This window comes from Magallana gigas, chromosome 10 (assembly GCF_963853765.1).
Source record: "Magallana gigas chromosome 10, xbMagGiga1.1, whole genome shotgun sequence".
Taxonomy (NCBI): domain Eukaryota; kingdom Metazoa; phylum Mollusca; class Bivalvia; order Ostreida; family Ostreidae; genus Magallana; species Magallana gigas.
The window spans coordinates 17,089,218-17,161,306 of record NC_088862.1 but is presented as its reverse complement, the minus strand read 5'-3'; the positions used below and the strand labels follow the sequence as shown (position 1 = coordinate 17,161,306).

The 72,089-nt window shown below is 32.7% G+C and overlaps 4 protein-coding genes and 1 long non-coding RNA gene across 7 annotated transcripts; 2 read left to right on the top strand and 3 right to left on the bottom strand.

Annotated features, from left to right (window-relative positions):
• Positions 1 to 15,884: 15,884 nt before the first annotated feature.
• Positions 15,885 to 23,438, bottom strand: LOC117683574 (uncharacterized). The gene is made up of 3 exons (XR_010710239.1): positions 23,414 to 23,438; positions 22,994 to 23,187; positions 15,885 to 16,275 (listed from the first exon to the last, which is right to left on the bottom strand). It is a non-coding gene; the product is annotated as an uncharacterized lncRNA (long non-coding RNA).
• LOC117683573 (E3 ubiquitin-protein ligase TRIM56-like) lies at positions 18,729 to 20,785 on the bottom strand. The gene has a single exon (XM_034453084.2). The coding sequence runs from the start codon at positions 20,488 to 20,490 to the stop codon at positions 19,273 to 19,275; it is 1,218 nt and encodes a 405-aa protein (XP_034308975.2). The 5' UTR covers positions 20,491 to 20,785; the 3' UTR covers positions 18,729 to 19,272.
• A 1,845-nt stretch (positions 23,439 to 25,283) lies between the features above and the next one.
• On the bottom strand, positions 25,284 to 36,044 carry LOC105336936 (uncharacterized transporter HI_0519). 2 transcript variants are annotated; one of them, XM_011441436.4, is made up of 13 exons: positions 35,904 to 36,044; positions 34,095 to 34,280; positions 33,721 to 33,860; positions 33,227 to 33,465; positions 32,825 to 32,966; positions 32,327 to 32,518; positions 31,923 to 32,084; positions 30,934 to 31,059; positions 30,358 to 30,488; positions 29,832 to 30,000; positions 29,272 to 29,448; positions 28,205 to 28,385; positions 25,284 to 27,878 (listed from the first exon to the last, which is right to left on the bottom strand). In XM_011441436.4, the coding sequence occupies exons 2-13, from the start codon at positions 34,237 to 34,239 to the stop codon at positions 27,733 to 27,735; spliced, it is 1,950 nt and encodes a 649-aa protein (XP_011439738.3). In that variant the 5' UTR covers positions 34,240 to 34,280; positions 35,904 to 36,044; the 3' UTR covers positions 25,284 to 27,732. The 2 variants fall into 2 exon arrangements, with proteins under 2 accessions (XP_011439738.3, XP_034308981.2); XM_034453090.2 differs by lacking the exon at positions 35,904 to 36,044 and adding an exon at positions 35,478 to 35,624.
• Positions 36,045 to 48,212: 12,168 nt separating this feature from the next.
• LOC105336934 (E3 ubiquitin-protein ligase TRIM45) lies at positions 48,213 to 55,852 on the top strand. Of its 2 annotated transcripts, none has more exons than XM_034454034.2 (6): positions 48,213 to 48,351; positions 52,642 to 53,626; positions 53,932 to 54,247; positions 54,500 to 54,649; positions 54,904 to 55,008; positions 55,112 to 55,852. In XM_034454034.2, coding segments are annotated over exons 1-6 (2,163 nt in total). In that variant the 5' UTR covers positions 48,213 to 48,349; the 3' UTR covers positions 55,717 to 55,852. The 2 variants fall into 2 exon arrangements, with proteins under 2 accessions (XP_034309925.2, XP_034309924.2); XM_034454033.2 differs by having other exon boundaries at positions 54,889 to 55,008.
• Positions 55,853 to 60,724: 4,872 nt separating this feature from the next.
• On the top strand, positions 60,725 to 67,980 carry LOC136272447 (uncharacterized). Its single transcript, XM_066074022.1, has 6 exons — positions 60,725 to 60,822; positions 63,964 to 64,913; positions 65,272 to 65,587; positions 66,825 to 66,974; positions 67,117 to 67,218; positions 67,373 to 67,980. Exons 1-6 carry the CDS (start codon positions 60,801 to 60,803, stop codon positions 67,975 to 67,977), a joined length of 2,145 nt encoding a protein of 714 aa, XP_065930094.1. The 5' UTR covers positions 60,725 to 60,800; the 3' UTR covers positions 67,978 to 67,980.
• Positions 67,981 to 72,089: the final 4,109 nt, after the last annotated feature.

Genomic DNA, 72,089 nt, shown 5'->3' with positions numbered 1-72,089 from the left:
TAAATCACATAAATATATCTAAATCAACCGTATAACAAAGATAAGAGAATTAAAAAATATATATATTTTATTTTTTAAGTGCTGTGAAAAATACAAACGATTTGAATAACCGCGCTTTAAAAATTGGTCAGGTGACATCCATCTCGGTCCATCAACAACGATGGCGACAAGAATAGAGGGGTAAACCGTTAATAGGGCGTTGATTTTGAGATTTGGCAAGAAAATAAAAAAGAGGCACGCTGACGAGGATAGGAACAAAAGGAAGATTATCATAATAGGATCATCATAGATAGAATTTAGGAACTAAAGCCCATGAAGCCGAAATAAACTTAATTAAATCACGAATTTTTCATTAGCTCTTTCGGTAAATGGTACAGTTTCTTTTTTAAAATAGATGCAAAATTCTGCTTTTTTGGAGAGAAAATTCCACGATCGAACAGAGAATATTAAACAATTAGATTTGTTTGTAACCGGTACATATTTATAACTACACCATAATTTCCTCAGAAAGAGAAACTGAAGTTGCTCTGTCTCCTGAGTACACGAACTTGTAAATTATAAATGTCAATGATAAAAGTATGATAGTAATTTAATCTAAATATATTTTCACTGCATGAACTAACCCTGTAGTGAGTAATTCTATAGTATCGTCTTGGGTTTTACAAATGGGTAATGCAACAACATACCTTACATTTACGTTATTTGGTCATGCATCGAAAATAACAAAAAAAAAAGGATGTTTAATACTTTTAATCCTGATATCACTGCAGTTAGCTGACAACATGTTATTAGTCAATGACTCAGCAAAAAATGTAATTAAAATATTAATATATTATTAATAAAAGCGTTTGTAATGAATTTACTTAAAAATCAACAGAGCCTCTGCATATTAATGGAGTATTTGTAAGTGGGTCAACGGGTAGGACTAATACCCCACATACACGGGAGTTCAGAGACCGATTATTATATACATGTAAATATGGTCATTTAAATGTCAATCAAGAAATTTTATAAACTTTATAAGAGGTATAAATACATTGAAATATCAAATTTAACACACACACACACACACACACACACACACACACACACACACACACATATATATATATATATATATATATATATATATATATATATATATATATATATATATATATATATATATATATATATATATATATATATATATATATATTAATGAACAATAAATGGTTTTTTTTTCTCAATGCTTGTTGTTGACTATACATAGCATGTATCAATAACACAAAGATCTTTAAGATTTATTTAATCTGTGTCAATGAAATTGTAACATGTACTAAGAATTAATATATACTTTTTCCTCTTTCCGAATGTTAAAACAAATTCCTACATATCCTATTTTTTCGTGAGAGGACAGGAAACTGATATAATACAGTAGATGAGTTTTGTATTTTTTTCAAAAATCAATTTTTGTTTTTACTTAAAAAGTGTATAGTAACTAGTAAACTGTTTTTTATCCTTCATAAACGTATAGAAATGAACTTTAGAAGCTCCCATAATGCAGGGTTTTTCTCCATTCATTAAGGTCTTCCGTTTCCAACGGAAGACCTTTCTATTATTGTGCGGGAAAAAAATTAAGATTATTCTTATTTTTCTTTTTTTTTTTTTGTTTCCTAGACGCGAACTTTGAGGCTTCATATCTTGCTCATTTCTGAACGGTTTTTGCTCAAATTTTCAGGGCTAATGTACTTTACAAAACACTAGCTTAAGCAATTCATAAAATGTAGAATTCCCTTTCCGTTAAAGAGTTATTCCCCTTTTAAATTTTTTTAGGGCCTTTTGTTTCCAGACAAAGGCTCCGAGACTATGATAGCAGGGAATGGGAATCCAACGAATTTGAATAAAAGAGACATTGTAGTTGTGCACATCTGTTTTTGTTTTTAGATTACGTTTTTTATTTAGGAAAAGGTAGGGGGTCAAAAAACAGGATTCAAAAAAGTGCAAAAATTTAGACATGTTTTCCTTTATATCTTTTAAATGAAAAACATTTTGTTAAGACATGTAGAATAAAAGTTGTGCAAAATATCAAGGGCTTTCATTTGACATCAATAAAAAGGGGCTGGCCCCTTAAATTAAGGGCCAATGAACCCTAAAAAATTTTGCTTAATAACTCAAAAACGGTTAGGATTTTGACATGGCTGTCGCAGGAAAAGTTGTTTGTTGGGATCTCATAAAGGTCGTTACAATGTTATTTTGTATGAGATTTGTGTAGTATGAGTGTAAAATGATTTACATGTTAACATGTACCTGTTTTCATTTTTTGACAAGTTAACAAAAGTCTTTGCGCGTACAACTGGCATAAAGTTACCGCAGAAAGTATGCTGGTTTATACAAACGGCATTAATTCATAAGAATTTTTTTTTTTAGAATACGTGCTTTATTTTAGGAGTTTAAGTCATTGTTGTTAAGTTCCTATAATGCACAATCCTTAAAAACTGGATTTGGGAAACAAATCATTGTTTTTCTTTTCTAGTAAACCACAAAATATGGAATGAAAAAAAAATCTATGCATTACATTTAAGTTATTAACTCTATGCATTTAAAATCTACCTTGAATCAGAGCTGTGTGTGTGTACCATTACGTAAGCTCTCCCTCGCCCGCGGCCGAGAAAATCGGTCACTATGGTCGCGGCTGGACTACCTAGCGGTCAGCGGTTATCTAATACACGAGAGTTGCGTCTCTCATATATGAGTTTATTTATCCGCAACCTCAAGAATTGTTTTCGTTTTGATTACACATATTTTTTTATGGATTAAACGATTGGGTGTCAATTAAGAAATCGTTCAGTTAATTAATAAAGGAATGTCATTTTCAATCTAAAGCAATAATAGACATAGATCAATTGTGGGTTTATAAGTTTAAAATAAATAACTTCTATTTGATAGAGTAAGGTCATTATACTGCAATCTTTTCAAAGCTTCCTGGGTTCTGAGCTGTGCGGGTTTGTGCGTTGTACCTTTACGTAATCTATCGTTCGCCCACGGCCGAGGATCTCAGCCACGGCTGCACTACATAGCGGTTATTTAATACACAAGATTCGCACACCGAGACGCACACTTACATGCATATGAACGTGTTTGAGTTAATATAGCCGTAAATACAAGAACTGTTTTAATTTTATGTTATCAAAGTTTGTCCATTTTGTATTTATTTCATTAAATTTGAGTGTAAATGAATATTAATGAACGATGTTACTCCAAATCGGAAACACCGTCAGACATAAATTAATGATTGGTTTGTTTATGTAAAATATTTTATAAACTGTACAAATAATGCTTTAAATCAACAACAACAACCCCTAAATATTAAACATTTAAATGATGATCATCCATCGCACATGGCTGAGGAGATCCGGCGCGAGTAGACAAGTGATCCGCGGTCGGTTCGTGATCTTCTACATGTACCTTATCACGCGTTCATGTTTCATATTTTGCACGGACACAACTATATTTTATTATGTTTTCAACTATTATATTGGTTTAAGGTGAAAAGATAAATTTATTTTACTTGTACAGCTGATTAAGCATTGATGTATACGAGAGCGTACAAGGTAGTTTAAAAATCAAATCAAATTATAATCTAAGTTCCATGTTACATGTTTGCGGTAGGTGCTAGCACGATAAAAGAATGTCCTGAGTTGAGGCATCCGATGATTATTTAAAAGAATATTCACATGAGTTTTAAACACTTTAGATTAGATTCTATCGGTCACATATTAATCACTTCTGTAGTTTTTCTACATGTTCGTTTCATTGTGGAAGCGAACTCATTGCTGCCCCCCCCCCCCCCCTCCTACCGCCCCGCTGACAGGAGCTCGCGCTGTATTTTTTTTTTCTTTTGATTGGCGAAACGAAATCAAGATCTGTCGAAAATCATTTTTGGTGGCTTCTTCTTATGTGTTACATTTTGTTTCACTTTCCCACCCGTTTGTTTATTCGGTCAGTCTGTTAATTCAACCGCCACGTGCGACCGAGAATCTTGTGTCGCTTCAGCGCACACAGCTCAGAACATATATAGCCCCGGGTCATCAATTGTTATGTTAATTGAGTAACAATTGGAATGGTGCTTTTAACTTACCAATATTTGTAAACTATTAGATACTATATTTGAGAGAGTTAGCTCTCTTGGTTAAATTATATCTGTTACCCCTTCATCATGCATGTACCATTGATTTTCATTTATTATATATATTGTAGTTTGTACATACTGTACATTTGTTTTTTCTCTTCACTGTAAATTCAGTTATGAGAATAAAGTTCATTGTCATTTACTACATAAAATAATAAATAAAAAAAATCATCCAGAAAAAATGTTACCGTAACTCAATAGTCAATACCAATTTTTCTTGATTTTTCTTCTAACATTAGTATTTTTATTGGTTTCAGAGAATACGATGTAAAAATACAAACAGTAAATAAATCTGATATTATTTACATTGATAATTTTGAAAAATATTTAAAATTAAATTAGTCACATTCGTTAGAAAACAATGTTATACAAACATCCGTTAATTTTTTTCCTATGTCGTATCATTCGCGTAAATAAATATGTTCTGTACATATCCATGCACCTCAGAAAAAATTCAAATGATTAAACAAAAAAGAAAGTTGTAATTACTATTTCGGATTTTTTTTCTCAAAGTAATTTAACATTGTATTGAAAAGAACAAGAAATAAAAATGATTTAATTTTTTGACCCAATCTTCGTATATATTACCGGCGCTCCTTACATGTACATGTATAACGGCGTACAGTGTATAGATTATCATGATCTGTTTGAATTAAGTACCATACGTAAAGATTCCCATAATAATTAATTGCATGACTGTGTACATTGTAGGCAAATCCCTGTGCGTTAATTACTTTTAAGACCTCTTGTTTTCCGTTAACAGTGGTTTAAATAATTAAAATAATTACTTGTAAAAATATCTATAATCGGGATTCCAAAGAACTTACTTCCTGCAATTCATAGAAATGATCAGTATGTTTTCTTTCTACGTTTACATTTAATTTTGTTCAAATAATTAATAAATTTTCTATCATTTAAATTGTGTGCTTCATCAAATACTGATTCCGATTACATTGAAGTCATTAATTTTTCCATTGGCTATTGACAAAAAAAGAGACGCTTGACCATCCAATGAAAACAAATACACATAGTTTGATTGACAGGTTCAGCCAGGTGCAGGTCTCACCCGATGTCCGAGGTTATGTGTGCCGCTTGTACAAAGCCGAATGGTCTTAGTAAGAGTTATCGATGTAAATAAATAATAAAAAAAAAAAATACATGCTTATCAAAACATGCTCGTGTAAGTTAAAGTTGATTAAGGCTTGTTCCAACAGAAATCATGTTTTGCTAATTGTATTTAAATTTTTTTATGTATACCGAATTGTAATATTGCACAGTCATTTTACCGGTAACGAATCAATATGTATGCGGTTTCGTCGTGCATGCAACTATTATTATCGGAATTCCAAATGTTTTTATTTTATGTTTAAATCACGTTTCTTTGTCCTTCTAAATTGTAGAATCAAACTTCCGAAAATATAAAGGAAGTAATTTCAACACCCCCTCCATTTTCCTAGTTTTGAGAATTCGTTTCCCAGTTTCGAATTAAGCGCCCTTTATCACTTCTGACCGAATATAATTTCAAAAATATACTAGAGGTACATGTTAATGGACTTATAAATGAAGAAGGAAAAACAATTGTGGGAATATGTCATTTAAACAAATAATATGATCGTTATTTTTATCATACCGTTTTCCCGTCAAATTAAAACTGGACTTGAACAGTTTTCATTTGCGTTACTTTATAATATTGAATTTTCATTAAAACACTTTATAATAGTAATTGATGATAAGTAGTTGCCATTTTCCTTTGTTTTTCCCGTATATCTATCAATATATGCAGCCAAATAATACTTCTGTCGCAATGAACCGAAACTAGGAAAACTACATGTGGTTCTATTTGAAGTCGTAATTTCATTCAAAGCTCCATTATTATTTGATATGATGCATTATCTTTTAAAATGAATTATATTTACTAATTATCCACTAAATAGGGATCAATAACAAACTTATTTTCATAGTCAGGCTTAATTGTTTTCACACTTTCGTTTTTTCTGCTTTGAACTTCCGGCAGCTCATATCTGGGTCACATTTTTAATTTGTAAACAATTCGGTAAATAATCGTGCAAATGGCAAACAACTTCACGCACTGATAGAATATTTATTTCTGTTTTATAATTACCTAGCTAGGATTTTTTAAAACCTCAACTTCGTCTTCCACTAGTAATTTTTCTAAAAATTATTCGAGACTGGCAAATATTCGTTACCGGTAAAACGACTGGACCAGTACTGAAACTTCGTATAAAAACGTTATACAATTTATGTATATACATGTACTCTGTAACTAGTCGTCTTTTAATACATATACCTTTCTTTTGTTTGTTAAAAATAAATTCAATTTTGTAAAAAAGATAAGTATACCATTTATTCTAGATTTTTTTTCCCATGGAAATACCTACAAAAGAGTTTTGCCAATTACAAACAGTTTAAAGTACATGTAATGTAAAACAAGCTCGCCATTTTGAAACAAATTGTCGGAGAGTTCCGAATGAAATCTGATGAACATTTCACATGGTTCTCGCACGCTTTGCTCGAAACGATTTACACGCTTTGTCCGAAACTCTGCACGCTTTGTCCGAAACGCTAAACGGTTTACACGAAACGCTTCACGATTCACACGAAACGGTTAACACGAAACGTTTCTTGCACGTAAGTCGCACGCTTTTTTTGGTGTAGTAGTACGTTTCAGGGTCTGTAAATTTTGTCAGCACGCAACAATTCTAAATTGTACATTGTTTTCAAAAATTTAGAAATATTTAAATAAAGAAGTTATCTTAGAGAAAAGGTTACGTGTTTTGTAAACGGGTTCGGTTTAAAAAAAAACCAACCACAATTCCTGACATGACCCATGAGTACATACTGTTTACAACAATGCTTGCTACCCTCTGAAAATTTAACTCGCCATTAAATATTTCATTTTTTAAATAATGTTTGTTACGATTACATAAACTAAAACATTTTCTTATTTTCTTTTTCAATACACGTTTTATATGCAGGCTTTCAATCACAACACGTTTTTATAACCAAAACAACACTGAAAGTTTAGTAATTATAATCGTTTAACACCACATCACATATATTTTCAACTCGCAGCAACAACGGAAGACCTACTCGTGGCTTTGCCACGAGCTCTGCTCTAGTTTTAAAATTCTTATTTCAATTTAATGTAACCCCCTTAGAATGTTCGAGCCTCCGGCGCTTGAAACGAACCTAGCTACGACGCTAATTTTCCCCGTTTAAATATAATTTCTTGAAATCTCTTTAAATATAAAACGGGTAGTAACACAAAATAAAATAAAGCTAGGTAAATCCATGTAAGTTTCCATCAAGAAGCTGTAGGGGTTTTATTAGTCAAGTTCGTGTTCCCTGTGTTCCGTATTTTTGATTTATGAGTTATAAACCATATTAAGTGAATTTTCGTTCAGAGGAATTTTTGAATAAAGAACAAATAAACACTCTCAGTACATGCATCATTCATGAAGAATAGTATTTGTTCCGTTCACCGTGTCGATGACGCTATTTTTAAATTGTGTTTCCCCTTTACTTCACATAATTAACAATTTAGGATCGTTTATATCGTTCTACCTTTATGAATATACTAGAAATAGTAATAAGAATTATATAAATTAAGACATAAAAAACCTGCTTCTAAGTTGTAAACATACCTTGTAACCTGGATGTCCAACATCATCATTAATGCCACATAATACTATCTCTCTCAGGGACTTGACAATACTATCTGTTTTATTTGCCGACCATCATGTGAAGAGGTTTAATTTGTACAAGATTCCCTCAATCAGTTCCAACTTCTTGTACACTCTATTGAACTTCTGTACCTGCAAGAGTTCCCTTTTAACACTTTCTCCCTTGGTCTTTAACCGCTTCTCATGATATCTATTACTCGCCCAATAGTCTTTTATTGGGACTGTTCCTGTCTCCAGTCTTTCCTAGTAAATGTATCAGATGAATTCGAGTTATCCTCGGCCGACGATCGAATAATATGCATCCATCCATGGTTTGACTCTGACAAATGGTACAGATGCCATAACTGACTGTCAGATAACCTTCACTGTGTCATTTAAGACTACTGGCTTGCGCGACAATCCGTCGGCATCGCCGTTGAGGTGTCCACTCCTGTAAGAAAGTTTGAAATCATAGGTAGCTACCAATCTTTGGCTTGTAGAATCGTGTTTGGCCTTTGTAAAGATATACGTAAGATTATTATTATTTGTGATGACCTCAAACTGGTTCCTATCTAAATAGTCATGGGGCTTATCACACACAGCCCATGTGCCGGATAATTAGTCTCACTGTGTTTGAGTCTTCTGTTGGCATATGCTATCACTCTCTTTTTTCCTCCCTAGTTTTGAAACAAGACCGCTCCTAATATAGGTAAGGATGTTAACTTCTCTTTTATGATGGTGAAAGCTGTTTCCTCTACATATATCCATCTCCATGGCACTGGTTTATATATATATATATATATATATATATATATATATATATATATATATATATATATATATATATATATATATATATATATATATATATATATATATATATTAGTTGCCTTTACACAGAATGACCTGAATGTTTTTTGATCGATTATCTTATAGGCTGACAAGACAGAAATTCAAGCCTCTAGCAACTAACATGACACATGTGAAAAATAGTCTTTACAGATTCTGAATATTTGTTCCAACAATGACAGGACTGTTCTAAATTTTGTTTCTTGTACTATCACAATTGGAACAAAAAGTTCAAGATCTAGAAGCTTTATGGGATATCTATGGTTAATTTTATCTATAAATCCTTTATTATGCAGAATCGACTCATCTGCTCCTGATATCTGATTTCTGATATCCAAGGGCAGGCAATTCTATTAACTCTGGTTTGTGTAGAAGAGTTTTGTACTTTTTCTCAAACAACGTTGTTATCATAGAACCACTGTCTAATAATGCATCCAGTTTTTCACTATTTCAGATAACTGGAACCTCATTTAACTCACTAATCATGTCACACTTTATATACTGGCCGTTACTTCTAGCTTTACTGGTCACTGCTTGGCCATCAGTATAGACTACGAGAAATTCGCCTTTAGAATTGAATGGTCTTCTGTATTGATTCCCTATATATGAATCGTTATTCTGATACTGTAAACGTATTATATTTAGAGTGTACGATATTTGGCAGAATATGATTTTTGAACAAGTTAGCGTACATTTGATTTTTCGCATTTCTAAATGTAACTATCTATCTACTTACATTTTTTACATTTGGTGATGTACTTCATTTAGCAGACGTCGTTTTCCGCCAAAAACGCTAAATAGAATACACAGCCAAATGTAATACGTTTACAGTAATTTCTCCTAGCATACTCACCTCTCCTTTATTTTTTTTTTGCCTTTTTTGCAGCTTCCTCTCGAATAACTTTGCCTGGTATCAGTTTTTGAAACGTCTAACTTTTGCAAAATCTGATTAAATTTTGATCAATTATACCTTCTAATTCAGTTTGCAAGTTCTGGATTCTTTTGTTGATTCTCTCTTCAACGTCATCATCCACTGCTATACTATGTTGATGGAGTCTGGAATTCTTGAGATTAGTATTGTTACTTTTTTCCACAAGAGTTTTGTTTATGGTAATTTCTTTCTCATCCTTTTTATTTCAAGTAAAAGATGGTCATAGCTCTTAAGCATATCATATTTGTGACATGTTTGTGACTTAAAGCGATCAAAACTCAACGACGTCTAAAATTTATGTCGTAAAAAATCATTTTTTGACGATTTGCTACGGTATTTATCAATAACACAAGTAGTTCTAAACAAACGATGTTATATACATATACACATACTTATTTTGCTATTTTAGGAAACATAATTAATTATCAATAAAACATTTCATCTGTATATTACATTGAAAATGTAAATGTTACCCAAAGTCCTTATGGCTACGTTACATCTTCAAAATTAACTTTTACGTGGTTTTTTTTTTAGATGTTATGCTTAACCCAGTGGGCAAGCAACGTTGTTTCAACGTTGAGGAAATGTTGAAATCAAGTTGCAACGTTGATCAACCAATATTCAACACATTATTTCATTTAACTAGGTCAGTGATAAGGAGATGCGCAGACCCAGCACTACTGCAAGCACTGCTGATCTTAGGAGTTATGCAAATTAACAGGCTGCTCGATGTCAGCTTGACCGCTAAAGACGCTATTGGTGAACAAAGAAATTCAGTTCTTAGGTACACCTCGTGCAGTCATACACGGATTTTATGTATAGTAAAATGCCGGATTTCTTAGCATTTGAACTATTGTGACTATTTTATATTTTAAATTGGAGTATCTTGGGAGTTATTTTTCATAACAGTCTGCTGAATGCAAATGATGAACTGATTATTGTGGATTCTATTTTGTTCCATATCATGGAAAACAAGCATGGCTACCTTTTGGCGGAATGTACGCGTGGTTTCTTAGTGTTCATTTTCCCTCAGCCTCAGCCCTCAGCCATTTTCCCTTTCACATTTGGATCACATCTTCTTTTAATGAAGTATCAAAACACATTAAACAGCACAACATAATTCAAAATATGTTTTTAAGAAAAATTTAACAAAAAAGTCATTTAATTTTAACTTTTTTTCAACGTCATATCTACATATTTTCAACCAAATTTCAACACTTTCTCTACGTTGAATCAACGTTGAATTTTGACGTTGAAACAACATTACATTTTCAACGTTGCCTCAACTTTCATATGCAACCTCTTTTCAACGTTGATTCAACGTTAATGCCTGACGTTGAAACAACGTTGTTTCAACGTTGAAATGTCCGCTTGGTAAATTGTTCTGGTGGGAGTACGCGCATGCATCCTATTGTATGAAATCTTATTACAATTCCAACATTTACATTGCCCAGATAGTCCATGCTTTCAAAGCACTTTGAATCAAAATTAGACGTCACTTTCATCAATCTTAGACAAGCCTTGTTTCTTAAATAAAAAACTTTTAAGGTTGAATATTTTTTGCTGATTTCATAAAATTTGCGAACGTACTGATCGTCATCTCTCTCCTCTTTCATATTGTTGAACGATTTTTTTGACATCGTTTCAGATAAGCAAGTTTGTCAGCAAGGGATTCGGAATTTTCTCGCAATTTTTCTCTGCACTTCTTGCATTTGTCAGAGAGCTTTTTGAGATACTCATTTTTTTATGTTTTCGATATGACTCTAGATTTCTGAATACAACGCTTCGGCACCGTAAGACAAATTGTCTGAGGTCTCTTCAATGTCCGAAATGTTTTTCTCTAATTCATATTTGATGTCTGTAGTTTCTTTTTTCTAGCTCTCCCTTGGCAACAAATAACTTGTCATATTCTTTTGATCATAATCCTTCGGCTGATTCCTCAAAAGTTTCAATGCTGTCACATTTTCTATGTCCGGTGCTGATACAGACTCTGCGACACGGAACGGAGTGGTTTTGGCAGTAATATACAATGATTTCCGCATGTGTAAAACACGATATTTTTCTTTCAATGGCAATAAGATACGTCCTTAAATCGTCCAATGACAAAACTTTATGATATTTTGTGAGGAGGATACGCCTATGATATTTTGCACGCAAATTGCATAATTTATCTTTACGTATCAAACAAAACTGCGTCGCTACTTCTTCTTCTCTATCTCTTTGACAACCATCACAATCGTTTTCATGCAAATTTTGAGATACTTTTCCACGTCTGTCATTAATTTGCCCAGTCCTTTAGCTCTGATGAAATGTTTTCAGCGGGAGTAAAGTCCCGATAAAGTGGACAAAAGAACCCCACAGACGCCTCCTTTGAATGACAACAGACAGGATGTGATTCTTGAAGCACTCCTGACAGAACGAATGGGAACATGGGAGACATTTTGGAGATTTAAAATCTTCAACGCAAATGGGACATTTTGTGAAATCGTTACAGTTAACCCTCTTGTAATTTTCCTCAAAATTTGATGCCATGTACTTGAACCGGGGTTAATTTCCTTAAAAGAATATACAATTCACAGCATAGATAGATAGATAGATAGATAGATAGATAGATAGATAGATAGATAGATAGATAGATAGATAGATAGATAGATAGATAGATAGATAGATAGATAGATAGATAGATAGATAGTGTCGAACTCTCAAGAATAAAAAAAAGTCTTGTTGCCAATATCTCCAAAAACATAATTTATTTATTTTAATAAAGTGCTGTAAATTATCACATGTGGTCATGCTGTTTTGAAAATAAAATACGTAATTAAGCTTTAAAGTTTGAAGTTGGAGAAATCGTATTTATCGGAGGCTGACATGATGTAGAACTCTTTTGTATTAAAAACCAAAAAATTAATTATTTTGACGTCACATCATCTATTCCGGTTTGGTTTACATATACAAATGAATGTACACAGTGCTCTGAATATAATTAACGCTGGTTTATGCCTTTCTGTTACTCAAATAATCGACTAAACAAAATTGATAATGTTTGAGTTCACACGTCAATCTAAAGAATAAATACATGTATCATTGTATGCATAAATATATGCATTTTCATAAGTAAATGACAACTGTCAAAGTTGAAAACGACCTCAATTAAATTTTTTATTCCAAGTCAAGTTCTTCGCTTACTGAATAAATGTTATAATTGTAATCAGGATGTTTAAAATTCATTCTTTAAAGTCGGAATTACCATGTCGAAATAACGACGGCAGACATTTTCTATGATACTTGGCATCTGTTGACAATTTCCACATTTACGCTGAGATTTCTCCGACACTAACCTCCGCTTTTAGATTTTAACGAACATACTCCATTTGACAATAGTTCGCAGTTTGCAAAGGTAAAAGAACGGTCTCAAATCAATATTGTTTCAAATTTTCCTGAACTTGTCATTTAGAGCGAAAATCATGATTTACTAATACTGATGTTGATAAGACAAACCGGAATAGATGGTGTGACGTCATAGATTAAAGTTCAATGGCAGCCCCCATTACGGCGGGAAATTTAAATTAAGCGATCGATTTTCTTGATTTATTCATTGTTTCGGGGTTTTTAATGAAAATAAATACGATTTACAATTAAAGTAGATGATAATTGGTTAAAGGGGAAGGAAACTAAAAATATGTTGTACAATAAATTGATTTATTGTACAACATATTTTTAGTTTCCTTCCCCTTTAACCATTGACTGGTATGGAATTCTTAAAGATATCTATCTATCTATCTATCTATCTATCTATCTATCTATCTATCTATCTATCTATCTATCTATCTATCTATCTATCTATCTATCTATCTATGTTTTAAAACCAAATTGTTTGATAAGACACTGCGTGCAAAAATAAGGACAACAAACAGGCAATGTTGTCAATGATATTCAACAGGATCAGATACTTTGAACCATCTGTTTGTTTTAAAACAGTTTGCTATGATATGTGTTTCTGTGGTATAATAAAAAATTCAAGCTAAGGACCGCCTGGTCATGGGGTAACACAAATTACTATTGTGGTGACTTTGATCCTTTAACTTTATCCCCAATCTAATAAGGAAAAAGTAAGCAGGGTGAAACCTTAATAAACAGCACATGCAATGTCACATGCACCCAGCATAAGCAATGTCACATGCATCCCCATCCACCTTCACGTGTAAATTAATGGATAATGTTTATATTATTGATTTGTTTTACGTTGCTTTCGAATCATATCTATTCACACATTTACTGTAATGTAACATCCAGTTAAACTATAACTATGTACAGTTGATGATCATTGCTTTCATATTTTGATATTGAAGTCAATGAATCGAAATCATTTATTGATTAATTTGATTGCTATATGTTCATAAAATTGGTTTAGTGTAGCATTTTAGGTATCATGTTGATCAAATACATATAGCTAGACCCATTATATAATTTTACATGCTATGTGCAGAAAATGCTCATTATCGTTAACAAATTAAATTTATAAAGTAAATGTCTTTTAGCAGTTGTTTTTGTAAATAAGTAATTCATTTTTAAGGAAGTAGCAAACAGGTTAATTTGATACACCCAGCAAATGTACCTTGCCTTAATCTTCTTGACACAAGATTTAGATTGCCCAACTATACTGAGAAGATTCACATAATCTTTTATCAGTGTGATTTCCCCTTTCCCAACTTGAACACTTAGATTAACTAACTAAAGTCCTTATATGATAAATGCAGAAAGTAATGGGGTGTCAGACCAAAAAAAGTTGTAAAACATGCCAAGATTATCTTTTGGTAAGCACTAATGAAAAAATTGAAATAATCATTTAAGTTCATTATTAAAAAGGTGTTACAATTGATAGTTTATAGACAGTTTTATTTCTAACAGCCATTTATTTTGAATCCAGTAAGGCGTGAATAGTTTTCCTGTGTTATGGTAGCTCTATGGTAGTAAATTTCGACCCTGAATTGATCTCCTTCCCTCAGTCTTGCTAAAAGATGGCGAGGATGTTCCTGTTGTTCCTGAAAAAAAAACTCTTAGCTTCCCATTTACAAAACCACAGAGATACACGCTCCAGAAACCGCTTTGTATGTGGTGGGACCACAACACGTTTCCTTTGAAAGGAATATTAATGATTGGCATGTTGTATCATTTGTCAGCTCAGTATGTTAACGTAATACGAAAGCATTACGATACATGCAATAAACTATATATTAGAATATAGTAAAATATTTACTGTAAACAAAACACATGCAAGGCTCGTGAAGATTCTCCTGTTCATGTTTGTTGATAAAAAATGTCTTTTCTACTTCTCCAAGGTAATAGTTGTTCTCAGTTTTTAAAATAACCACAATTATTATTTTGTAAGCATGTATTTTGCGTGCTTATCATAGGAGTTGACTACAACCTAAATTCATTTTTGTAAGTGAGGCCCTTTGAGGGGTTATTTGACCATTTATGTCTGTTCATTATAAAATGAACAGAAATTGGAAAACCATGAATAGATTATCGAGAAAGTGATCATGTTTTCCGTTTAGAGGGACCCTCATATACCACGATGATCGTAGTCGGGCGAATATCTTGTAGTTTTCAGCACGTGTCAATTACTGTCAATCAAAATCCACGTGATACAAATAAACGATATTATATTATTCCGGTTTGCACGACTCTTAAATTTCTGGAAGCTCATATTTACATTAATTAGGTACGTGAAAGGGATTTGTATATATTTCAACTGTTACAATCAATGTTGTTTCTTATTTTTAACGAAACAATGGGTAAATCTGAAGTTATTCCCACCCGTGTTTTCAGTTGTACTGTCTCTTTAAATTATTGCTCTCCCTATATATATATATATATATATAGAAAATTGTCATCACTCCTAATGAGTGATCGGGTATAAACAATGGGTAATAATTCTTTATGAGTGACTGGGTATAAAAATTTCTAAAAATAGCATAGGTGACTGAAAATAGGAAAATCGATACATAAACTTTTCTAACTAATAATAAATGATTGAGTCTGGAATTTCAAAGCGTTACATCATGGTTACAGGATAATAATCTAATTTTGTTTAGATTAATACAATTTTCTGCAGATTCATTTAATCTAATGACCGCACGTGACGATTAGTTATCCGATGCAAAAGATTGCATAGAGATGATTGAAACTAAAAAGAAGAAAAAGTTATAAAATATGTTTTATTCACAAATATTTGATTCAACATCCACTGATTTTATAACCTGACAAGTATGTATAACCTTCGAATATAATAGTAGCAGTAAAGTGTTCAATTTGGATCCAGAACTTGTCTCCTTTCTTCAGTTTTGCTACAAAATGGCCCGACGTATTCTGCACATTTGTCGCTCGAGTTCCCGAACTCGCTCTTGGCTTTCCATTCACATATCCAAAAAGGTACACTTTGGAGTCTTTGGGTATATGGTAGGTCCATAAAAACGAATAAAGGCCATCCACAGGGGCAGTAAATTTACCGGTGGTCGGGTTAAAACCATTTCCATCGTTGACCTCAACGTTTTCAAACTTGATGATGGTGTGTTTGGGCACGTTGGTAAGTCTTTTAGACAAAATTGCATGAAAGGCGATTGCTTTTCCTTGGCAGTCTTAAAAGAAACAAGTTTCACGTTGTTAGTTATAAGAATTATAAGAAATGCATTTGCCCAATAATGAATAAAGCAACAATTTTAAGAGATTGATATAAAATATAAAAAATAGAGTAAGAAGTTACGATTTTTTACATGTACATTTAAAATTAGTCATTTACAAATATAGATTAAAAAATGGTTAAAAAACACGACAAAATCCACAAAATCAGTCACATAATTTTAACTAGTTTAATGAATTAGTAAATGATGATATTGTGCTTTAATCAATTGAATACGTTAGACTATTTGCGTAAAATAAAAAAAAAGTTATTCAGGTTTATATCAAATAAAAACAATTTTAGGTTTAAAAAGTTTAGTAAAACATTATACCTTCTTTTCTACCTTTTCCACATTTGGGTTCCCACCCTATCTTATCGCAGATGTTTTGGTGTTTGGCATAACTAGTGAGAAAGCTACTGGATTTTGTTGGTTAGCACTCGAGAAAGTGATCACATACATAGCCACGCACAAAACCGTCGCTATAAACTGTATTTTCATGCAATCCATTGGTATAATCAATGAATGAAGGTCTAAAAGCATATCATCAGTTTTTTAATGCAATATAGTAAAAATGAGAGGTTACGTCATATATTCACATTGTATACTGCAAACGATTTCATCATGATATGTGTTGAAGAGCTATTTGCGTAGAATTTTTTGGTGATTCCATCAACGAAATGAAAAATTTTAGTTGGTATATTAAACTTGCCTACTAAATTGATTTTTGGAAAATCGGACTATTATTCGTAAATCTATTTTCGAAACTTTTTTACAATTGATTTGATGCCCATGAATAATGATGGAACAACATTACAATAAAAGAATGTTTATTTGTTGTCTTACCTTTAGGAAGAAACGAAATGCTCTATCTCACTAAATGTCAGTAAATGAATGAATATTTATGTACATGTAAAAATATTTTGAAATTCAGACGCTAATTAAAAGTGACATTAAAATGAAACTTTAGAACCTTGCGTGATATTTGTTTAGTTACATGTACGAACACATGACCCAGAATGTATTTTTAGAATTTTTAGAATATTTTTAGAATAGAACACATTTTAGAATACCCATACTCCTTACGTTATTCAAAATTATATGAATATACAAATATGAACCTGATAACTTGACGTTCTGAATTCAATGTTGCCGATATCGTCTTATAAACTACACAATAAAATAAAATACCGATTAAAATCGAAAAATAGCTAAATGCGGATATAATTAAGTATCTTTTTAATACTGCTTACTTTCCTTCCTTGTTACTTGAATAATAAAATAATTCCCAATCCTTGGAAGATTTAAAATTTAAATACATTCATTTGAGTTATACCGAATCAATTCTCAATCAATTTTTTCTTCTTAAATTTAAAATATGAGAAAAATGAACAAACACCTCTTAAAGCTTATATGAATACACTTGTCGATTGAACAGCATTTATTATACAAGCACATTTCCTCAATAAGTATAAGTAATAGAAAGTTTATTCATTCACCGAAATATACATTTATAAATGTACGTTTTTACATATATTTGCCTAAATTTTGTGTTATGGGTAGTGTCACCTCAAAACACAAACATGGAGAAACACACACACAAAAACACACACCCAAAGTGATTCGGAATATCCCTTCAACTTTCTTTATTGCGTAAGTCTTACATCTTATTGCATATGAAATGTTTTTAACAGAATGTTTGCAGCACATTGCGTGGATTTACTAAGTAAACAAACTGGTAATAGCAACAATGAATATGTAGTACAGTAATAAAAACATTGGATAATGTACAATTCAACACATCGATTTATTTACAACAATTGTTGAATAGTATATCAATCATCGTGTAGTTTGAAGGCATAATGCAAGAACTTCCGTAAGTTATAATGTTCTCTAACATTGTTTACACATCATAGTCATATAATTTTATACATTGATGGTATTTCCAATAGTAGTTTTCGTAATTGCTGGTAGCGTGGACATATTAATAAGACAAAGTGATCCAATCAACTGTAAATAACATTGATTGTTAGACCACGCCTAACCCATACGATAAAAATATTACTTGAGGAAATAATTTTAGAATCCTCATATTGTTTAGAAAAACTTCTTAATCAGATGAAATTAAATAAACGCTGTGAAACAGATGTACACAGATATGTATATAGCTATGAGTTAAAAACGTTTAAGTGCAACTGAGTCATAAAATGCTAGATATTGTTATAATCTACAAGTACATGTCTGTCTATTTTCATTCCCAAAGAATCAGACAACTCTATATAATGGTTTTCTCTACATTTCTTCTGTTAGTTGACACTCTATGAGAAAGTGAAACAAAGTAAACAATGTGGTTTTTTTAGTAGAAAATTTACAATGCAAAAAAGCAAAAAATATTTTTTTTTAAAAATTAAACAAAAAACATGGTATTCACATTCATGACTACTTTTCAAAGTAATACATGTTGATAATTAGAATTATATATTTACATCTACTGAGTATGATTCCCACTATTTCTTACGGAAACGTTTTATATATTATTTAATTCATGGCTCTTAAAAAAAAGCCAGTCTGAAATATATACGGCCCGTTTATCGATTGTTTATGAACAATTAAATGGTTTGTGAGTTTTACTTACTTTTTACAATCGTTGTATAAATTTGTCAAACATAAACAATAAAATGCTTTCATTGATGATACATGCTGTTTATGAAAGTGGCGATCATTGCAGAAAATTTTTACATAACCCAACAGTAATATTGGTAATTTCATTTAAAAACGTTTTATGATTTATCAACAATTCGAGTGGTTCTGAACGACACGATGTCACACATATACATGTATTGCCATATCAGGAGACGTTAATTAATTATAATAAAACAGCGTTTCCTTCGTATATTACATCAAAATTGTCATTGTTACCTAAAAAGTCCCATGTCGCTACATTACATCTTCAGAATTTTAACTTTTGCGTGATCTTTTGATATATGCCTTCACGCTTGGCGGGGGTGGGGGTGGGGGTGGAGGTGGGGGTGGGGGTATGCATCCTTCTGTGTGAAATGTTTTTATAATTCCAACGTTTACATTACCTAGATAGTCCATGCCGTGAAAGCACTTTGAATCAAAATTAGATGTCACTTTCATCAATCTAAAACAAGTCTTATTTCTTAAATACAATTCTTTTAGGGTTGAATATTTTTTGCTGATTTCAAAAAATTCGCGGACGAACTGAGCATCATCTCTCTCCTCTTTCATAGAGTTGAACGATTTTTTACATCGTTTTAGATAAGCAAGTTTTTCACCAAAAGAATCTGAATTTTCTTGCAATTTTCCTCTGCACTCTTTGGATTTTTCGGAGAGCTTTCTGAGATATTCATTTTTTATTTTTTCGATATGCTTTTGTAATTTTGTATACAGCGCTTCGGCTTCCTCAGACAAATTGTGCGACGTCTCTTCAATGTCCGTAATGTTTTTCTCTAGTTCATTTTTTATGTCCGTCATTTCTTTCTCTAGCTTCCCCATGGCAACAAATAACTTGTAATGTTCTTTTGTTCGTAGTCTCTCGGCTGTTTCCGTAACCGTTTCAATGTTGTCACATTTTCTATGTCCGGTGCAAACACACACTGTGCAACACGGAATGGAGTGGTCTTGGCAGTAATATCTAATAATTTCCTCTGCATGTGTATAACATGATTTTCTTGTTTCCATGACCTTGGGAGACTTCTTTAATTCGTCAATTGACAAAACTTCATGATCTTTCGTGACAACTAAACGCCTGTGGTATTTGACGCACACATTGCACAGTTTTTCTTTACACATCAAACAAAACTGCTTTGCTTCTTCTTCTTCACCATCTCTTTGACAACCATCACAAAGGTTTCCCAGCGAAGCTTGAGATATATTTCGAAGTTTGTCATTATTTGGAAAATCGTTCGCCCAATCTTTTAACTCTGCTAAAATGTTTTCAGCCGGAATGAAGTCCCGACAGAGGGGACAAGAGAACCCCACGGGCGACTCTTTTGAAAGACACGAAGACTCTATGTGGTTCTTTAAGCACTCATGACAAAACAAATGGAAACACGGAAGACATTTTGGCGATTTAAAATCTTCAAAGCAAATGGAACATTTTGTGAAATCGTTGCAGATATTAGTCTCGTTGTTTACCTTAGATAATGCCATGCCAGTAACCAAACAGCAACTTATTAAAAGATCATTATAGATGACTTACAGAAATCATACAGATCACAAGTTGTGGCTGTTAAGTTAACAATTTGTATTTTTATATTTATCGACTATATTGTATGAACTCCTCGGGTTCTGGTTCATAATTTGTACATCAATAAATAATGTTAATATGATATTTTGTTCTGAAATCAATTCTCAGGTGACCATGAAAATTCATAGGTCCTTTGATTTGTTTTTAAACATGTTAAGTTCTTTTGGCTCAGAGCCATTTAAATTGTATCGGGTAAGCTTAACATTTAAGCGATAATTTTTTTTTTTTTTTTTACAAAATATAACTTTCGCTTTGCGATATACCAAGAAAGAGAGTTGGACACTCGCAACTTCACGTACCTTTCCGGAGAATTTGAATTATTATCAGATAGCACTTCTCAAACTCAATATTGTGAACAACTTAATAGAAAGCCAACAACTGTTCAGTTAATGGACTAAACTTACTTTTTTCAGCTTTTAAAGTTCAACATAAACTAATAGGAAAGATATTTTGGATTTGTTTAATAAAAAGAGATTTTTAAAAAATGCAATTTTTGTCGTTTTTTATTTTATTGTTTTCTTCCATGCCAATTCTGAAAAACGCTCGAAAAAGCAATTGTACTAAATAAAACAATTTTCAAAAGTGCTTGATACAAAAATAAGAAATGAATTTGAACAAATTGGATTTCAAAGTTTAAGCTCAATTTAACCCTACAATGAGTGTACTAGCTAAATTCTAAGAACCTATCATTAGAAATTGATCTTTGATTTTGTTCACATCACTGCTTCCCTTTTTAATTTTATCAAGGTAAAAAAAAATCAAAAATAGACTACATATCTTAAATCAATTTTTAATAAAAGTGATACAAAATTAAAAATCCATTGTCACCACTGTACAGCATATATATATTTAATTAAGTAAATATATAATAATGTTATTATCCATGCTGCCTATTACACTTATATGTGTTATCAATTAGGATATGATTATATGACTGTAATATATCTTGTATCAACTTCGAATGCAATAGACTGCTTTTGAGATAAATTTGGGTTTTAAAAAATCTGGGGAACAGATACTTTTCATTTGCATCAATAGTTTAACCATCAATACAACAAATTTCTTATAATATAGAAAATAATGGAGTTCTATACAAAGTCCTGCAGATTTTACAAACTGGGTGAATTTGTCACATCGTACACCAGATGGATGTTTATAATGATTTTACTCTCCAAAAACGCCATTAGCGATCCTTCGGTTTATCCAAAGATTTCCTAAGAACGAGGTTTAGCCTGCACCAAATTTCATAAACAGATAGATGGACTGATAGATTTATTTTAAAATTCTCAAGACATTTTTATTTAGAAGTTCAGAACACAGGGTAATGCATACGAGTGTATATCTTTTTTAACCATGTAATAAATCACCTAAATATAGTTCTAAGCATCCATGACATACGTGTTCCATTTTCAGCATTGACTATAAATAATAAAAAATCGGCAAAACGATAGTAAACCTGTAACAAACATTCATTTTAATCCAAACTGGGTGTCTATAATTGGAACTAAAAACGTGAATAAGGAACCATACTCGGGGGGGGGGGGGGGGGGACTACTATATAGTAGCTTTTTCCCAAAGCCTGCTATATAGCTGGTTTTCCCGGAAGGGGGGGGGGGGCTCCTGTGTGGAGAAAGCTGCTACATAACACAAGACATACTAGTATTTATAGTTGTAAAACAATCGTAGATTATCTTTTTATAAAAAAAAATAATGTAATAATTGAAATAACCATTTTATTTCAATAATAAACAAAAGTGTTGCAATTCATACTTTAACATCCATTAATTTTGTATCCAGACAGGTATGTATGATTTTCATGTATAAAGGCAGCACTATAATAGTATGTTTCGACCCAGAACTGATCTCCTCTCTTCAGTTTTGCAGTGAATTTACCGGTGGAAGGGTTATATCCATTTCCATCGTTAAACTCAACCTTTCCAAACTTGATAATGGTGCCCTTTGGTACGTTGTTAAGATTTGTAGACAAATTTGCATGAAAGGCGATGACTTTTCTTCGGCAGTATTAATAATACCAAGTTCCATATTGTTGGTTAAATCGATCATGAGAAATACATTTAAATTTTGACCAAGCAATGAATAAATTAACACTTTCAAAAGACCATTCTTAAAAATATTAAAATAAGAAGTATCGATTTGTTTGATGCACATTTATATTTAGTAAATGTTAATAGCAAATACCGATTTAAGAATTGTAAAAAAAAAAGGAATCGCCCAATGCATTCAAATTATCTTTAGTTAAAGAAGATTTAAGACGCAAGGTAGAATGTTGCACTTCAATTAATGGTAAAAAATACACTCTTGGGGTAAAATTATTTTCTTATGCTCATTTTAATTTCAATGAAAACAATTCTTAGTTTAACAAAATTAAAAACAACATTATTTTACCTGTTTTACATTTTGGTTCATATCCTATCTTATGGCAGATATTTTGGTGTCTGGCATAATTACTAAGGAAGCTACTGGAGTTTTCTTGAACAGCACTGGTGAAAGCAATCACATACATAGCAACGCAAAAAAACGTCGCCAAAAAATGAATTTTCATGCAATCCATTGGCAACTTCAATGAATGGAGGATCAATCTAAAACATAACATCATTTTTGATAATGCAGCAAAGTGAATAATAAAAAGTTATACTTGATATATAAATTGTATACAGTTAAGTCGAAATACGAAAAGAGAAATGTGTTTTGATAGACTGAACTGTTATTAACAAACCTATGTAACTATCTTCTAGAATTTGAATTTCAAAGATTTCTGCGAAATTTAATGTCCACGAATTATGATGAAACACAATGTTGCCTTACCTTTAGGAAGAGTAGAAATGTTCTGTCTAGTAGTAGTAAATGAATCTACGTATCTTTATGTACATACAAAGATTATTTGATACTTGGATGCGAATAAAACTGACATTAAATTGAAACTTTAGACCCTTGCGTGATTTTGAAGTTAAAAACAACTGAACTTAAAGTAGACAACAAAATATAAATATAATATTTTGTAGTTCTGATTGCAATGTTACATTCACATGTGACGAATACATTATCTTACATATTAAACAAAATAAGGATACATGTTAATGAATTGGAGTGCTTCTGCGGTTTCAAATGAGAAAATTAATGTCCATCTATATGTGAAGATTTTCTTTGTTTATTGCAATTTAAGGTTATCTAATTAACTAAACTCTTAAACAAAATAACTGAAAAAAATTAAAAAGCAATGAAGAAGACCCTATATATATGGATAAGGTCGAGGAGAAGAAAACTTCGTTCATCTAAATTCGTAAATAAGTTTCTATTCACACAATAGATGTTAAGTTTTATTTTTAGATTCCAATGCTTGGTGGTTAGAAAAAATATTTCCTAAAAAACCAGTAATAGTTTCCTGATATTTTTTATTGACCGAGCTTATGTATAACCTTTGAATCTTTAGAAGATGTACTAATTAGATAATAAAATTGGCTGCTAGACCATAAAAATATTAACGGAGGAAATAATTTTAAATCGTTCTACTGTTTGAAATAAAAATCATTAAAAGAGGCAATAAATAAAATAATAATAAGTTTAAAATCAGTCAAATCCGTTTGAGTCCAAACTTTCAAATTATATTATCTGACCAAATAGTACACAGTATTACATTCTCATTTCCAAAGAATTTGATGACCCTCTTCAATATTTTTCTCTATTTTTTCTGTTTGTTGATATATATTATATTTGAAAGTGATGCAAAGCAAATATTATGCATTGTTTGGCAAAAAAAAAAAGATTATGCAAATGCAAGGAAGAAACAAGAATGAATTTTAAAAATCTATATATTATTCCATTTAATTTCAATTTCAACAATAACTATCATTCCATGATATTCATACTTGAGCGTTAAACAAGTAGATTATAAATAAGGTCATAGTGAAAGCTTAAGACAAGAGAACCCCATGGGCGCCGTCTTTGAATGACACGAAGACTCTATGTGGTTCTTGAAGCACTCATGACAAAACGAATGGGAACACGGAAGACATCTTGGCATTGAAATCTTCAACGCAAATGGGACATTTTGTGATATCGTTGCATATTTTACCCTCGTAGTTTACCTTAGATAATGCCATGCCAGCAACCAAATGGCAACTTTAGATGACTCACAGAAATCGGGCAGACCACAACTCGTGGCTTGTATTTGTATTTTTAATTATCGTCTATATTGTATAAAGGCCATGAATTCTGGTACAAAAGTTTCGCATCATTAAATATGTTAATATGATATTTTCTTTAATTCATTCACGGGTGACCATTAAGGTCCTTACACATGTCGGTCTTTTGATTTTTTTAAAAGCTGTAAAGTTCCTGTGGCGAAAAACTATTTAAATTTTATCGGGTAAGCTTAGCTAACCATTTAAGCGATAAATCATTATTTTGTTCAAAAATGATCACAAAAAATAACTTTCGTTTTGCGATAAACCAAGAAAGAGGGTGATACACTCGAAACTTCACGTATATTACCGGAGAATTTCGAATTATTACCCGATGGCACTTCCAAAAACTCAATAGCGGGAACAACTTAATTCATAAGCTAACTACTGTGTAATCATTTGATTTAAGCTACTTTGTCAGCTTTAAAAGTTCGACATGAACCAATTGGAATTATACTTTAGATTTGTTTCAAATAAAGAGATTCAAACAGCAATATTATTCATATTATGGAAATTTTATTGCTTTCGTTCATCTCAATTCTACAAAACGCACAAAAAAGCAATTGTACTGAACAAAACATTTGTTTAAGGTGCTTGATACAAAAACAACAAATCAATCTGAACACATTGGATTTCACAACTTTGAGCTTAATTTTTACCCTATAAAGAGTGTACCAACTAAATTCAAAGAACCTATCATTAAAAATTGATCTTTGACTTTGTTCACATCACTACTTCCCGTTTCAATTTGATCAAAATAAAATAAATCAAACTTAGACATGCACATATTTCAAATCAATGTTGAAAAATAGTGATAAATGATTAAAAACCCCACTGCCACCACTGGAGAACATTATATTAAATACATGTATAATAATGTTATTATCCATGCTGCCCGTTACAAGTACATGTGTACTTGTATGTGTTATTAATCAGAATAAAATAATATGCAATATAAATTGCAATAATTTTGAATGCAATAGGCTGAGATAAATTTAGATTTAAAAAAAGGTCTTTGGAGCACATACTCTTCATTTGCATGCATAGTTTAATTATCAATACAGCAAATTTCTATTCATAAAAAAGAATAATGGAGTTTTTACACAAAGTCCTGAATATTTTGAAAATTTGCTTTGCCTCATCATACACCAGGTAGATGTTTTATCATGATTTCACTCTCTGAAAAAAATGTTAAACATTTAATGAGTGCTCTCCCTTCTTCTTACTGATATAAAATTCATAGAAAAAAATCTGCTTAGCATACTAGTATGAAACAGTCACACACTTCAGCTTATTCATTAACATCAAAGTTATCAAAATCTTTCAAAAATCCAGAAAAACGACAGGCATTTTGACTAAGGTAGAAGTTATCTTATTTACAAATACTAACAGGACATTGACTTCTCATTCATAAGACAAAGACTAGAAACAAAAGAAATATTGAGCAAGTGGAAAAAAGAGGCAAAGCACATTAGTAAAATCACCGAAGACCACAACAAATAAATCACCAAACAAACAAAAATCATCGACAGTGGTTATATCAATATTTGTGGGCATAAGTTTTTGTGGATTTAATGAAAATCTAAGTTTTAATGATAAGTAACTACCAATCAATACAATGTTATTGAAAATACTACTTTGCTGAACATTTTATTTTTAGATCAACTCAAAAGCGAGGTCAACAAAAATTGCTATTCAAAATTGATCAATCCACAGTTTCACATTTCCATTTCAGTGGAAAAATAAACCAAGTCACTTGCTGACTGACTTGATATGAGATTCAAAAATATGTAAAGAAAATTATGGATGAGTATACCGCTGTAGTTCAGCATAAAAAAAAAATACCTCAACCCTAAAGTAAAGTATTAGAGTATTAAGAAGCTGCGACATTACAAAAAGAGATCATTTCAATTTAACATAACACCATGACAGCCTGTGTTAAAACATTGTACAGGGCTGCTTATGACTTGACACAAGCCACTCAAGCATTTGAAATATTCATGAGAAAATACATATATAATAACTTTTTCTCTTTAAGTGATAAATAAACACACTCATACACCAAAAGATCTTTAAACACAAAATTCTTCATTTCATTGCCAGCACAAACCACACAGAAAATCAAATAGCGTTCACCTTATAAACAAAACCTTTCCCACTTTCTTTGAAGTATGGTAACTTTTTACCGACATTAAAAATTGTACATTTTTGGGGGGGGCATCATTCATCTAAAATATAAAAAAGTTTGGTCTCCACAAATGGTAAACGTGATCTTATCTATATACATGTATTAGTTTTTGTTAACAATTTCATGTACAAGTACAATGTACCTATTTTCTGAGTTAACTACAACGAAACTACAGGAAAAACCATTATTTTTCTTTGATTGTATTTACATTGATGGTGAGATGTAGCCATGCTGCCTTCACAGGTAAATATCTGATATTGTTCTATATCCTCTCTACGTTTTAGAGAATAAATTAAAAAAAACATTTCAATCTGTAATAAAATACACCTATGATTGCTAAAAATATGGTTATTAATATTAAATATATCATCATTACTATTCCTAAAGGAACACAATAAATACACAATACAAATGGGTCTAGTTTGATCATCTAACATACATGATAATACAGTTTTACTGATTATATATATGTGCTTTTTCATTCCTGTTTACTGTAAAGTGTCTGAATATAAATACATGTATTAATACTTGTCCAAAGTAGTGTATTGGTAAATCACACATTACTTTAAAAACAATACCTTTTGTTACCATAGGTACAAATATGAATAACTACGTAGCTACAAATACATGTCTGAAAATTTTCATTGACATGTACAATGTACATATTTAATACTCATAAATAATCAAAAAAAGGGAAGAGGAAAACTGAGACAATAATTTTTTTTTCAAATGATGATTTCCTCGTTCATTTACTATCATACGGAGGCTGTTGTCTGCTCGATGAACCGTGAAACAAAGGTCAGAGTAGAGGTCATGTTTGTCGCCGGAGGAATCATTGTGGTATTGACAACAGTGGAGTTGAGACAGGCAAGTTGTGTAATGGGTTCAGCAACAAGAAGACCTACAGAGCAAGCCATATTTCAAAGATACAATGCTACATCTAACCACTTTCAGAGATTATAGGGTTTTACTTTTTTACATTGTAAGTTATAGTCTACATGAAAAATCTGTTGTTTTTTCAATACTTCAACAATGGATACAGAACTTTAATGAATTAAAAAAGAATTTTTGGCGTTACCATTGAAATACAATGACTAGACATATAAGGTGGGCATTACCCTATTCTAGTTCCTGGGTATATCATTATGTTTGGCTCTTGGTAGCTAGTGCAACAATTAGGAAAAGTTTTATTGAAAGAGATAGAAAAACTAATTGAGAGAGCCTTACCTGCTATACAAGCAGTCATGAGACTAGTGACTATCCCCCCTAACAGAGCCCGCAGTACGATCTGGGCGAGGTCTCCCCTCCGACTGGGTGCCATTGGACCCAGAGCTCCGAGCTGAATCCCGATAGAACTCAGGTTAGCAAACCCACACAGGGCATAGGTAGCGATGATTTCAGATCGGACCTGGATAAAATATAAAAATGTACATGTATACTATGGAGGTATCTTAGAAATGTTTAACAGGAGATTTCTTAGCTGTGAGTTTTAATAAATATGGAAAAAAGTTTCAGATTAGACCTAGATAAAATATAGAAATGTACTAAATGGAGCTAATGGAGCTATCTGAGAAATGTAAAACAGGAAATTTCCTAGCTGTGACTTTTATTTAATGTGGAATAAAGTTTTCAATAATACTCACAATGCAGTTGGTCTTTGAATACTTTGGATATGTTGCAAGTAGTCCAAACTACATGCATCTTTGACATAATTTTTTGCAAATATTCATGACTATGAATCTTTGGATATGACTTCATAATGAGTATTAACTGATTTTAAGATTTTAACATTAGTGTCTTAAATCCTAGAGTATCTCAAAGCTACAATAAGACTGGAATTTATCTCATCTAAGAGATTTAACACAGAAACACACATGCATATGTGTCTCTATTAAACCTTACTCTATATTGCATTGTTATTGTACATCAAAAACTGAACCGTCATTTACTGAATATATTTCAATAAAACTTGGACTGATCAAATATCTGGATTTTTCAATAATAGTTTTATTATGTACTGTGGTTTCATTAATATTCGTGGGTATCAATTTTCGTGAATTTAATGATATTAACAGTTTCAAGGACACGTAAATTCATTGTTCATGATCCTATCAATACAAAATTCAAGTAGAAATTGCACTTCAATGAACAATAAATTTCGTTAATCAACTTCACAACAAAATCCACAAGAATTGGTATTCAACGAATATTGATGAAACCACAGTAATTCATTCTTAGAGGGTCTATTTGATAGACAACATAAAAATAAATCACATTGCTATTACGGTACATACAGCCAAAATCCGCCCTGTGCATGATTTTCTGTTATTTAGGTAGGTGGACAATTCTCCGTAGGCCAAGAACTCGTTGAGGAAGGTTTTGATTCCAATTAGTTCACCCACAATTCCACAATCAGCCCAGTCGACACCCATCAGATACGCTAAGGGCATCAGGACGTAAGAACAGATCATCTGTAATGGAAAAAGTCATAGAAATTGGCCATTCATGACATGACATGATCATACAAAAAACTACCAAATGTACCAGGTATCTCATTAATAAATCAAAGAGTTCTTCCTTTGATATTTTATTAAAAAGAAACTTGCTAAAAATACATTTAATACTGTACCCTTAAAAATAGATGACATAGGATATTAGCAGAATTCATTTACTATTCATTCCTTATCAATACAAAAAACATTTAAATTATTAGTCAATGAGATATTAAATATTTTTTAAGTTTAGAGAATCTGTAAAAATTTGGCCAAAAGTTTAGGTTAAATAAAAATGAAATATCTTGCAGACAAATTTAGTTATACACTCTAAGCAGGCATTGATTGGTGACTTTTTTTACCTGAAAAGAGAACTCAGGATAACCGACAAAGCTCCCAAACCAGGAGAGGACGGCATTAACAAACTCCAACATGGCAAGAAAGGCAATTAGATTGGCCGCAATGTTGGCCACCAGTTTAATGGAGGACGAGGCACCAGCAGCGGCGGCTTCCAGGATGTTTCTCTCTTTCCTATAAATTATAGTGGCCACATATGAAAACCCATACATCAATATAAATTACTAAAGAAGAAAATTCCATTATTAAATTGTACAACCCATTAAAATATGTATTCAGAAATACATTGCAAGCATTCTTAACCTATGGTCATCAACAAATGAATTTACTAATAAGAATATTGACAAAAAGCACAAAGTTGCATGTCATTACTAAGTATTAATTGATAAAATATTCATCTTTTTCTCTATTTAGCAAGATACTTATTGGAACCAACTCAATAATGTTATGACAAAAATCTCTGTAAAGAAAAAAAAAAAAATATTAATTAGAATTCCAGTGTACAAAAAAAAAACTGCCAAAATATCTTACTTTTCGTCTGTGCCGAGGTCTGAAGCCTTCCTAAGTTTGCTGGTCTCCGTCTCTGGGTAAAGTAGTTTGGACACGGCCAAGGCAGCGGGGGCGTTCATCACTGAGGCACACAGCAGGTGCTCTGCTGATACCTACAACGGAATGATAAATCTTATAAATCTTAATGACATTGGGCCTCGATCACTGTCACTAGCTTGCCTTTCTCATATTCTTATGTACATGTATGCAGAGCTTATAACATAAGACCACACTACAAAGGGAAGGGGGGGGGTAAAAATCTCACTAACTTGTAAATCTCTTTGTATGTTTATGAATTAATGTACTTTCGCACCACAAGACCAATACAGTGAAGGCAAAAAATATTTTTCAAACTAAAGCATGAACGTAAACATGTTAATGTTCATAATGAAATGGATTTTTTTTTAGGTTATATTTTCTTTATAAATATGCCATGTGGCAAGCTGTTTCACCAATTCACCAATTATTTAGAAAAAACAATATTTTTATTTTTCTTCACTCTATTTATTAAGATTAATATTGATATCATATACATGTCTGGATTACAGTCAAACTTACCCCAAAGGATATGTAGGCTGCTAACACTCCCCCAGCTATGGTAGCAAAACCTCCGGTCATCACAGCATGGAGCTCCGACTTGGTCATCAATGCCAAGAATGGACGAATCATAATGGGAGCCTCCGTCTGAAAATGACCAGTTCAAGAAAATCTGAGTCAAACTTATGAATGCTAAATTTCACGGTAAACATTACTGTTTATTTCTGCTTGACAACTCTTAATGAGAATAGAGAATATAGTCAATAGAGAATAGAGACAAATCTAGTGTTGGTGGAAAATGCTTACACAAATTAATATATGTGTGCTTATTAATTCCATTTACTACTAGGTCCCATTAAAAAAAACACTTTTCTTTCACCCTGCAGGTCAAAACTTTCAAAAAACAATGAGGTAGGCAAGGATTGTATAATTATATTCATTGCAACTTTTTGAAAAGGGGAACAATTCAATTTTTTTGTTTATTTTCTCTAAACTTAATAATTGAAAAATTGAGTTATTTATTTTTCACTATATACAGCAATAAAGTTGATCAATGCAGCAGCATCTGATTGTCATGACATAGTGTTACTGCACATGAAAAACTTAAGGTGGAATAACACACCTGGTAAAAGTCACTCAAATTAACAGGACGTTATTTGATAATGAAAGATATAATGATAAATAAACTGTACATGTATGTCAAATATTAAGCGAAAAATTTGCAGTTTGGGGATAAAAAATGAATATCAAAAATAATTATTTCAGTAAGTAACAACAAAAGCCCCTGCGGGATTCGAACTAAGGATGTACAGATCACAAGTCCAACACTTTATCCACTCAGCTATGGAGTAAGTTTACATGTTGTTGTCGATAAAATCCTTTTGATAAAACGAAATTTTGTTTCGATCAGTGGTTAGCCATTTTATGATGATGTGTTATTTCACCTTAACTGTTCGGTCATATGCACACCTTTGAACTGTAAAAAGAAAACAAAAAACAAGTTTCTTTACCTGTCCAATGAAAATGTTTCCAGCTGCACATAAAGACTCGGGTGCAGAAGTACCGAGACTGACCCTCATGACCCAGGCGATTTTCCCGATGACGACTTGCATGGCTCCGACGTAGTACAAGACAGATATCGCACAGCTGAAGAACACTATCACAGGAAGTACCTAAATAAAAAAAAAAAAAAAATAATAAAGTTGTCGCATCTACAAACAATCTGAGGTAAAACATTTCAAAATTACCTCCACACCCCCTCCTTTTGCCAGGGAAGAAAACTTTCAATGTTTTTGATAAAACCTTCTAAGCCGTTGGTTAGAATCAATTAAATTTTTAAAGATATTGAAAACAATCCCTGAGAAGAGGTAGGAGGTACATGTACATGAAATTATCTTGTCTGTCTGTTACATACCACCATTGCAAATGGGTGATCTGTGTACTTGTCTCCGAACACAAACTTGGTCCCTGTGTTGGTAAATTCCAGGAAGGTTTGGACCTGGTTGCCTAGAAATTCAAACACAGCTTGGCCGACATCCCACTTCAGAATCATGGCAGCAAAGAAGAACTGCAGGGCCAAGCCACCTAACACGGGACGCCAGTTTACCTGAATGAAATTTCGCATTTAATCTTCAAACCGCAGATTCAATTTTTTTTTATATACATATCTCTTTAAAATAAAGATTAACAAACTGCATTTGCATAGGGACATGAAAAAGGAGGAAATCAAATCAGTCACTGGTCAGTACTGAACACAAAAATTTTGACTCTGAGTCAGTGGAAATTCACATTAAAATTCAATTATATAAGTATTCTGATGCATGCATCAGTTAACTGTATCACCTTCCACATTAACATTGATTGTGTTTATCAAAGGATATCCATGTACAAGATGTCTTCTTCATAAGCCTACCTTTGTGGGGTGAGCAGAGCAGATTAGGAGGATGAACAAGAAGAAAATGTAGCCACTGATGGAGACCAGATTACTGGGCTGTTCCCACACTGAGAACCCTATAACAACGACTGCTGCCACAACCAACACTAGGCACAATACACTCAAAAAAAAAACACAGTCAAAGACTTAGAGGAATTGACTCGATTGATCAAACTTGACAATTTTACAATGTGTTTGAAATTTTTTCTCAGAATATTGCGTGTCTGTTTGCATAAATGACATGCCTTAAATCAAAGAGTAAAAACATTGAACAATGGATTCATCATTGTGAATATAAATATCATTACAGGTAAAGTTATACACGTTAACAAGACAATATATTTCATTTTTAAAAATCAGAAGGTGTTGGATGCTCCTTACATTTTTAAAGCCTTGACCATTTTCTCTCGCTGTTCAAAGAAGAAAACCACGTGGAAAACCAGCTTTTCTTGGATCTGTTTGCCAAAGTATTTCCTCACCAGCCATATTGTAATGAAGGTCGCCGTCACCGCGGTAACGATAATCAATGGGGTCGGGTCCTTGACTTTCTTTTCGTGAGTGATCACCATGGCAGCCACGAAATAGGCCATGTACACACCAATCAAGGCTACATACACTCCCTGCAAAACCGAAGTTACAAACATTCAAGAAAAAAAATTTTACAAAATTTAATACACAGTAAAATAAAGCCACCGTAGTCACCCCCTGTCAGTAACTCAGTGTATATATATATATTAATCTGCTTTTGACTTGACAAAAAAATCCACGAGATTTTGAAATTATTGAATATTCCTGTAAATAATTCTTCTCTTTCTATCCATAAGACAAAGCCAGAATAATTTTACAGAGAGAGATACAGACAGTGAGAGACTTACAGTTTTAATGTGCGAGTGGTTAGACTTGTAGAAGTTGGACACATCAGAGTGGATCTGGATGAAGCTGCTGAACAACCTGTTACTGCTGCCATCCGAAGACAACTCAGAGCTACTGTCCTCTGGTCCTTTCTTTTCACTCACTGAAAACAGATATCATACACTGATCTGACAAAAGGATTGTTGAGAGGTTCTCAAAATATTTTGATCTCTTCTCCAAACTGTTCATTTTAAAATTGCTTTAGGCAAAGAAAAAGGTCATTAATTAAGTGTAATCCATTTTTTTGGTGCAGGTGCATGCAAACACATCATATATATCTGCATTCAATAAATCTTCACTTTGTAAAACTATTCTGAAAAACTCTAGCTGGCCATACCATTTTTGTCAATACACAATGAAATGCCCCCAGCCTCGGGGTCAAAGTCTGCGCAGGGGACCTCTGTGTAAGTACATGTGGTCAGTAAACTGGCGTCCGACTTCTCATACTTCATGGGGGTGGAGGATACAAACGGCTTAGACATTTCCAAGGTTATGTAGAGGCTTGGTTCGATATCAGGACAATCTAAACAAAACAAAAATTGAAAATGGATGCAAATTGTAAACTTTAAGGCCTGATAGAATCTGGGTTCAACATCATGATCTAAAACTAAAAAATGTTTTGAAAATGTATATTGCATGTAAACTGAAAAGGTCTGATAAAGGCTTTGTTCACAGTTATGGAAAAGGCACAATAAAAGCTAGGTTTAACATCATAATCAAAATTTAACAACCAAAATTAGGCAAAATATCACGAACATTTATGTGTATGGTAAAGGTCTCATAACAGCTAAGTTCAATGGCAAGATAAAAATAACAGCCAAAAAAAAAAACAACTTAAAATGGATATGACTTTTTGAAAAAAAGCCTTATAGTTTATCTAATGCACAGTAAGCAATAGGGGGCCATTTAAAAAACTTAATTCTAAAATGATGCATTGATCAACAAGTATTTTTTTATTAATACAATCGTTGTCCATGAACAACAGCTTGCAAATCAATGAACCATAGCAAGTTTAAAAAAGTTCATCACGTTTTATAAATTCATATAGTGTACAGATAGATTGTTAGCTTCAGGGCAGCCGAGATGAAAAAAATATCAAAAATCAATACTATATTTAATGAATGCTCTTTGCGTCATTTGAAGAAGGAAAAACACACCCAACTTGAACCATTTTGTTTCCTAATAGTCATTAGTGAAAACTTTATGGTTGAAATATAACCATGCTTTTGCAAATTAATAGTATAATTAATCATTCATTAATTATTTGGTGTTTTTGTTTAATCAATTCATAGTTCTATCCAAGTGGATTGTGTATTAATTTTTATTAAATAAAAGAATAAAAATCAAGGCCTAATCACAAAGACCCCCCCCCCTTTCCCAATAAAAAAAATAACTAAAAAAATATAATGATTAACAATTGTTTAAAGATTATCCTTTAGTAAATTTAAGGTACAAACCTTCTTTTTAAAAACTTCATAAATTTGTTGATATTAATTGTTTTTAAAAATTCACCCTTCTGTTGAATCCTGTTTTCACTTTATGGTTTTGGAGCCAAATTTATATTTAGGTCTAATTCTTAGAAAAATTTATTTTGTTTATCATGCACGGCCAAAACAATGCAAACGTACGTCAAACATAAACAAAAGAATTAAAATAATTAGATATAATATGGCATACATCGTAATAACACGTTAATAACTTCAGGATGTTCTCTCCTTACCTCTTCTCTCTTCTGTTGTTAATAAGGAAATGCAGTTACGCGCGTTTATAAAGCGCGCCTAACTAATCCTATGATGCAACCGGGTAAAGGAAATCGATATAGGCCTATATTTCTTTTTCATTTCACTTTTAATTCTTGGAAATCTAATAACATATCTCCTTGCAACACAAAATAAACTTTGATCACAATTCTTAAACGTAGAACTTTTATATTATACATGATCAACATGATAAACAAAGGGTTTCTACACTCATGATTGGGCTGATGGGATTGGCCACACATGGTTACAGTGCATGTTTCGTGAAATATTTAAAAAATCATAAACAAACTGTACATTCTGTTATAAACATTCAAATAAGCACACCTTAATCTATCTTTTTCAATTCATACTGTGATTTAAAATATCGAAGATCACGGCTCTCTTACCTTTTTTCTCTCTCCACACGTGGTGATATTTTCATGTAACGGACGTGTTTCCCTCCTTACGGGGGCAAGTCAAATCGTTGATAGGATCTTTCGACCCGTCAAACGTTATAAAAAAATTCTTAGGTTATCATCTAAAGATAAATTTATGTGTGACAGTATGATTGTTTTTCATAACAAATTAAACAATTGATTAATAATTATCAAATCTTCAATGCATGTTGAAAACAAAATATCACGTGATACGATTTTTAGATATGTATATAGCGTCGTCGGACCATGCGCGGATCTAGAAAAGTTTTAAGGGGGGAGGGGGTCCGACGGTTATTTGAGTTTACCTTGGGGCGAGGGATATTTTGGTCATTTCAAAATTTAATTTTGAAGAAATTTGAATTTTGCAAGGGGATGGTTTGGGATCCCGGGCCATCTGATGTAGAAGGAATGAGTATATAAATGCTTTGAAAATATATACACCCCTGCGAATGTTATTGTCATTCAAATTTTAGACCACGTGGTTTTATTTGACCCTTTTAGTTTCGCAGTAAAAATCGTACCTCGTGTATAAAGTCTATTTCACAGTACATGTATCTAGGTTCTTAGTATAGTAGACAAATATAAAATCTAGAGGTTTATTGATTTTAAACTTTATCTTCATTAATTGGTGAATAAAATGTGTTCTAGAAATAAATGTGACTATACAAAAATTAGTTTTTTTGTCTGCTGTTGCAACAACTAACATGCTTAAAAGAGATCCCTCCTGATGATTAATTTTCGATCCGCGCCTGACCTAGTAATAACATCAATAGTGAAACAGACTATACCATTATATGCAGAATGTTCCTTGAAAATGGCTCGATATACTAAGTTTTAATGAAAAACAGACACCCATTATTTTTTTTTAAAACATGGTATTGCACACCACAAGCATCAAACATGGCTATGATTTTATTAAGCAACCCAATGGTTATATTTTCAACCACTCTACACGTGTTTGAACACGAACGATAACTCTGTTCTGAATATTATCGTTAAATATAAATAACTGCTAGATGGTAAAATAAGACATACATCTTGAAAGCTTTTCCCGTTTTAACATAAATCACAGTAGGATATGATATGAAAAACGACCAGTACTTACGTATTTTGAGAATATTATCCGAACACTTATACTTCCGCTCGAAATTTCACAGGAAGTGAACAAATATTGGTGAAGTCTCGTGAACTTTCATTCGAGCACCTCTGGATTTATTACTTACTTAGCAACGATAAAGAATTCCGAACACATTCGCAGGGGTGATATAGCTCGACCGGGAATCGTACCCGGTATCCCTGTGTAACAAATTTGTTTATTTTCATTATACAGTTTGCATTTTTCTTGAAGTTTTTACAGTTTAAATAGTTTATTGTCATTCTTAAGGTTCAAATACTTACTGTTGATCATTTAATTCTTTCTACTCTCATATTTTGAACAAGTTAAAAATTATCCTATTTATAGTTACACTTCTACAGGAAATAGTATCCATGTTGTCACTTTTGCCTAAGTTATAAAGTTACCTGTTCTCTGATTGGCTAAGTTAGTCTAGTTTCTGTGGTTTTCATTGGTTAAAATTAGTGAATAGAATACAGGTATATATAAGAGAGTGTTCGGTCAGTTTTCTTTACTTGGGTTAGGGAGTGATTACCTTATGGTAAGTCTCCCTTTCTATTCTTGGCACTTAAACCTCTTGGTTTTGCAGCTATGAATAGATTAGAGTTAGGTTTAGTATATTAAAGCATGATTTATGTAGAGTTAGGATTTAGTTCATTTTTGTAGGGTTTAAAGCATTTTTTTTTATAATACAGATTTTCCTTAAGGTTTAGAGTGTAAGTTTAGATAGGTTTTCCCTTTCCCAGTCCTGGTTTAAGGTGTTGTAGATAACTTATTTTTATAAGGAGGATTATCTTAGTCATTTTTACATTTATTTGTCATAGAGGAGAAATTTAATATTTATAGAGATGTAGCTCGTTCCTTATTCATTGTTCCTCGTCTGTTATTATTAAATCTATTGTTAGATTCTATGGTGGCCCAGTAGGAGCAAATTTTGATTTTTGGCAATTATTTGGCATTTTTGCATTTTCTTATTTTTTTATTAATTGTAGAATTTAATTAAATTATCAAGTATCCATTGTAATATCAGTTCATTATAAATTCAGATTATACATATTTTCAGAGTAATTTTCCCTTTGAGTACTTCTGTTTGTTAATTTCCATATTTTTGTCTATTATTATAAAATTCTTGTTGCTATCCTTGACTTAAATCAACTCTATAATCATTAGTAAATTGTGTTAAATCTTACTGGTGTTTTCATTACAAGTGTTGACCATAGTTCAGGAATCCCCTTACCTGGGTTGATTTTTAACTGAGCCAGTATTTGACTTCAGAGATACTTTGATCACAAGAGTTATTGCCCTTGTCGTACTGGTTCCGGTTACATAATTTTGGTGCCGTGACCAGGATTCCTGAATAGAAACCATGGCTTCACTTAATTCTATTTTTGATAGTGTAGGGCGAGCTACATCTACTCCTAGAGTGAATGTTAATCCCTCACAAGGTGCTAGAAGTAAACTTTTGTCACGAAGTAGACAGTCAACATCCCCACTTGTAGAGAGAGTGATTGAGAGTGAAAGAGAGCACTTTAACACCCAAATTTCAGATTTGGAGAAAGCTCTTCAAGACCTTACATCTGACTACCAGAGATGCAGAGCAGAGCTTGAGCAGACCATAAGACGCAGACGCCACATATCATTTGGTAATATATCAGGTGTGCATGAGCAAGTAAGAGAGACAGAGACTCCTCTAGCAAGTGCGACAGAAATAGATGAGAGTCGAGCACCTGCACAAATAAACTTGGCACAGAGTGAAAGAAATGAGAGAGCTCAAGATGGGTTAGAGACAACTTTGTCTTCCTTCCCCAGAGATAACTCCAATAGGCACAGGTTAAGAAAAGAGAAAGAGTCAGACAAATTTGATGGTAAAAGTGTAGCTTGGCAAGATTACCTAGTGCATTTTGAACAAGTATCTCTTTGGAACAAGTGGTCCTATGAGGAAATGTCTCAACAGCTTATTATGTCCTTAAGGGGGGAGGCACAAAGAATATTAGGTGACCTATCTCAGAGTCAGTTGAAGGATTATAATTCACTTAGGTCCATTTTAGCAAGTGGGTTTTGTCCACAGGAACGTACAGTTGCATATAGAGTAGAGTTTAGATCTCGTTCTCGCAAATCAGGTGAAACTCCCTCTGATTATGGGTATGCTCTCAGGAGACTAGGAAATTTAGCTTTCCCGGACATGTCTTACTCAAATAGGGAGATAATCATTGTAGAGCAATTCATGAATGGTATTGGGAATAGTGACATTAGGTCTCATGTCATTTTACATCACCCTAATACATTAGAGACTGCCATTTCTTCAGCTACAGAATTTGAAGCAATTAAGGGGCCACAACTCTCCATCACTAAACCTAGTGTTTCTTCTGTACAGTCTAGTGAAGTTATTTAGTCCCCTGATGAGTTGTTAAGTGCAATAAAGTCTTTGGAGATTAGCATTAACAAATTGTCTAATAGACATCGAGGAGGATTAAGCCAGTCAGGAAAAGCTGTAAAGTGTTACAACTGTAAAATGTTGGGTCATATAGCAAAATATTGTAAAGCTCCAAACACTTATGTCCCTTTGAACGAGGATCAAAATAACACTAACTCTGCTTCAACCCAGTCTGTAAATGCTCAGGAAAACAAGTAGGGGTTACCCTAGAAGCCCATAGTGTGACCTATGATTCTTGTGATATTAGGGCTACTCAGAGAATTCAAGTGAATTTAGTACAAAAGTCATGTTTTAGTGTCAGATGTGTGCTAGGTCAGAATGTAAATATGTTTTTAGTTGACACTGGTTCACAGGCTTGTTTATTAGATGCACATGTTTTTATGACTTTAGATAAAAGACCCCCTTTGAAACCTTGTTCATTGTCCTTGTCAACAGCTGATGGTAGAGATATGAAAGTTTTGGGGAAGATTGACTTAGAATTTGAAATAGGAGAGATTGGGTTTTGTCATGAGTTCATTGTTGCTGAATTAGGAAATTTGAGAGGAATAATTGGAATGGATTTCTTAGAGAACAATGATGTGATATTTCAGATATCTAGAGGTCTCTTAGTTATTGGGGGTCAGTCTATCCAGTTAGAAAGAGAGACAGCTCCTGTTTGTGCAAGAGTCAGAGTTGCTAAAAACATAGTTGTTCCCCCTGATTGTGAAGTAGTAGTTCCTGCTTATTCAGTTGGAAGTGTTGACAAATCTGTAAATAGTTTGCTTGAGCCATTTCAATTTTTGTCTCAGAAGGGTCTGTTAGTCGCTAGAACTTTGGTAAATCCAGAGAAGATTTTGTTTTCAATTGTTAATATTTCAAATAGGCCTGTAAGAATCAAGAAACACACGACAGTAGCTTCTGTACATGAGGTTGATATTGTGCAGTCAGATTCACCTGAAGGTGAACATGTTGCTTCAGTCCTCCCTTTGCATTTACAGTCTCTTTATGAAAGATCTTGTGACAAGTTGTCTGAAACAGAAAAATGTCAGTTGTTACAGCTTTTGACAGAATATCAAGATATTTTTTTTGTTGGACCTGATGGTAAATTTGGAAGAACTAATCTTGTCAAACATAGTATGGATACTGGGGATTCTAAACCCATTAAGATTCCACCTCGTAGACTTCCATATTCTCAGAGAGAAATTGTTGAAAATGAAATTGCAAAGATGCTCGAAAATGATGTGATTGAACCTAGTGAAAGTCCTTGGTCAGCTCCATTATTGTTAGTTGCTAAGAAAGATGGGTCATGGAGATTCTGCGTTGATTATAGACAACTATACTCAGTTACCAAGAAAGATGCTTATCCCTTGCCTAGGATTGATGAATCCCTTGATTCTTTAGCTGGTGCTTCTTATTTTAGCACATTAGATTTAGTTTCTGGGTATTGGCAGGTGGAAATGGAGGAAAAAGATAAGCATAAAACAGCATTTTCTACTCACATGGGGTTATTTCAGTTCAAAGTATTACGTTTTGGCATGTGTAATGCTCCCAGTTGCTATGAGAGGTTAATTGAGTTAGTTCTTAGAGGTCTTAGATGGGAAAATGCCTCTGTTATTTAGATGATATCATTGTCTTTGGAAAATCTTTTGACCAAGCTTTGCAAAATCTTAAGCTAGTGTTTGATAGACTTAGATCAGCCAGTTTAACATTGAAACCTTCCAAGTGTGTCTTATTTCAGAAAGAAGTGCCATTTTTAGGTCACATAGTTTCAGACAAAGGTATTCAGTGTGATCCTAGTAAACTTGAAAAAGTTAAGGAATGGCCTGTCCCCAAAAATGTGTCTGATGTTAGAAGTTTCTTGGGTTTAGCTGGATATTATAGGAGGTTCATCCCTGAGTTTTCTACCATTGCTTCTTCATTAACTTATTTGACTAGAAAAGGAAAGAAATTTTGTTGGACTCTTCAATGTCAGAACTCCTTTGAGAAACTTAAAGAACTTCTTTGTACAGCTCCTATATTAGCATATCCAGATAGCACATCAGAATTTATTCTAGATACAGATGCTAGCATGTCAGGAATAGGTGCTGTGTTATCACAGATACAAAATGGTGAGGAGAAGGTTATTGCTTATGCCAGTAGGACATTAAACAAGTCTCAAGTCAGATACTGTACCACTTACAAGGAATTGTTAGCAGTAGTTACATTTATCAGGCAATATCGACATTTCTTGTGGGGTAGACATTTTACGATCAGAACCGATCATGCATCGCTTATATGGCTCAAAAATTTCAAAAATCCAGAAGGGATATTGCATGCAGGCTAGATGGCTTTCAGTTTTAGAGACATATGATTTTTCCATTCAACATAGGCCAGGCAGGTTGCATTGTAATGCTGATGGTTTGTCTAGACGACCTCCCAGTTATTGTAAGCGCATGGATTGTCCTGATTGTCATTGGGGGGATTGTCATGATTCTGGTGGTCAAACAGTTACAGTGCCCGAGCAAATGGACAGTAATACATTGTCCTTGCCCGCCGGGATTGTTTCCGTTAGAACCATAGAAAGGTTCGATTTGATGGAGTCGGAATCTGACAATTCTACGGATGACAATGGTGCAAGTTGTGATTCAGAAATAGTGCCTAACTGGTTAGATACTTGGTCAGTTGATCAATTAAGAACTTGGCAACATCAAGAGCCTGCAATTAGACAAATCATGAATTTGAAAGAAAATTACTCTGTAAAACCCCCTAGAAATATGTGGCTTTGGATGCAGCTCCTGACTTAAAAACCTACTATGGTTTATGGGAATCTTTGATAGTTAAGAACAACATGCTGTATTATAGATGGATTGAACCAGATGATAGGGAGACTTTGTTATTGATTGCTCCAAGACAAATTAGGTCCAAGATATTGCATGAATTGCATGATAATAGAACTTCTGGTCACTTAGGCAGGGACCGTACCATCAAGGCAGTCAAGCGTAGAGTGTATTGGCCTGGTATGTCTACAGACATTAAAAGGTGGTGTAAAGAGTGTGATGTTTGTGCTAGGGCAAAAGCTGGTCCAGGTTTTGGTAAATCACCTCTTTATCAGTCAGTCATTGGTGCTCCTTTAGACAGAGTAGGCATAGATATAGTAGGTCCTTTACCCCGCACAAATAATGGTAACGAGTACATTATAGTTCTCTGTGATTATTTCTCTAAGTGGTCTGAAGCTTGGGCAGTACCTGATCATACTGCATTGACAGTTGGAGACAAGATAGTAACAGAGTTTTTCTGTAAGTTTGGTTGTCCAAAACAGTTACACTCAGATCAAGGTCGTGAGTTTGAGTCGGAACTTTTTAGTGTCCTGTGTTCAAAATTAGGCATTCAGAAGACACGCACTACTCCATATAGGCCACAGTCAGATGGTTTAGTTGAGAGAATGAATAGGACCTTATTGCAAATGCTATCTTCCTATGCAAATAAGAATAGAGATAATTGGGATGATAATCTTCCCTATGTCCTTACAGCCTATAGGTCTACTGTACAAGAGAGTACTGGTTGTTCTCCGAATAGAATCATGTTAGGACGTGAGACAGTTAGCCCAGTAGATCTTGTCATAGGAAATCCTCCTTCTTCTCCAACTCCGGTGTGCCCTATTAAATATGTAGAGTGGTTACAGATAGTTCTAGCCGATACTTATGGCTTTGTATCTGAAAATTTAAGAAAATCAGCTGTCAAACAAAAGAAATTTTATGATAGGGGTCTTAAACCCAGAGAATTTTCTAAAAATGATTTTGTTTGGAGGTGGTATCCACCAGCAGCAGGTGTAAAATTAGGTCTGGGTTGGACGGGACCTTACAAAGTGACCAAAAAGATCACAGATGTAACGTATCAAATACAGAGAGATCCCAAAAGTCCTTTGAAAGTAGTTCATGTTGACCAACTTAAACCCTATGAAGGTATACTTCCACCTAAAAACTGGTTACCAGTAGATACCCTTTTAGACGAGTCTATAGAACCCCCTGAATTTAGCAGGTTAGAATCTTCAGAGTCTTTTGAGCCCGAAGATGCAGAGATAGATTCTGCTTCACCAGATTTTACTGTGCCCAGTGCTGAACCTTTCAGACAGTCAAGATGGGGTAGAAGAATTAAACCTCCAGTTGTCTACTCATCTTGAACCAGTATCTAGGCATATTCTATTATTTTTATGCCTTATGTACATAGTCTGTTTTTATATTTTTCTTTATTATTCATTAAATAATTATAGAGTTGATTAAATTTTTGTTTAGTATGTCAGGATAGCATGTTCATAACTGATACATAGAGGTAAAATTAAAGTTTAATTATAAATTACTAGTCACATCTAGATTGCTGGTTGTTTTGTTTGTGTTTCTGAGTTGTTTTATTTCTTGCTCTTGAAATTAACCTTCAGGTTATACTGTATTTGAACTTTATTGGATAAAGGATAGTTATGTGTTTTAATTATTAAGACATGATGGTATCTTCTAATATAATTATCTAGAAGTCAAAACAGTACATGATAGATATTTTGAATATCTAGTATCAGTAATACATAGATACGAATCATTGAGAGTTTAGCATTCTTAGATTAATGCTTTCCGTAGATGATCCTTAGTTTATCTCCCTTGTACTGAACTAGAAGCAACCCAAGGGTTTTTCATATAGTTTATCTATAGGGATAGATGCATTTAGGCATCTTTTATTTTAGATGTTTTTCTATAGGAGAAAACATATTTTGAATAGATAGCTATTGAATTACCCTTTATATCGTACAGTTTACAATAAAGTCTTAGAATTTAAGATTTTATCATCAGTTATTTCGGAGTAAGTTATTTACAATTGAGAAATGCTTGCAATTCTATCATTAATCTGGGTTATCCTATTATTCTTTTATTTCAGCTAGGATGGCCGATGTTTTACAGTTATCAGTTGAGCAATTAAGAGGAGATGGAGGAGCTCTTTGGTACATCTTTTCTAAAGAGTGGCCCTCAGATGGACAAGCGTGTTCCATTCCTAGCTGTCCATCTGGGGAGCACGTCTTTCACAAAATAGGATCGTACAGGGCCCACTTCATAAAATTTCATAAGGAATTTGTGCCGGTGTATTATTGTCCTAAGGAAGGATGCTCCTTCAGAGCTTTTAAAATTTCGCCTATCCGTAAGCATTGGGATAAGAAACACCCAGGACTTCAGGGGTGTATTTTGTGTCGGAACATTAAAAACCCAAGATACTGTAATCCTGGACAGATAGATATGCCCTTGCCTACTATACATAGGGACGCCAGGGACAGGGCAGCAGAAGCCAGACGTCGAGCATCAGCCTCTTCTACACCACTATTTAAACTCCCAACATGTTATAACGCTAGGGACATGAAACCTCATCACTTTTGACATTATTTATTAAGTAATTAAACAAAATCTGTGATTTTGTTTATTTTTAAGGGGGGAGGAATGTAACAAATTTGTTTATTTTCATTATACAGTTTGCATTTTTCTTGAAGTTTTTACAGTTTAAATAGTTTATTGTCATTCTTAAGGTTCAAATACTTACTGTTGATCATTTAATTCTTTCTACTCTCATACTTTGAACAAGTTAAAAATTATCCTATTTATAGTTACACTTCTACAGGAAATAGTATCCATGTTGTCACTTTTGCCTAAGTTATAAAGTTACCTGTTCTCTGATTGGCTAAGTTAGTCTAGTTTCTGTGGTTTTCATTGGTTAAAATTAGTGAATAGAATACAGGTATATATAAGAGAGTGTTCGGTCAGTTTTCTTTACTTGGGTTAGGGGGTGATTACCTTATGGTAAGTCTCCCTTTCTATTCTTGGCACTTAAACCTCTTGGTTTTGCAGCTATGAATAGATTAGAGTTAGGTTTAGTATATTAAAGCATGATTTATGTAGAGTTAGGATTTAGTTCATTTTTGTAGGGTTTAAAGCATTTTTTTTTATAATACAGATTTTCCTTAAGGTTTAGAGTGTAAGTTTAGATAGGTTTTCCCTTTCCCAGTCCTGGTTTAAGGTGTTGTAGATAACTTATTTTTATAAGGAGGATTATCTTAGTCATTTTTACATTTATTTGTCATAGAGGAGAAATTTAATATTTATAGAGATGTAGCTCGTTCCTTATTCATTGTTCCTCGTCTGTTATTATTAAATCTATTGTTAGATTCTATGGTGGCCCAGTAGGAGCAAATTATGATTTTTGGCAATTATTTGGCATTTTTGCATTTTCTTATTTTTTTATTAATTGTAGAATTTAATTAAATTATCAAGTATCCATTGTAATATCAGTTCATTATAAATTCAGATTATACATATTTTCAGAGTAATTTTCCCTTTGAGTACTTCTGTTTGTTAATTTCCATATTTTTGTCTATTATTATAAAATTCTTGTTGCTATCCTTGACTTAAATCAACTCTATAAACATTAATAAATTGTGTTAAATCTTACTGGTGTTTTCATTACAAGTGTTGACCATAGTTCAGGAATCCCCTTACCTGGGTTGATTTTTAACTGAGCCAGTATTTGACTTCAGAGATACTTTGATCACAAGAGTTATTGCCCTTGTCGTACTGGTTCCGGTTACACCTGCAACTCTAGCCAGGAGCTCTGACCACTGAGCTACCCAGGCCGATATCCACGGTCCATATATAGCCCAAACTACTACTGGGACTCTCTTTGCAAGACAGGAAACAAAGAGAAGCATGTCTGTATGATTTTGTAGATACATTTTTGATAGAGAGAATGATCTTTTAAATCAAAACTTGTCAAGCCTAGCTGGGTCTATGAGGTTGGGGTCCAAAACCCTTAGAAGATTCAAATCTACTAATGAACACATTACATGTAACTCATATATCATAAAACTACAAAACTAAGTCTTGCAACAACCCCAACCCCACCCCATCCCGGGCAAACAAATTAATATTACATGTACGTTTTTCTTTCAATCTTATATATATCGATCGATTTACAAAGATTCAGAAATGCGATGATTGAAAACCGAAAAACATGATACATATATTATACTAACATTCATTCATTCATAAATGTAGCTGATGGCCAGCGTTTCAATTCTAACAACATCTGTGCGTGCAAACGCGCGCGAATTAAGTAGGGCAGAACAGGTTTTTTTCTTTTTCTTCCTCAGATTTAAAAAAAAATCTATACATGCATGTATACCTTGATAAATGCTCACAATTAAAGATAAAGATACATGTATACCATCTGTTTATGTTTTGTTTTGAAAATATATATTCTCCATTATCCTGTTTACTTTTATATAAATAATTTTATCATCTTCATTTTGTCATTGAACTGATACATATACAAATACATGTATATGTTAAACCTATGAATAGCATGGTTTTAGATAATAAACATTACAACACATACAGTACAATAAGAGTTCAAAATAGACTTTCTTTGATATTACTAGGCTACAATAAAACAATTGCATGCAATACGCGAACTTTTACTTGGCGCACCAGAAGTACTAGTCATACCGCGCATGCACGGATCTAGAGGGGGTGGGAGTCCAGACACTCCCTGCAACATTAAAATGCCTTTAAATTACATCAGAAAATCACCGAACAATGCCTCGGACCCTCCTCCGGACAAACTCAAATAATCGTCGACCCCCCCCCCCCCTTCCCGAGGGAAACAAATTCTGGATCCGCGCAAGCCGTGTGAAATGCAAAATAAACGGTATCGGATGTAAATAACTGTTGCATGTTACAAAAAAGTAAGGTTTTATGTAGTTCTTGATAAACACTGATGCAAACATGCCATTTTTTTTTTCATTTTTCAAATTAGGCCTAGTTGAATTATCAATACTAAAAAAGTATATAAGAACTATTTCAAGGGGTATGATTATTATGTGGAACAAAAATTCAAAAGCAAGAACGCGGTGAAGTATTTGAGGAAGTTATGCATTAATCGTTTACAATTAATGAAAATTTCGACATCTGTCAAACTCAGAATTTCCATTTTCATTTTTGTTTGATTAATGGAAATGAGAAATTGCAAGGATATATACGTAGTATATATATAAAAATACATTTTTATTCTACATACGCAACTTGCTGTCTGAGGAGTCTGGATTTGCAAACAGTCGTTTGCAATAAATTATATGATTGTGTTGTGATTTCATTTTGGATTTTCATAATATTTAGATCATCTTAAAACTGTACCGGTTCATCATAAATTTATCAGAAATTACGGATAGATAAAAATTCAATCTAGATGCACTGTGTGTTTGTACGTGTGTGTGTGTGTGTGTGGGGGGGGGGGGGGGTGTACAAACCGGGGACAAAATTCTGGATCCGCCACTAACTATTCGTATACAAAGAAAAAATATTTAAAAGCATTCAAACACAGTATCATTATTCATGTTATATGTAAATTACCTTACACTGAAAATGTGTAATGACATGTACCGTTCAGATGTATTCATAAATAATTAATGTCCCCTATTGTTATAACGGATGACCTCGAATGAAAGAAAGGGGTGGGGGGTCGGGATCTTTTATTAACTACGTAGTATATATAAACATTTATTTACATACATATATATGGAAATCCCAACTTTCGTTTTAGACACTGTACGGAACGTTTTTCAGCAATTTTTCATTCGTATTAAAACAAAGCTTTCAACTTCCTTGATAAAAACAACTCTTGTATTAAGTTCGCTTCACACTCATCCAAAATTTATATTACAAATTTCTGTATGTAAAAAATATCAAAATGCTTGACAAATGTAACTATATCATCGACTAGTTATCACAATTTATATACTTTACGTCGCACCGTAGCTACATTTAATCTTTATCGATCTATCCCAAAACAACCTAGATTATCCATACCATAGCAAAGGGTTGATAGATGTAAGTATTACTTATATCCATAATCAGATGATTAAAATAGGTAAACGAACATTTGATATATGTATTTATATATTTTTTCTTCTTCTGTCAACACTGTAATTTGAGTTTTTAGTTAAAAATATTTTCAAACTCCTTCTTACAAAACGAAACCAAAATCATAATTTTTGTTCGTAGAAATCTGAAATGAAAATAACTATTACTAATCAATTACTACGTTATGAAAACAGAGATTCGAGAATTTTTATAATTGTTAAATGTATTAGTTAAACTAGCTAGCCGGACTGAAATTAAGCGTGTCGTGATCGAAATGTAACCCTATCCTCAGTATCATTATTCTTACTCTGAGGGCTGGTCAAATTACGTTACAAGATCCATGCATGTTCTAGAAAATACAGTATTAAAAGAAAAAAATATCAAAACATGTATTATGTACATGTAATTCAATTCGCTATTGTGTATTGTCAATAGCCTAGATAAAAAAATTACAAGTCTTTAGAGGTTCTGAACTTTGATGACGTAATCATGTTTAAAACGAAAGTAAATACGTATAAAATCAACAATCGTACATGTACATAATTTTTTGTCTATCTACTAATCTAAAGGCTAGTTTTATTCAATAATTACATGAAAATTAATACACGAAACTTAAAAAGAAAGTGACTATTTACAGTAACTTTAATGACAATTTTTTTAGGTTTGACCTCAACTTAACAACATTGTATTGTATATATAGAACTACAGGTAAAAAATAGTACATATCATATTTTTTCCAAAAGAATATTAATTCAATTGGAATTTTGATGCAAAACAATATTGGAATTTTTCAAGACAATTTCTAATGAATGTATTTGGAAGAGAGAGAGAGAGAGAGAGAGAGAGAGAGAGAGAGAGAGAGAGAGGACGCAGTAAAAAAAAAAATCCAATGCAGATATATATAGGCCATATGAGGACCCCAAACAGACTGATAAGATTTGAAGGTTTGAGATATAGACCATTTTTCAGTGTTATCATTTTTTTCAAGTGTACTTATAGAACGATTTTATTAAAAGAAAGATATATACACTTGAGATTTGACTTTTCTGGGTTTTTTTTTTTTTAAACTTGTTTTGAAACGCTTTACATAATTTGATTTTTGGGTAATGTATTTTCCTCAGTCATCATGCAGCTATACTTAAAACTTTTTTGATAAACTATCGTCTCTGCCTTTACCTTTTTAACTGTGGTACGAACAATTGAACCAATTTTAACCAAACTTGACAAATAGCACAGTTTTGCAAGTTTATTAACGCCATTCAAATTAAAGACAACAACCTACTCTTCTTGTAAGACAAAATTAGAAAAAAATTCATTATTTATATTACTGGCCAGTGACATAAAAACGTTTACAAAAACTTTTTAAGTCTATTGACAAACGACAACCCTCCAGCATGCTCGGATCGCAGGGGGGGGGGGGGGGGGGGAGCTTAAAATTTATAATTTCTCACAGAAACATTATCGCAAATATGCCTTGGATCCCCCACCCCCCGACAAACACCATAATTTCTCAGATCCCCCTGGAAATAATTTCTGGGTCCGCGTAAAGCTTGGGTCTCACAGATGAGCCAGATTTTGGGGTCAAAGTTCATAGAAGAAATAAATAGAGAGGTAAAGTTTTCAGCGTTGAAATTTTTTTCTCAATTCTAAGTTTTGACATATTAATATTATCTAAGCATGAAAAAAGGGTAATGTTTGTTACTAAGGAAGGTATTACATGTTACAGCTTGCATAAGATAATGCACGAAAATATAGAGTGCAGTGTTTAAAACGAAAGTATAATTATGTTTACAAAATAATGTTCATATACAGATGATTCACGTATCTTAAAACCAAGCACCACCCGTTGGGTTTAGAGAGAGACCCCATTCTGGTTAACGTTCATCACAAAAACATACATAAATAGATATTCCAATTAAAGCTAATGTGCTTCCGACATATTTTAGTTTCAGCTATTAATTATGACTAGTTAAAATTATATAATTATATTTTTGTACATGTACTGCTAAAACTAGAATATGCCATAAGGACACTAGCACATGTTTACCATGATAAGTAATTAGTGTTACAACTAGGGAAGCAAATACCGGTGTATATTCATAGAAGTATCGAACGTGTATGCACTACATTTCTGAGAGCAACATATTCAAAGGTGTGCACAAGAGAGGTGCTAGCAAAATAAATCAACGAGAAAATGGGTGAGGGGGGTTATTTGTACGGGGTCAAATTAAAGAGAGGCCACGCTTTGTGGAGAATGTGGAATATACGTACATATATAGAAAACAAATTTCAGATTTCATGCTTTAACCTTTGCATGCATAAATTATACATAGTATGAATATTTTTTTTTAAGTAGATTTATATCTTTTTGAGAAATTTTCCATGAATCTAAAATATTCATATTGATTTATAATAACATAGATACGATTCGAAATTAAAGCTGCACTAAATCAAGCACCGATCAAGAGGAGGGTCGGGTGATTACGGTCCCCCTGGAGAATTCAAACCAATATCATAATAACACAATTAAATTACCATCAAAATTAAGGCTCGGACCCCCACCCCTACCCTCCTCCGATCTTCCCTGCCTAACTAAATCTTTTTCTGAACCCCCCTCCCTCTCCGGGCAAATTAAAAATTCTGGATCCGTGCAGGCATGTAAATTCATGCAGGAATTTTATTATCAAACTTAGACTTAAATTTAACTGCCCGGATTCCCTGCAACTCGATGCTTGACTTCTCCTTAAAGTCATGAAATACACAAAATACAGGAAATATTTAAGTTCATATCACAATCTCATAGACTTGTAGTATTTGTTTGTCTATATATTTAAAAAAAAATAAATTGTTCCATTTATATCTATTTTTTAATTATTAATGTGTTCATGTTTTGGCTCTAAATATCAGCATTGATATAAAACAGGGAAGATGAGAATGCCAAAAAAATTAAGTAGGAAATTGACAAATCTAAATAAGCAATAATAAACTTGTTTGTGGTTATTTCTATTAATATCTATAGGAGCATAGTCACGATTTGATCTAGTTTGTTTTCTATATTACGTCTAAATAAACGAAAGCTTCACCGACATTTTCCAATAAAACTTTTCGAGAAATTGTTTTTCATGTACATACAAGATTCGTGCGTTATTTTTTGCTACATAAAGGTTAGGAAGGCTGAATAGTTGTGGTCATTTTTTTAGACATTATGAATCTCTGTATAAAAAAAGGGGGGGGGGGTCAAAGTTAAAAAGAATTGAATTTTCTCTAATAAATAAATATATAAATATTACCACTAACAGTTTATAGCTCAAAAGATCATTTCTAAAAAAAAATGATACAATCTTTATTTGCACAAGACATACATCTTATGGCATAGGTTATTACATATACTTAATAGCAATATTGAAATAATGGTATGGTACATGTACATGTACATGTACATGTAAAGTACATTGGCAATGTATATAAAATAAAATTTTACTGACAGGCGAAAAAACCCCCCAGAGAATTATTCTTAATTATCATGAATATTGAAAGCTAGATGGAGAAACTTCCCCAAATTACAAAGTTCTTTAAAATTTTGACACTTAATAATTGTATAAATTTGTATACAGAAGGTTTTTTCCAATGAAATTTCTTGATATATTTTACTCGGTTACATGTAAATAGGTTTATCTGTTGGATTTATTGTTGACAATCCGGCCTCCTTAATTAATACCGAATATATTTACACTCGCTAGCTGTTTATTTTGTCCAGTAGTTCTTTACCAAATCTTATATCAGTCTTGATATTCATAAAATACTAGTTGACGTTTATTCTGAAGACAAAAAGTTTCTCGTGTTTGTCACAAGGTGGTTTGTTTAGAATAGTATTTATAAATACATAATTGGGAAGTTTTTTGTTTTTTTTTAGCAATTCATTTGTTAAAAGCCAATATGGCAAGATGTACATGCACTCGATGAAATGCAGAACTCCTATGAATATCACGAAAGAGTTAGACTAAGTAGACACTGAGAGTGAATATTTTAAAAATGGAAAAAAAAATGTTTTCTACACAATGTATGAAAATCCTTGTTTTAACCATAATGATTATAAAACAATAAATCTTGTTATAACATGACCCCACTCATTCAGAGCAACAGAAAATTTTTGGTCGCAAAAGGAAACACTAGACAAGTATAATTATTTATTTCCAGGGAACGTGATTTATTGATTTCCTTATTAATGGCATATATGTATCATAAAATCTATTACAGGAATTCAAAAATGGCCGAGGGAGAATTCGAAGTGGTACCTATACCACAGGTTTCCTTGGCTCCGGACCAGTTGTCTCGAAAGTTTTTGCTGTGTCAAGTTTGTAACGACATTTATAATGAGGATGGAAAACATGCTCGTCTGCTCCCGTGCCTCCATTCTCTTTGCTTCGAATGCTTGAATAAGACAAAAGTCAACGACCAACTTCAATGTCCAACCTGCAAAGTCACCCACAACGTGAGTAACGTCGACAAAACTTGCCCACGTGACAACACTCGTCGTGACCTTATGGATTTCGTCAAGGTCAAACGAGCACCCACGGCCGTGGGCTGTACCGCCTGTCCTTCCAATATTGCCACTCACAGATGCAGGCAATGCGCAGAATTTCTGTGCGGCGAGTGCGAGAGTGCTCACAAGCGTGTGAATGCTACCAAAAATCACATCCTGCTGGAATTGGAGAAGCTAAAGCAGTCCAGTGATCTCGACGCCTTTTGCCGCCAGCTGTTATGTAGCGAGCATCCGGATAATGATCTAAAGCTATATTGCACGAAAGAATCATGTCAGAAACCGGTATGCATGATGTGCGCCATCGTCACTTGCAAAGAGACGAACGGCCACAAGATTGAAAGCGCTGATACCGTGGCTAATTCCAAAAGACAGATCATAAGGGATCAGAAAGTAAAAATGGAAGATGTTGGCAAACAGATACAGAGCGTCACCAATGACGTCAAAGCCGAACAGGAGATGGTATCTAAGCTTCGAAAGACAGTGGAGGATGAAATTGATAAAACGTTCGATAGTCTGGAGCAGATCATTTCGCGAGGCCGCGCGGATCTGAAAAAGACCCTGGAGGATGATGTTATGGTCAAACAAGACAACCTTAAAACTCAAGATGCTGACCTGAAGAGAATGAGAAGCGAGATAGAGGAATCGAGCAAGTTTACTGACCAAGCTTTGGCTTACACCAACGCCCCGGCTTTCCTTCAGGTAGAGCTACTTGTGGTATTATAAAACAGCTAAGGAGGTTGGGTGGTAAATTATTACCAATCAGATCTAACTTAAATTTTTATACATGATTTGTTTTCAGCTATTACATGTATTTATTATTAGTGAGGAAAAAATGAAACATTTCGGCTTTACAATTTGAGCAACTATTTCCCATATCTTTATACAAAGCTTTACTCAAGGAAATCATTTAAAAAAAAAACCCGACATCCATGCCTCCTTAACTGGTTCTAAAACTTTTATACCAAAATTATACCGTTTTGAATACTAGTATTTTTTCTTCACAGGTTTACCAAACCATACAGAACAGACTGAAAACGCTCACCGACCAATTTTTCGACAAGGAGCCACACGAAATGGCGACCTTTGGTTTCCACGCTAAAGGCTTGGTGTCAGAAATCCAAAGCAAAGTTGGCGAGATGGCCAATATCTGGTCTGTCTCGGCCTTTCCACCCAACTGCAAAGTTGAGTTTGGAGATGATCTGGAGGAAAATAAAGCGGCAACTTTTATCGTCAAACTAAAAGATTTCCAAAAGAAAGGACCTTTCAAAGACGGAGGACTAGACGTAACTGATATGAAAATTATCATCAAAGATCCAAAAGGCAAATGTTTCCTTATTTGATGCGTCTAGTTGATATAATTTTAAAATTAAGAATCATCGAGATTTTCACCAAGTTGAAAGCTTTAGTAAATGACCATTGCCCTCTTTATTTAAGTATTGAACATTGATTTGTATGAAATATTTAAAGTATAGCTATATTTCTCTTTTTTACTATTGTTGTTTTCATTGGATACTAGTATGAAAAGGGTTTTAGCTAACTAAATACTAATAAGACATAAAACCTTGGATACAGGTGCTGAGACTGAGTGTGCCAGAAAGATGAAAAAAGGAAGCACTGACGAGCTGGAGGTCACCGTGAAGCCAACCATGACAGGGAGACATTCTCTAGAAATCAGAGTACTGGATAGAGTGGTTGTCAGCAAAGATTTTGAGAGCAAACCAGGTAAATGTTTTCATTGTTTATTCATTAGACTCAGTGGTTTATTCAGTATTATTTCATTTTTTGTTCATGGAGAAGGCTTAAATAGGCATTTCCTGCTCCCTAATTCATTTGCTTAATATACATTGTATTTACTAAACAAAATATGGTCAAACAAAATCAGTATGTTTTCATATGCTAAATACTAGCACAGTATTAAGGTACTAGTATTTAGGAATTGTACAAAGATCTAATATCATAAGGAACTGGGTTTGCAGCTGTGGTGCGAGGAAGCAGGAAGGAACCATCTCCTCAAAAAACTCCACCTGTCAGGAGGGAAGTACCAAAACCGGAGCAACCAGCAGCACCACTTGGCATTCAAAGTAAGAACGTACAAATGTACATGTAACTATGTATAAAAACATTGGGTTTTTTTACTATTAAGTTGTAATATTGGTTAATTACGTCAAATTCATGCATTTTCAGAGCCAGATATGACCTTTGACCGTGACAAGGCACACAAAGATGTTTCCATTTCCGCTGACGGAAAGGTTTTCAAAAACATCTCTGCTGGAGACCAAACGGAACCTGTTCCTAGCAACAGTCGTTTACAAAAATACAAAGGTGCTCTCTGCGCGATGGGCATAAAGTATCCCGGGCGATATTACTATGCGATTAAAATGGAAATTAAGGTTAAGAAGCCTTTGGATAAAAGCAATCTTGTCTACGAGCTCGGAATTGCTAGAAAGTCCGTCATCGGGAAAAATTTGGTTGTGGAGGGAGAGAAATTCGCATGGTCAATGATCGGGGCCCACCATGTGGATTGTGATGCTATCTGTCTGCACATTGCCCACAACAACCACTTGCTCTACCACGAAGTTCTAACAAAGAACGAAACCGGAAGCACTATGGAGAGAGTATTTGGATTCCTTCTGGACACCGAGTTTGGCCAATGGAAAGTCTTCGATCACAAAATCGAGAAGGAGATATGCGTTGTGGAGTCTGTTGATTGCTCCGAGTTTTTGTATCCAGTGGTTGCTGGCTACAATCCAAATAGCGTCGAAGTTACCGCTACCTTTATGGACGTGTAACATTTAACATAAAAAAACCTTATGAACAGAAAACCCAAGTTCTCTGAATGTGATAAAAAATAAACTGCATATTCATCAAGATAAATCGAATTAATGTTAACTCTCATGTTATTCTTTGACCTTTAGTTATATTTCATTAAATTGTATTGATTAAATGAATAATTCATGAAATTATTTCCTTACACAATTCTGTATATTCTTTTTTTACATATTGTTTGAATAACCTTAATTGTTATCTTTTTTTTAATTTTTAATAACTGAAATTATAATGGCTTGTATTTTTTTGTAAGCATTGTTATGACAGGCGCTTGTGTATTGATACTTGCACAAATGTATATGATTTTAAAAATAGAACTTGTAATATTTAAGATTATTATGGGAAAATAATATTGTATTGTTTTGTACAATGATCTTGTAAAAAGTTATCGATTATATATCAATGTTTCTAAAATGCAAATGCAAATGTTTGAAATGCCAAATCCAAAAGTTATTAAAAGAAAAAACAAATACAAATTAAAGCTTTTGTAGACTGATATATCTATTAACATGCAAAGGAATGTTAATTCTATGTTAGTCACGATTATATCATTATAGTTGTACACTAGTGGTAAACTTTGTTTTCATTGTCTCTCTATTGTTATTTGATGATTTAACCCTTTACATTTGTATAGTTAGATCTAAAAAGAAATCCATCCTTCCTCACAAAAGAAAAATAACCAAAAAGTTGTTATTTTAGACATACCTATTTATTGGTATTTTGATTTAATGTTGATGAAAACTACCCTATTTTAGTGGTCCAATTTGTTTTGGTAGTATTTTTATTAATTGTTATTTGATGATTTAACTCTTCACATATATATAGTTTGATCTAAGAAGAAATCCATCCTTCCTCACAAAAGGAAAATAACCAAAAAGTTGTTATTTAGATATATCTATTTATTGGTATTTTGATTTAATGTTGATGAAGACTATCCTATTTTAGTGGTCCAATTTGTATTGGTAGTATTTCTATTGTTATTTGATGATTTAATCATATGTGATATGTTTCGTTTTACTTGGTATTTTTTTGGGGAAATGAAAAAAAGACGGGAAGTTCTGTATAACATGTTATACATAAACAACACGTAGCGAAGCATTGTATGGTATTCCGGTTGTTTTACCGGATATATATTTGGTTGGTTATGATAATTACTTACATGATGTTTGTTTATCTGTATTTATCTCTTCTGTCTAAATAAAGTGTACAGCACGTCTTGTTTTTATTTAGTTTGTTCTTTGCTAAATCGAAATCAAATCAATATTGACATTTGTCTATACGGGTCATACGTTATAAAAATAATGTTATCCTAAGTGTAGTCGTATTCATGAAGATGGAAAAACTAAATGCATCGTATGGAGTTATATGCAAAAGTATTATGATTTGTATGTTATAGGACGGGTCAGGTCGGAATCCCACTCTGAATAAGTTTACCGTGTCCTATGTTGTTGTAATTTATTTCCCAGGTTCTTTGTGATTTGAGATTCTACTTGGTTTTACTTTTAAGATTGATAATATCTATTCCACCTTTTACACCTTTAAACGCATTGTAAATAAAAGTAAAACACCAGTTTCAACAAACAACAATATTTATTAACCACTTTATCACCCCCATCATTCGGCCGAACACGGAGGACTGTGCAGAACGCGGAGCAGTGTTTAGTTGACACGAAAAAGCTAAGGTCTTTAATTTTCTTTCAAACTCGGTCAAAAAATGTTTAATTGAAATTTCTTTTAGGTTTAAATCATAAAGGGATCATTAAGCTTTCTAATGGTACGAGGTTCTAACAAATGGAGAAGGAAATTTTTCTGCTGTTGGTGTTTAAACATCAAAATCGTCGTAAAGTTATGTAAACATTAACTTAATGTAACAAGTGTGACCGTTCAACGCCATTTCAACGCCAAAAAATACAAATCTGTCAAAATCATAAATCTACATTCTATCAAAATTTCAAGTCATTATCTTAACTTTGTAATGAATTATGAGCGTTCAAAGGGAACAGGGTTGATAAAAATTGGATCGTTTTGCGTTCATCAGAGTCCTACGCGTTCGGAAGAGCTGTATTATTCGGGTGTATTTAGAAAATAACAAAACAAAAACAAAATAATGATAACAATTGTAAATTCCTGCCGAGTATAGAAAAAAAATATGCGTCACTTTCAAAACTCCCTATCAAACATTTCAATCAAAACCCCCATCAAAATCATGAAAAAATCACCCCATCCTAGCATACAGGAATGCTAGCCCACCTAGCGGAGGAAAAGTCATGTGATAAAATACAAAAAAATCCTATGATGATCGAACATATGTGAAGGATTATTATTGATCTATATGTCAAAACGACGAATTGTAATTAAAAAGGTGGATATTAAAAACCGTCAATGATGACTTTTATTACACAAAGTTTATTACTTTGCTTATTACTGCCTTAGATATGCTATAAGTGTCTAAATGGGATGAATATTTTCACCTATATGTAAATGAGATATATGCACCGTGTGTTTGTGTCAATATTTTAAAATATATGCATAATTACATAAACATGTAATGAAATATGTAATACGTATTTATCATTCCAACACGAAATTTTGGAAATGTTATTTCACTAACAAATTGAAAAGTTTCCAGGGTGTTTGGGCCTTGGGACTTAAAAACGATAACTCTTACTTGAGGAACTTTCATACCAAATAAAATTATAATTTTTTGTGTGTGTTCATTTGCAATGATTTTTATTCAATTTTTTATGTCACATTTATTGAAAATACTTTTTCCTAAAACATCAAGCAACTTTCTCAGATGATTTGTCAACAGAGTAAGAAGATATGAAAAATTATGTTCTGGGGAAATACTAAAAAAATGGCAATAATAAAAGTTTTGAATGTTATGTAATGTTATATATTTTTTTATGTGTCTAAAGGAGATATCCATCATATGACCAAAAATTTAATTTGTTAATTGTTAACTTTTTAAAATTTATCTTATACTTATAGTATCACTATCATCATTTTAATATTTGGTAAGTATATGTTTTGTGGTCTTCTATTGAAAAAAATTGAAATAAACTGTGGGTGTATAGAGCCACCGTAAGCCAAAATTCCACTTGATGGGACATTTTGAAATTAACCCGTGATGGCGGCAATAGGAAACTTGTGTATAATTAGGTAAAGGGTACTTAGTCTAGTATTTATTTTCATTATAAGAAAAATATAAAACATCAAGTGTCATGAATATACTATTTTTAACCTCACTCAAACTTTTCAGCATTGATAAACTAGTTATGACCTTGTTGTAATTTATTACATGTATACATCAATGAAACTATAAAAAAAAACAATTAAAATAACAGAACTGAAATTAAAAAAAAATACTTCCGAATAATTGGTTATAAATGAATAACTTTTTAACTAAGTGATCATGGCTATTCCGGCCTGTACAAACACACAACATATTCCTTCAAAACAGGCAAACAACTTAGAACTGACTCAACCTCTAAATGAACTGAACAGAATGTTTACAAAAACTAGAAGTATTTCACTTCAAACGTTTGTAAAATAAATATCCAACACAAAATTGTGATCAACAACTGGTCCTAGTCTATTGTCACTTTTGGCGACCTGCAACGATGTACTTGTAATTAGTGTCAATAATAATGAAAGATAACAATTTTCCTCGTTAAAAATTTGTTTGAAGAAAGAAGACTTATTCAGAGATAACAGAACTAATATAAAATTCATCGTTGTATGCGCATGTTAAGTTCCAACATGTGTTGTGTTACATTTTTCATTTGACAGGATAAGTTATAAATCATTTGCACATAGTATGTATCAAAATATGCCCATCCATCACTACTGTTTCAAAAGTTTCAAGATTATGAAACTGATTATTGTCATGATAAACACATTTATGCAAATCTTAAAGCCGATCAACGCCAACATTTTCTCTTGTTTTCGTTTTGTCGAACTGGGAATTTGCATTACTTTTACTTCGTGTACTTATGATAAATATTGAAATGTAATTATTTTATATAATGGTATCTCTGTCTAAAAAAATGAAAAAAACCTCTGCAACACCATGTGCTGAGACTGAACACAGAGGGAGACAAAATGCATCAACGATGAAAATGATGTCAAAGTACTGCAAAACATGTTAAAATGCTTTACTCTACATATTTCTTGATCTGAGAAAACATACACGTATCTGATACTAGGTGGATGCCTAAGATGTGTTAGCTTCCTCCAAAAAAAAAACTATCGCAAAAAACAATTCTGCTGGTAAGTGGTAGATGTACAATATTTCATTAGATTATCTATTTTTAGTCGGTACCGATAATTTAACGATAACACAAGGACATTTGTTTTTATGCTAAATGTTTAAAGTTGTATAACAAGATCTTTGTTTCGCCTGTACTTTTAAAACTAAATTACATGCAATTCTGCATAACTATGCAATTTTCTATATTTTTTATAACTAAAGAGGATTAAAGAAAGCATGATACTTTCAAAAACTAATTAGTAGTAATTTCCTTTTTTACATTTTAAATAAGTAATAAAACTGTAACAAATCGTCTTAACAAATGTTTATTGATTTGAAGAACAACTTTTTTTTTTTACTTCAAGTTGCTTTTTAAAACGGTGGTTTATGTACGAGAAGACATTTATAGATTTTTATACTTTTGTTATGTTTCGGAATGTTGTTTCAACGCGTCAAAAAGAACATGCAGAATAAAAATAAACTACATAATGGTACCATATACATGTACGATAGTAAGAATTAAAGAATATCTTATTCATCGCTTTTATCGAATTGTTTCTAAAACGCATTGTTTTTAATATTATTGTAACAAGGAAAGCAAGATAAAGCCAGATAGTAACCAGAAAAATTCCAAACATTGTAGCATATTTTACATCTTAAAAAAATGGTTTTGTTATTATTTTAGAACAATGAAATTCTTTTAAATGACATCGGGATCGGAATACTTATAAAATGGAGTACAGGTTCCAATCAACTAAATAAAACAAAACTTCTTCTACTAATACATAAAGAAAGATGGCACAGTGCGCAGTTACCGGTAAGTAATATTTATAATTGGCAATGGAACATATCGAATTTATAATCAAGATTCAATAATTTTTATAAAGTCTTTTTTAATATGTTTTTTCCAATCGAAACCAAAAGTCATCAAAAGCTTTTAAAGTGATGACATCGCATTATGTATGTTAATGATAAAAACAATTCCAACCTACATTTGAAATGATTAACTTAAACGAAATTGTGACAGAAGTTTTACTTTTATAATTTTGAACAAATTTTAGTACTGTAGAATACATGCAGGGACATGTTTCACCAAAAGCGTGTCAGAAAATCGCATTCCCAGGCATTTTTCTTTTGGCAAGCCAAATATAAAACAAACAACATGCAAATTTTTATATTCACTGGTCGTGAAAGATACATGTGTATAAGTTACATTATACGTAAGACTCGTTTTTTTAAGTCATCGAAAACAGGTTTTTATTTATCTTGCTAAGATTATTTTTTCTCCAACATTAAAGTCAGGTTTTTTAAATTTCGGATTTTCATCTTAAATCTTGGAATTTCCAACTTAAAGGTTGACTTTTCTACTTAAAAGTTGAAATTTTCTTCTTTAATCTCGGAACTTCTAACTTTAAAGTTGAATTACCCAACTTTAATCTTGGAATTTCTAACTTTCAACTTGACTTTTCAACTATAAAGTTGGAATTTTTATCTTTTATCTTGGAATTTGCAACCTTAATCTTTTGACTTTAAAGTTGACTTTTCCAAAATTTAAAGTTGAAATTTCCAGCTTTAATCTTGGAATTTCTAACTTTAAAGTTTGTATGTCCTCCCTAGTCAACATTATAATAACCATAAGTTAATATTATCTGAAATAGGATTTCAAATAAGAAAATTAGAACAGTTTGAGACAGTGGTGTGAATCTTTTCTGTCATACGCTATATATTTTTTTTTCGCCGCTGTGAAACGTAAACCAACATAATATGCTATAAGGAAAGGATAAATGATGTACTCACAGTACTGTGCTAATCCATTAAATTATTGTTATGCCTAACTGATTACAATTTAACATATTTTCAATGAAAAAAATGTAACAGGCTCTATTCTCGACTCACACTGGGCGCGCATGATTTAACTTCACGGGGTGTACAACAGTGTACACCGGTATAAACATTTTATTTTATTTTGTACTTACATGTATATGTTGTAGTGAAGAGAATTAATGTAAAGATATGACAGGCAAGGATGCAGTTTTAGCAGAGGGCCAGATGTCTTCAGGCTTTTTTCCAATATAAATGCAATAAAATAGACACATCTCTAAAATAACCGTTTTATACAAGAGACAACTTGTATGTGACTTCAAAATTGTTATATTAATTTAAATTGTTTGTCAGGTTTCCAGTCATATAGTTCCTCCGCCATAGTGGTTTCAGTGCTACACTTAACGCTGCTTCTGACTCAGTGAAGGTGTAGGGAAGTGTTACACCCGGTGTACATCAACACGCTACACCACTGCACGTGATTTATATGAAATACTAATGTGTAGAAACGGTGTACACTTTTATGGAAAATCAAGTGCCCTGTATGTAGCATAGGGAGGGCTAAACAAAAAGTGAATTTTTAAAGGTCTTAAGAGAGATTTATCTTTCATGAAATAATTCGAGAAAAATAAAAATTCAATAAATATTCCTGTGGATAGTGAAATTCATTCTCGGAGCAAAGATTTACGGCTTGCCTTGCCTCTTGGTAGACTCTCATCATCACACATTCGTAATAATGAATGATTTTTTTTACTCCATGCAGCAGTTCTCGGATCGATTTGTACAATATTCTGGGTACTTACACGTTTTTGTAATGCAATATTCCGGTAGACTTCTTATTTCTAGCCAAGTTTTTAAACATGACAAAATAAAGGGGGCATTCTAATGTATTTCATTCTTTATTATTTATTGATAGTAAACATTTTCATTATCTTTTAGGTTAGTTATAATGTATAGGATTATTTAGCAAAGAAAGATATTTTTTATTAGAAAATAGTTTTGCAAGCACACTTTCAATTTGTAAAATTTAGCAGAGTTATATCAAAATTTAGAAAACGTTCAGACAAAGTTTACAAGAACTTAACCTTTAAAGACTACTTTCTAAAATTAAAGCTGAATCACGGACCTCTGTGGTTTAATATGTCAATTAAATACACATCAAAACAAATTGCCTTAAATTCAAAGAAATCTTGTCATTCAGAAATTCATTCTAAATCAAAATGTTAGAAATTTAGGATAATTGCCAATTTTAGGTGCAAAAAGCTCATAAAAACCATTTTACAGCATATACAGATTGTTTTCGTAATCATCCTATTCAATCTGATCATTGTGCATAAGTCGACAATGAAAACTACATATATTTGATATAATTATTCTGCTTAGTTTAAATACCGCATGTCGGCAAAGGTTTAAAGAGAACAAAGGTCAAATTATAAGCGTCCTAACTCACAAGGATGAATGCTGACCCCTTTTTCTTTGTAGTTTTAAATTGTTCAATGACTTGACACAACCACCTTGATGAGTAATCTTGATGAGCAATTCTAAATGTGAGGTATTGATGACTGAAAAGGTTCCTTTAATATAAAGTTTGGAGTTACAGCTTGTTCACGTACAGCTAAACTATACCCCAGAGTAAATTCTGTGCTATCCAACCCCTGGAATACTTTTGCTCAAAATTCTAAAGAGTTTCATAACAATGCAGTTAGCGGTTGAGAGTTGTATGCACGATTACTATAGAATTATTTACTCTGCTGATCAATTAAATAATTTTATAAAACTTGATATTGAAAATTGTTTGGTTTATCATGCTAATTACAACTACGATGATTACTTTCTGAATTTAATTAAAATAAAGAAAACAAATATATTTACATCAGTATAATAAAATGATTTTCCACTGGCTTTGAGTGGGAAGGCTCTTCTATCAAACACAAAACAGGAACTGTTCCACGGATAAGTGTATGGTATCAAATAATTTTAAAAAGTACTGCATAAATATGGTGGGGCATAGTGTAATAAAACGGTTATTGGAACAATTAAATATACAAATAAATACAATAGAGAAAACAGTGAAAAAAGAAAGATTAAAAAAAATAATTACATGTGTACAATAATTACATGTGTTATATCATTGTAGAAACAATTTCGAAAGGGTTCGTTGCATCAGAACAGTTCTTTCATATGTTCCTTAAGTGTCACATGTGTAATAACGAGTTCGACGAAGGACAAAAGCATGCTCATCTACTTCCTTGTCTGCACTCTCTTTGCTTCGAATGCCTGAACAAGACCAAAGTCAATGACCAGCTGCAATGTCCAACCTGCACTGTCACTCACTCCGTGAGTAACTTTGAAGAAACATGTCCACGTGATAACACAAGACGTGACCTGATGGATTTTGTCAAGGTCAAACATTCGCTCATGACCGTTAAATGTTGTGCTTGTCCTTCAGAAATTGCAACTCATAGATGTACGCAATGTGCGGAGTTTCTGTGTAATGAATGCCAGAAGGCACATAAGCGTGTCAATGCTACTAAAAACCACAGCCTGTTTGAATTAGCCGAGCTTAAGAAGTCCAACAATGTGGAAGCTTTTTGCCGACCATTGATGTGTAGCAAGCACCCGGATACTGCTTTAAATAACTATTGCACCAAAACAACATGCCGAAAACCTGTTTGTGTTAATTGTGTCATTGACAGTTGTAGAGAGGCCAACGATCACAAAATTGAAAATATTGACAGCGTTGCAAATGCAAAAAGGCAGCTAATGAGAGATCAGATATCCAATGCCGAAGCTGTAAGTAAACAAATACAAAGCATAATCAATGATATTAAGGATGAACAGAATAAAATGTTAAATATGGAGAAGTCAGTGGAGGAAGAGATTGATAAAACATTTCACAATCTAGAGCGTATTTTGTGGAATAGGCACGCAAATTTAAAGAAGACCTTAAAAAGCAATGTTTTGAGCAAACAGAGTCATCTGAAAGCACAGGAAGACAATTTAAGGAAAATGAAGTTAGATATTGAAGAGTCCAACAAGTTTGCAAACCAAACACTTTCTTCTCCCAGCGCACCAGCTCTTCTTCAGGTAAGGATGTGTTGATTGGCCATTTAAAATTAACTTGAAAATGGGTTATAAGTTTGTCCTAGCTCTTTGGACTAACAAGTTCCAGCAAATCAAAAAGATTGTTATAAGTATTGGATCAAAACACCGTGTTTCCGGTAAATTTTGCGATGATCTAATTTTCGCTTTTTTTGCGACCCCTTTTAAATCGCAAATATTTGAATACGCAGAAACTATATCCTCTATCATTTTCTATGCAAATTTTGTGACGCGCAGAAAAAACCCGGATATACGGTATGAATGAAAACAGTTAATAGCCGAATATGCTTATCGAAGAATTCTTAACAATGTCGATGAGTATTTGTATTTCTTCATTTGACAGGTGTACCCGACAATTCAGAATAAATTGAATAATCTTGTCACACAGTACTTTGACAAGACACCACACGAGATGGCTACATTTGGTTTCAACACCAAGGGTTTAAATTCAGAATTTCAGACCAAGCTCGTTGAGATGGTCAATGTTTGGTCTGTCTCAATTTTTCCACCGAACTGCAGAGTTGAGCTTGGGGACTCACTGGAAGAAAATACATCAGCAACGTTTCACGTGAAACTAAGAGATTTTCAAAATCTGGCACCATTTGAAGAGATAAGATTAAACGAAACCAATATGGATGTAGTTGTTAAGGATCCAATAGGTTTGTTTATTATTTATATGCCATGGTTGTTAAAGATGTGACATATAACATATATCTAAAAAATTATCATCATCACAATTATTAGGCAACTTTATATCTGAAAGTTCACAACCCCAAACGTATGATGTCGCTTTAGCAAAGGTTTGAAGTGTTCTGCCATACGTAATATATGCAATAAATAATCATTAACTTTAAACTTTCAGCTAATTGAAATAATGTTCAGAAAAATACGAGTTTAGAAATGTTAACGTAAATCTGATTGTGCTGTCTTTTTTCAAATTTAAGTGGCAAATAAATGTTTCAAACTCGTAGTAAAGTTAATAACACCAATAAAAAAGAGTTACCATCCGTGTTGTAATGTGTGTTGGATTGGAAAGTTCTATGATTGAGCATGACTTTTTTCATGATAGAATATTTTATTTAATATGCAGTATTATGCAGTACATTCATGAACAGTGTTTCATTGTGTTTTTATAATTTATTGCAATTAGATATTCGCTTTAAATCGTAATGAATCTTACAATTAACATAAAATCTTTCTAAATTAATGTATGTTTATTCAATCAGAATATTTGTTAATTGACCACCCATACAATACATTTTCGAGGCTTGAATAAATATGACTTGTTTGCTTAGCACCCGGTTTGTAGTAAGTACCGTTGTGTAAACCCATTTCATAACTTAACTCATTAAAGTGTGGGTGTCACACTGAAAACATGTGATATTGTATCATGGCGACTTCTGGTTTTGACCATGGTAAAGCCAGTATACTGTTGCCCACAGAAATGTAACCAACGCGGCCATCGTAAAACCCATTGTAGACAACCCTGATATATATGTAAAAAATAAGCAAATGTTCGCTTTGTTCACGGTATTAACATTTTGCTAATTAAACATTCTATTTATTTTTCTTAAAACTTTGTAAAATGATTTGTAAATGGTTTGTTTTTAAATGAAATCGTTTGCATTTAGGTTAAGATTGCTTAATTCATGAAGCAGAACAATTTTGTTTATTTTAGATCTTAAATCAGCACCAGGATACTGGTATACTTAATAATATCTTATTGGGTTTAGAATAAGGAAAACAATAAAATATTTATGCAACGAAAGTAAAAATAATGACCAAAAAACTTTTTTTTACCCTTTTCAAACGGGAAACGCAATCTCATTGCAAAAATATCTAGCTGCTTTTTAGTTATGCTTCTTATTAATGAATTTAAAACTTTTTTGACATCAGGCAATGAGACTAAATGTTGGACAGAGATGAAAAAAGGAAGCACTGACGAGCTGGAGGTCACCATAAAACCAACTATGACAGGGAGACATTCCCTAGAGATTAGAATTCTTGACAGAGTGGTTGTCCACAAAGAGTTTGAGAGCAAACCAGGTAAATGTTCTATAAACGTTTTTACATATATGGTGTACAGGCATTTACTTATATTACAGAGGTCAATTCAATTCAACCAAATTCAAATATTTTATAACAGCACTAAGGTAATAATATTTGATATTATGATTTGCATTTGAAGTTGAGGTTGAATGGAGCAAAGAGGAAGCATCTTTTCAAAAAAGACGAATATTAACGAAAAACTTCCCAACACCAAAGGAACCAGCACCACTTGGCACTCAAAGTAAAAACATAATAATTGTATTTAAAGAACACTGTTTTACTTTTCGTAGTATTACAGGTGTTATACGTTTTTTTATCGCCATCGCCGGGTCAGATTTGGCATTTTACTCTCCAGTTGTATTACTTGTAGATTACGTCTATTCAATGTATTTCAGAGCCAGACATGACATTTGACCAAGACAAGGCGCACAAAGATGTGTTCGTTTCTGCTGACGGAAAGGTTTTCAAAAACATCTCTGCTGTAGAGCCAAAGGAATTCGTACCAGGCAGCAGTCGTTTACAAAAATACAAGGGTGCTCTTAGTTTAAAAGGCATACGATATCCAGGGAAATATTATTACGCGATCAAGATGAAAATTGAAGTTAAAAAACCTCTGGATAAAAGCAAACTTGTCTACGAGTTCGGAATCGCTAGAAAGTCCGCCATCGGGAAAAATATTCTTGTGGAGGAAGAGAAATTCGCATGGTCAATGATCGGGGCCCACCATGTGGATTGTGATTCTATCTGTCTGCACATTGCGCACAACAACCGCTTGCTGTACCACGAGGTTCTATTAAAGAACGAAACCGGAAGCAATACTGTGAGAGAATTTGGATTCCTTCTGGACACCGAGTTTGGCCAATGGAAAGTCTTCGATCACAAAATCGAGAAGGAGATATGCGTTGTGGAGTCTGTTGATTGCTCCGAGTTTCTGTATCCAGTTGTTGCTGGCTACAATCCAAACGACGTGGAAGTTACCGCTACCTTTATAAACGTGTAAAATTATGAACAGAAAACCCAAGTTCTCTGAATGTGATAAAAAAATAAACTGCATATTCATCGAGATAAATTGAATTAATGTTAACTCTCATATTATTTTTAGTTATATTTCATTAAATGTTATTCTTTGAGTGAATAATTTATGAAATTATTTCCTTACATAATTCTGTATATTCTTTTTTATATATTGTTTGAATATCCTCTATTGTTGTCTAAGTTTTATTTTTCATTAACTGAAATTAGAAAGGCATGTATTTTTTGTGTATGCATTGTTATGATAGGCGCTTGTTTGTTCATACTTGCACAATGGTTTATTAATTTAAAAATAGAACTTATAATATTTAATATTAATATTGGAAAAAATTATTTTAATGTTTTGTACAATGCTCTTGTAAAAAGTTATCGATTATATATTAATGTTTCTAAAATGCAAATGGAAATGTTTGAAATCCCAAAATCCAAAAGTTATTGAATGAAAAAAAATACAGAATAATGCTATTGTAGATATATTTATTTACAGGCAAATGAAAGTTAATTTTACGTTAGTCACGATTATGTCATTATAGTGGTACACTTTGTTTTGATCGTGTCTCTATTGTTAGTTGAAGATTTATCCATATATATATATGTTGATAAAGACTACCCTATTTTAGTGGTCCATTTTGTTTTGGTAGTATTTCTATTGTTATTTGATGATTTAGCCTATATATATGATATGTTTTGATTTACTTGGAATTTTTGTTGAAATAAAAAAAAGCGATAAGTTCTGTATTACATGTTAAACATATACAGCACGTACCGAAGCATTGTATGGTATTCGGGTTGTTTTACCGTGTATAGATTTGGTTGGTTATGATTACTAACATTATGTTTGTTTATCTGTATTTATCTCTACTGTCTAAATAAAGTGTACAGCACGTCTTGTTTTTATTTAGTTCGTTCTTTGCTAAATAGAAATCAAATCAATATTGACATTTGTCTATACGGGTCATACGTTATAAAAATAATGTCATCCTTAGTGTAGTCGTATTAATGAAAATGGAAAAACAAAATGCATCGTATGAAGTGATATGCAAAAGTATTATGATTTGTATGTTATAGGACGGGTCAGGTCGAAATCAGACTCTGAATAAGTTTACCGTGTCCTATGTTGTTGTAATTTATTTCCCAGGTTCTTTGTGATTTGGGATTCTGCTTGCTTTTACTTTTAAGTTTGATAATATCTATTTCACCTTTTACACCTTTAAACGCATTGTAAATTAAAGTAAAACACAAGTTTCAACAAACAACAATATTTATTAACGACTTTATCACCCCTACCATTCGGCCGAACACGGAGGACTGTGCAGAGCGCGGAGCAGTGTTTAGTTGACACGAAAAAACTAAGGTCTTTAATTTTCTTTCAAACTTGGTCATAAAATGTTTAATGGAAATTTCTTTTAGGTTTAAATCATAAAGGGATCATTAAGCTTTCTAATGGTATGAAGTTCTAACAAATGGAGAAGGAATTTTTTCCGCTGTTGGTGTCGTCGAAAATGTTTGTAAACATATTAAACTTAATGTAACAAGTGTGACCGTTCAACGCCATCTCAACACCATTTTAAAAAATACAAACCTGTCAAAATCAAAAATCTACATTATATCTAAATTTCAAGTTATTACCTTAACTTTGTAATGAATTATGAGCGTTTAAAGGGAACAGGGTTGATAAAAATTGGATCGTTCTGCGTTCTGCATAGTCCTCTGCTTTCGGAAGATCCGCATGATGGGGGTATTTATAGAAAATAACAAAACAAAAACAAAATAATGATAACAATTGTAAATTCCTGCCGAGTATAGAAAAAAATATGCGTCACTTTCAAAACTCCCAAAAAAATTCTGTACCAAAACCACCATCAACATAATAAAAAATCACCCTATCCTAGCATACGGGAACGCTAGCCAACCTAGACAAGGAAAAGGGATGTGATAAAATACACAATCCTATGATGATCGGACAGATGTGAAATATTATTATTGATCTATATGTCAAAACGACGAATTGTAATTAAAAAAGTGGATATTAAAAACTGTCAATGATGACTTTTATTACACAAAGTTTATTACTGCCTTAGATATGACATAAGTGTCTAAATGGGATGAATATTTTCACTTATATGTAAATGAGATTTTCATGCACCGTGTGTTTGTGTCAATATTTTAAAATATATGCATAATTACATAAACATGTAATGAAATATGTAGTATGTATTTATCATTCCAACACAAAATTTTGGAAATTTTATTCCACTCACAAGCTGAATAGTTCCCAGGGTGTTTGGGCCTTGGGACTTAGAAACGATATCTCTTACCTGAGAAACTTTCATACCAAATAAAATTCAAATTTAAATTTTGTGTGTGTGTTCATTTGCAATTATTTTTATTCAATTTTTTTATGTCACATTTATTGAAATACATTTTCCTATAACATCAAGCAGTTTTCCCAGATGATTTGTCAACAGAGTGAGAAGATATGAAAAATTATATTTTGGGGAAATACTAAAAAATTTGAATAATAACAGTTTTGAATGTTATGTAATGTTATATATTTTTTATGTGTCTGAAGGGGATGTCCGTCATATGACAAAAAAAATCTTTCAATTTGTTGATAGTTAACTTTTTAAAATTTATCGTAGAAAAGCGCGATAAAACAATATATGTTTTTTTTATTAATACTTATAGTATCACTATCATCATTTAAATATTTGATTAGTTAATGTTTTATGGTCTTATTAGGTAAAGGGTATTTCTTTTTTATTATAAGAACAATATAAAACGTCAAGTGCCATGCATATTCTAATTCTAACTTCACTCAAACTTTTAAGCATTGATAAAGTAGTCATGACCTTGTTGTAATTTGTTACATGTATACATCAATGAAACAATGAAAAAGCCAATTAAAATAGAGGAACTGAAAGTAAAAAAAAAACTTCTGAATAATTGGCTATAAATGAGTAACTTTTTAATTACTGTGGAATCATTAATTTTCATGGGGGCCAATTTTCGTGGATTGCTGAAATTGTATAGGTTCGTGGGGACGTAATTTCGTGTATTTTCTTATTCCTACAAAGCGAAATATGACTTTATAACCGTAAAATATTATTCGTGGAGGATGTTAATTCGTGGATGAGAGGTACCCACGAAATCCACGAAAATTGAGCCACCACGAAATCTAATGATTCCACAGTAAGTGATCATGGCTAACCCGGCCTGTACAAACACACAAGATATTCATTCGAAACAGACAAACAACTTAGAACTGACCCAAAATCTCAATGAACAGAACAGTATGTTTACCAAAAAACCCCCAGAAGTATTTCACATCAAACGTCTGTTAAAAAAATATCGAACACAAAATTGATGATCAACAACTGGTCTTAATCTATTGTCACTTTTGGCGATCTGCAACGAGGTACTTGTAATTAGTCTCAACAAGAATGAAAGATAACAATTTTCTTTGTAAGAAATTTGTTTGTAGAAAGAAGACTTATTCAGAAATAACAGAACTGATATACGTTTTTATCGTTGTATGCGCATGTAAAGCTCCAACATGTGTTTTGTTACATTTTTCATGTGACAACATTAGTTATAAATTATTTGCACATAGTTTGTATCAAAATATATATACTATCTTGAACATATGTGTATTTGAAATTCTAAGTGATACACTTTAATCTTGTTTCAAAAAATAAAATTGACCTCAACATTTTGGCACATTTCTAAGATTTAGTCAAAAATGGTGAAAAATAGCACATTTTCTCATAGTTTTTTAAAGAGGAAAATGTGTCCGCAGCCGTCGCCAACAACAAAATTAATATATTTTATGTGTTTTAACATGATAAAGTTAAGATTTGAGTTTCATTTTGGGCGATGGCTGCGGACATAGTTTCTATTCAAAACACCACCGAGGAGTTGATGTCTTCTGCTCAGTTTTATGAAAATTACGGTAAAATGCACTGTTTTTGACGTCACAATTACCCTTGTGAAAGTCGAGGTAGGTAACTATTTATAGATTCTTAGTTTATGGGTATTTTTGTGTAAATAAATGTTTCATTTTCATTTTTGGTGGTAGTT

Coding starts and splice junctions, on each gene's coding strand:
- LOC117683573 (XM_034453084.2), bottom strand. CDS start 20,490: ATGGCATTATCTAAGGTAAACAACGAGACTAATATCTGCAACGATTTC.
- LOC105336936 (XM_011441436.4), bottom strand. CDS start 34,239: ATGTCTAAGCCGTTTGTATCCTCCACCCCCATGAAGTATGAGAAGTCG. Junction 32,967..33,226: donor ATGGTCAAGGCTTTAAAAAT/GTAAGGAGCATC, acceptor TTTTTTTTTGAG/TGTATTGTGCCTAGTGTTGG. Junction 29,449..29,831: donor ATCCTGAGTTCTCTTTTCAG/GTAAAAAAAGTC, acceptor TTTCCATTACAG/ATGATCTGTTCTTACGTCCT.
- LOC105336934 (XM_034454033.2), top strand. Junction 53,627..53,931: donor ACGCCCCGGCTTTCCTTCAG/GTAGAGCTACTT, acceptor TTTTCTTCACAG/GTTTACCAAACCATACAGAA. Junction 54,650..54,888: donor AGATTTTGAGAGCAAACCAG/GTAAATGTTTTC, acceptor TAATATCATAAG/GAACTGGGTTTGCAGCTGTG.
- LOC136272447 (XM_066074022.1), top strand. CDS start 60,801: ATGGCACAGTGCGCAGTTACCG. Junction 64,914..65,271: donor GCGCACCAGCTCTTCTTCAG/GTAAGGATGTGT, acceptor TTCATTTGACAG/GTGTACCCGACAATTCAGAA. Junction 67,219..67,372: donor AGCACCACTTGGCACTCAAA/GTAAAAACATAA, acceptor AATGTATTTCAG/AGCCAGACATGACATTTGAC.